The sequence below is a fragment of the Oncorhynchus mykiss genome, chromosome 24, assembly GCF_057628025.1.
Source record: "Oncorhynchus mykiss isolate SJ-2025 chromosome 24, ASM5762802v1, whole genome shotgun sequence".
NCBI classification, from domain to species: domain Eukaryota; kingdom Metazoa; phylum Chordata; class Actinopteri; order Salmoniformes; family Salmonidae; genus Oncorhynchus; species Oncorhynchus mykiss.
In genome coordinates, this window is record NC_143045.1 from 13,208,143 (window position 1) to 13,280,231 (window position 72,089).

General features: G+C 42.2%; 1 protein-coding gene across 2 annotated transcripts; it reads left to right on the forward strand.

Moving 5' to 3' along the window:
• The first annotated feature begins 7,463 nt into the window (after positions 1 to 7,463).
• Positions 7,464 to 43,446, forward strand: snx19b (sorting nexin 19b). 2 transcript variants are annotated; one of them, XM_021582284.3, is made up of 12 exons: positions 7,464 to 8,515; positions 8,972 to 10,687; positions 10,955 to 11,093; positions 11,214 to 11,314; positions 13,266 to 13,385; positions 14,069 to 14,175; positions 16,319 to 16,412; positions 16,532 to 16,703; positions 18,036 to 18,165; positions 37,832 to 38,016; positions 38,549 to 38,636; positions 40,617 to 43,446. In XM_021582284.3, exons 2-12 carry the CDS (start codon positions 9,002 to 9,004, stop codon positions 40,738 to 40,740), a joined length of 2,946 nt encoding a protein of 981 aa, XP_021437959.3. In that variant the 5' UTR covers positions 7,464 to 8,515; positions 8,972 to 9,001; the 3' UTR covers positions 40,741 to 43,446. The 2 variants fall into 2 exon arrangements, with proteins under 2 accessions (XP_021437959.3, XP_090074511.1); XM_090218385.1 differs by lacking the exons at positions 13,266 to 13,385; positions 14,069 to 14,175; positions 16,319 to 16,412; ... (3 more) ...; positions 38,549 to 38,636; positions 40,617 to 43,446 and adding an exon at positions 12,568 to 12,711.
• Positions 43,447 to 72,089: the final 28,643 nt, after the last annotated feature.

The following is a 72,089-nucleotide window of genomic DNA, read 5'->3' on the forward strand; positions in this document are numbered from 1 at the left end:
TAGCTTTAAGCCTTTCCCACGCTACATTGTGCCACATTGATGTTCTTTGTGGCATCTTTTTTAAGGTCATCTGAGCAGCCGATGAACCTCTAGAGTAGTTTATTTCAACAGCGGAAGTAGAGCCACATGAGTCATATCAAATGTATTCTTCGCAAACACAGTTTACAGCAGGTATAAAAGGTGCAGCAAAATGATTATGTGCTAGTTCCCTCAACAGTGCAGTACGTACATTTATCAATAATCAATAATAACAATGAAAAGAGTCAAGTCAAAAATAAGATGTAGTAGAAGTAATATAAGAGGTAGTATGCGTAGTAATAATGGACTGGATTTACACTGTATTTACAAATATAAATTGGGTAGTGGAATCAATAGTATATATTAGAACAGCAGCGTTGACTGTGTGTGTGTGTGTGTGTGTGTGTGTGTGTGTGTGTGTGTGTGTGTAGTCAGTGAAAACTATTTCTAAGATGCATATATACTCTTAGAAGAAAATGAGCTCTCTAGAACCTAAAGGGTTGTCCCCATAACCCTATGAAGAACCTTTTTAGTTTCAGGTTAACCATTTGGGGTTCAATGTAGAATCCCTTTCCACAGAGGATTCTACATGGAACCCAAAAGGGTTTCAGCAAAAGCTTTTTCTAGAAGTACAGTCTCTAAGGTGCAGGTCTGTGCAGGGAAACAGCTAGGTTTTGCTTTTCAGCAGTCTGATGGCCTGGTGGCTGAAGCTGTCACGGAGCCTTTTGGTCAAAAACCTGATATTCCAATACCGCTTGCCAGATGGTAACAGAGTGAAAAATATGTGGCTTGGGTGACTGGATTCCTTGACGATCTTTCATGCCTTCCTCGGACACTGCATGGTGTAGATGTTCTAGAGGGCAGGGAGTTCACCCCCAGTAATCTATTGGGTCGTCCGCACAACCCTCATTAGGGCCTTCTGGTTGAGGGCGGATTAGTTTCCGTACCAGGTGATGATGCAGCCTGTGAAGATGCTCTTGATTGTGCAGCTTTAGAACTTGTTTAGGGTCCGAGGGCCACATTTCTTCAGGTGCCTGCTGCATCTTCTTCACCACGTGGTGTGATTGGACCATGTCATGTTCTCTGTGAAGTGCACGCCGAGGAACTTTAAGCTTTTGACTTTCTCCACTGCAGCCCAGTCGATGTCAATAGGGGGCTGCTCTTCCCCATGTTTCCTGTAGTCCACTATCAGCTCCTTGGTTTTGCAGACGTTGAGGGAGAGGCTGTTTTCCTGGCACCACTGTGCCATGGCTGTAACCTCCTCCCTGTAGGCTGTCTCGTCCCCGTCGACGATCAGGCCCAACCCTGTCTTGTTGTCGGCAAACATATTGATGGTTTTGGAGTCATGTGTGGCCACGCAGTCATGGGTGTACAGAAAGTACAGTAGGGGGCTGAGCTGTAGTCGATGAACAGCCTTATCACATAGGTGTTCCTCTAGCCCAGGTGGGGTAGAGCAATGTGTGGTGTGCAGCGGCAATACTATAACACTAGTTGTAGTACACTAGACTATTACAACACTGCAAAAGGTATAGACAATGATCCGATTAATCAGATTTGGTAGTACAGTAGCTCCATGTTTCTTGTGCCTATGAGGTATACAGTACCAATTAAAAGTTTGGACACACCTACTCATTCAAAGGTTTTTATTTATTTTTTACTATTTTCTACATTGTAGAATAATAGTGAAGACATCACAACTATGAAATAGCACATATGGAATCCTGTAGTAACCAAAAAAGTGTTAAACAAATCTAAATATATTGTATATTCTTCAAAGTAGCCACCCTTTGCCTTGAAGGGAGACACTCAAGTTTTTTAATACTATATCTCTTGACACATTGATGAAAATAATCATGGCCTCTAAACCTTCAAGCTGCATTCCAACTAAACTAAACTACTGAATTATTCCAACTAAACTAAAAAGAGCTGCTTCATGTGCTTGGCCCTCCTATGTTGAACATAATTAATGCCTCGCTATCCACCGGATGTGTATCAAACTCACTAAAAGTGTGAATAATAAAGCCTCTCTTGACAAAGCCAAACCTTGACCCAGAAAATATAAAAACCAATTTGCCTATATCGAATCTCCCATTCCTCTCAATTGTTTTGGGAAAAAAGCTGTTGCGTAGCAACTCATTGCCTTCCTGAAGACAAACAATGTATACAAAATGATTCAGTCTGGTTTTAGACTTCATCATAGCACGGAGATTGCACTCGTGGAGGTGGTAAGTGACCTTTTAATGACTAATGGCGTCAGACCAAGGCTCTGCATCTGTCCTTGTGCTCCTAGACCTTAGTGCTGCTTTTGATTCCATCGATCACCACATTCTTTTGGAGAGATTGGAAACCCAAATTGGTCTACACAGACAAGTTCTGGCCTAGTTTAGATCTTATCTGTCGGAAAGATATCAGTTTGTCTCTGTGGATGGTTTGTCCTACACGTACGCTACCGTCACAAGACCCAGGCAACTTTATTGTTCCTAGAATTAGAACAGCTGGAGGCAGGGCTTTCTCCTCACTGAGATTTTCTGCCTCTAACTCTATTATTGGGGCTGAGTCACTGGCTTACTGGTGCTCTTCCATGCCGTCCCTTGGAGGGGTGCGACTCTTGAGTGGGTTGAGTCACTGACGTGATCTTCCTGTCCGGGTTGGCGCCCCCCTCGGGTGCTGTGGGGGCGATCTTCGTGTTCTATACTCGGCCTTGTCTCAGAGTAGTAAGTTGGTGGTTTGAACATATCCCACTAGTGGTGTGGGGGCTGTGCTTTGGCAAAGTGGGTGGGGTTATATCCTGCCTGGTTGGCCCTGTCCGGGGGTATCGTCAGACGGGGTCATAGTGTCTCCCGACCCCTCCTGTCTCAGCCTCCAGTATTTATGCTGCAGTAGTTTATGTGTCGGCGGGCTAGGATCAGTCTGCTATATCTGGAGTATTTCTTCTGTCTTATCCGGTGCCCTGTGTGAATTTAAGTATGCTCCCTCTAACTCTTTCTTTCTTTCTCTCTTTTCTCTCTTCTCTCGGAGGACCTGAGCCCTAGGACCATGCCTCAGGACTACCTGGCCTAATGACTCTTTGATGTCCCCAGTCCACCTGCTGTCCTCAGTCCACCCCAGTCCACCTGCTGCTGCTCCAGTTTCAACTGTTCTGCCTGCGGCTATGGAACCCTGACCTGTTCACCGGACGTGCTACCTTGTCCCAGACCTGCTGTTTTAGACTCTCTCTCTCTCTCTCTCTCTCTCTCTCTCTCTCTCTCTCTCTACCGCACCTGCTGTCTCTAACACTGAATGACCGGCTATGAAAATCCAACTGACATTTACTCCTGAGATGCTGACCTGTTGAACCCTCTACAATCACTGTGATTATTATTATTTGACCCTGCTGGTCATCTATGAACGTTTGAACTTCTTGGCCATGTACTGTTATAATCTCCACCCGGCACAGCCAGAAGAGGACTGGCCACCCCTCAGAGTCTGGTTCCTCTCTCGGTTTCTCCCTAGGTTTCTGCCTTTCTAGGGAGTTTTTCCTAGCCACTGTGTTTCTACATCAGCATTGCTTGCTGTTTGGGGTTTAAGGCTGAGTCACGAACGTTGTTGTAAGAATCGGACCAAAATGCAGCGTGGTTTGGGTTCATCATCTTTATTACGTGAACCGGCAATGCACGAACGTGAAGCTATGCAGTGCTCAAGGCAACTATACACAAACAAGATCCCACAACAAACAGGTGGGAAAAGGCTGCCTAAGTATGATCCCCAATCAGAGACAACGATAGACAGCTGCCTCTGATTGGGAACCATACCAGGCCAACTTAGAAATAAAGAAACTAGAATGCCCACCCTAGTCACACCCCGACCTAACCAAAATAGAGAATAAAGGTCAGGGCATGACACCGGGTTTCTGCATAGACATCGGCTGATGTAAAAAGGACTTTATAAATACATTTGATTGATTGACATATCCTGGAGGTGTGTTTTGGGTCATTGTCCAAATGACAAATGATAGTCTCACTAAGCGCAAACCAGATGGGATGGCGTATCGCTGCAGAATGCTGTGGTAGCCATGCTGATTAAGAGTACCTTGAATTCTAAATAAATCCCTGACAGTGTCACCAGCAAAGTGACCCCACACCATCACACCTCCTCCTCCATGCTTCACGGTGGCAACCACACATGCGGAGATCATCCGTTCACCTACTGTGCATCTTACAAAGACACAGAGGTTGAAAACCTAATCTCAGACCAAAGGACAGATTTCCACCGGTCTAATGTCCATTGCTCATGTTTCTTGGCCTAAGCAAGTCTCTTCTTATTATTGGTGTCCTTTAGTAGTGGTTCCTTTGCAGCAATTCGACCATGAAGGCCTGATTCACACAGTCTCCTCTGAACAATTGATGTTGAGATGTGTCTGTTACTCAGTGAAGCATTTATTTGGCCTGCAATCTGAGGTGCAGTTAACTCTAATGAATTTATCCTCTGCAGCAGAGGTAAATCTGGGTCTTCCTGTGGTGGACCTCATGATAGCCAGTTTCATCATAGTGCTTGATGAAACTTGCAAAGTTCTTGAAATTTTCCATATTGACTGACCTTCATCTCTTAAAGTAATGATGGACTGTTGTTTTGCTTTTCTATTTTAAACTGTTCTTGCCATAATATGATCTTGGTCTTTTACCAAATAGGACTATCTTCTTTATACCACCCCTACCTTGTCACAACACAACTGATTGGCTCAAACAGATGGCTTAATTTAAACATTTTTAAAGGACCTCATTGTTGTGGGTAGCTGAAAGTTACACAACAATATTGCTCATATTCTTCACATACTGTAATAAGTCACCATGTGGTTATTTGAACAATGAGCAAAAACCTGCCTTGACTGATTCATGATTAAAACCTTGACATTTGCCTGGATGGCTTTTTACTGACTGTGGGTATAGTCGACAGCTTAGCATTTGAGTTCATAGACATTTCCCACACTTCATTGTGCCACATTGATTTCCTGTGTGGCATATTTTCTCAGGTATTCTGAGCAGCCTCTGAACAACTGAACATTGCTAAAGGACATTAGTATAGCAATAGAATAGATAATGTCATGAAAACAATGTCATCTCAATGCTACAGGGCCCAGGCTACCTTAACAGTGTAGCCTACCATGCACACTCAATTGCCTCTCTATACCTAACCCAAACACGTGGAATATCAGTTTAATTATGACTGTTTCTTTGACTGTTTTTAAATAAAGTTTTATTATCGAATCATCTTGGATATCTGACAAGACAATAACATTTTTCATATAGTGACCTGACCAAGCAGTGACATCAATCATGTTTATTCAGATGCAGCTATGACCAGTTGTGGCAGTCGCAGATAAAATGCATTTAATTTATCATCTTTATGACTAAAGAAATTGGTTGCGTTCCCCTGTTCAGACGTTGCATGTATCAACCAATGGCTGCGTGCTACGTCATCGACTGTCAGATTGCTTTAACATACGATGTGGTTAGCTGATCCTGGAGTCTAGGTCGAAAATATAATAATCAGGCGCCGTACCAGTAAAAGACTAGCCAATCACAATATATGACACCCTGGTTTGCGCACCTTTGAAGTTCAGATGGGAACAGCTAGGCCTAATCGTTGGAATAGTGACTGAAGTCTGGACACTGACTGTAGGCCTCACATGTAGCCTCTTACAATATGAACTCCTACAGAATTAAGTATTATTTGCAATAAAAATGTTCAGCAAATGTTAATTTTGTCTCGGGAACAGGAGTAGAGAAATATGATTTATTTCTTTCAGCATCCTGAGAGAATGTGAATGCACGCTCAGGGACGGTGTTGTGTAGCCTAAACATGAAAAAAAGCTGACAGTAGAAAGGTTTCCTTCCAGATTTTCATGCGAATATACTAAAATCTCCATACAATAATATGCGCATTTTCCCAATAGAGATGTGTTAAATAAACTGACTTTATGCGGATAAAAGGCTGGGTTGATGGTGACGTAGTGCACATAAAATGAACTTGTCCCTAAAATTCTCATGTACCAAATGAAAAATACAAGTTAAATGGGTTTCCATCCGCATTTTCAACTCTACTGATGGTTTTGTCACAAAACTGTTGCGTTGTCTTGGCACCAGTGCTCTAGCCAACAGCTCTCACATACAGTGCGAGTAGACTACCTACATTATAAGATTAAAAGGCAGTCAAGCATCGATCATCATGTCACCAGAATAAGACCCTCGATATTAATTGCAAAGGAGCATCAAGCTCATCACCTTGCACATTACTTGCACATTCACCACCCTGTGAAGCTCATCATCATTTATTTAATCTGTAGCCCAATAAACTGGATGCTTTCCCTTGTCATAGTGGCAGGACCACATAACATATCATCGTGTGACTGACTCCACGTTTACTTCGATATGAGGGTTATTATGTCAATAGTGGCGCATAACGGTGTTTCCACCGCCATTTCTTGCATAATTAATTTTACCGACACAAAAATATCACACCATGTTGTAATAACAACTAGTCTGTCAGCATTTATAAAATTGTACCGGCATTTTATGTTTCCATCAGCCCGACCTTTTTCATGCGTCAGGTAGTGTGAGAATTGGTAAAGTGTGACACATTCTGAAAATGTGCTTTCCAGAATACAGAATCATCCCATTGTCTTAACCCCCAACATGATACCATTATAAATAAATTAAGAACTATACTACACTCTAAACACGAGGTGTTCAACAAGGGTTCTTGTAAGATCCTCAAAGTCCTTCAAAGAACCGTAGGGATCTTGGCACTGAAAATTGCCCTAAAAAGGTTCTTCCAAGAACCCCATAGGAGGTGGGGTTCATCGATTAACCTCCTTAGTTGGTGGGGGTTCTTGCAGGAACCTAACTGCCCAACTGAAAGATTTGGATTTGAATTTGAAGGGGGTGCAGGTCCAGGCATTTAAATTAAAAATGTAAAGATCTCTTCAATTTAAGGTAAGGGTTATATTATCTAAATTGATATTGTTTTGTGATAATACCATCTATCTTTTCATATTTGTGTAAATCTTTATACAATAGAAAATGGACACAATTTTATGGATATCAATCAACAAAGAGGTAAGAATATGTATGCTATTCTATAAGAATATGTTGAAGGCTAGCTGTATTGGGTGCCGATGACTGAATTGCTCACTTTTGTGTTTGTGTCTGCAGGTATACAGATGAGGAAGCATACAAAGGTATATCAATTGGTATTGGTATGTTATGCAGATCACACGCCGTCCTCCTCCCTTACCTATTCAATGAAAATCACATAGGCCTCTTCATTATGGACAAGGTATGTGTATGAAAACCATTATCAAAACAGTTTTTTTTCATCCACATTTACCACAAACACCAAGGTATGAATACTGTCGTGTGCATGTTTTGTTAAACATCTGTATAAATTACTACTTTTTGGATTTACAGACTTCAGCCCCTCCCTACACCTCTGATGATATAACAGGAAACCAGTTAGATCACCATGCACTGCATAATCATTCTGGCTATGGATACGGAGAACATCAAAACATTTACTTCAACACGGAAGAGGATATACCAATTGGACTTGGGGCTCTGCTGGGAGTTTACCTCATTATTTTGATTTTTTATTCTGCTTTGCCACTAAAATCATGAAGAACACTGACAACTAAATTATTGTTCTATTGTTATGCGGGGGTTTAGTTAAAAAATGAACCCCAAGGTCAACAGGTTCTTCAAGGATCCCTTAAAGGGGGTCGACCTTAACCCAATTGAGATGGTGTGGGATGAGTTGGACCTCAGAGTGAAGGAAAAGCAGCCAACAAGTGCTTAGCATTTGTGGGAACTCCTTAAAGACTATTGGAAAAGCATTCCTCATGAAGCTGGCTGAGAGAATAACAAGAGTGTGCAACGCTGTCATCAAGGCAAAGGGTGGCTACTTTGAAGAATCTCAAATATGAAATATATTTGGATTTGTTTAACACCTTTTCAGTTACTACATGATTCCATATGTGTTATTTCATATTGTTGATGTTTTCACTATTATTCTACAATGTAGAAAATAGTACAAATGAAGAAAAACCCTTGAATGAGAAGGCTTGTTCAAACTTTTGACTGGTACTGTATATTTAAACTCGGAATAATTCTTATTTGGATGGAAAACCAGCCTTTGCATTTTAGCCTACGCAGTTACAAATTACGTCGACATTCCTTAATTCGCTCCATAGCGTTATGGAAAAAGGGTTTATTGGATTAATGTGGCAACTCTCTTGCTGTGGAGAGAAAAATTTGCATCAGTTTTGAGACGTCATTGACTAGAATTTTGTAGACCTGGCAACCCTGGTCAAGAGATTCGGGAAGTAAACAAACTGATGGAGCTGTCAAAAAAAGAAAACAAGACGTTGCCAGCTTCTTGCAAGTGATACAGTTGCCATGACTGCTTGTATCATTTTACTTGTCGTACTTTCCGGAACATCAAGCTAGGGGTACATTTGACGAAGGTAAATTTAGCAAGGGTAATTTAGCTTGGCTAGCTAGCTAACGTTACTGTAGCAAGCTAACGAAAGGAAAGACGACCCGGCTAGCAAACTAACAGTAGCTTCCCACCCCCACCATGAATAACCAGACATCTCATCATATCAATAATATATCATCAGTTAATTGTAAAGTCAATGTGTCATTACAAAATCGTTAGATGAAGCTAGCTATGTGGATTGTCACTTTTACATGGCAACAAGCTAACGTTAGTTAGTTTAGTACAGTAGCTAACGTTAGCTAGGTCCACTCCACTGGCTGCTACTAGCCAGAGCTACTCAGCTAACCAGGCAAGAATTCCTGTAGGTTTCAGAGAAGAAATTTAGTTCATCACAGATAATAAATTCACTAGCTATGTCTGTGTTGCCAGGTAGATAATGTAAAAGGAATCTAACGTTACTTATGTTATAAATTTTTTGTAGACACTGAATATAAAAGTCATATGAAGAACCATGTCTCACACTCAGTCCGAGACTGTTGGCCCAATTCAGTGGACCATGGCGGAGCTACTGGGTCAGAGGAGCCTACTGGGCTTTGGAGCTCTTCTGACATGGCTGATTCTCTTCCATTTACTGGTGAATGTATGGCTGCTGTGTGTCTTCACCAGCCTCCTGGTGGTCATGGGAGGCTGGCTGGGATCTCAGGCTGTCCTGGACTCCAACAGAGTTGTTCACCTAGAGCGGTTCATCACATTGGAAAGGGTCCCTCCTTTGCCTGAGAGTGAGCGGCAGCTAGACCACGAGATACAGACCACCGTGCGCAAGATAATCAGAGACTTTGTGTCCTCCTGGTACTGCATAGTGTCCTCGGAGCGGCACTTTGAGGTCGAGGTGCAAAGTGCCATGTACTCCATGGCGATGGAGCTGAAGAATCGGTCAAGAAGAGTGGACAGGAAGGTCCTGACCCAGAGGGTTTTGGACCTGTGTGGCGGCCACCTTCAGAGCTACCTGAGAGCCAAAGAAGTCATGGCCGAGCTGAAGAGGCAACCGGATGGAGAGAACAGCCTCTGGAAAGCATACTCCCGGGTCTGCACACCTCACCCTGCTGTGAAGAGCTCGGCCATGGAGGTGAACTACGCCAGGGCTATTGTTGACCTGCTGCTGCATGTCCTTGTCCCACTGCCTCACCTGGAAACCCGAACGGGAAGGTTTGTGGTCGGAGAGCTCATCACGTGCAATGTCCTTCTCCCCTTCATTACGAAACTATCGGATCCAGACTGGCTGAACCTGTTAATCGTTTCCATTTTCACCAAGTCAAGTATGCAAGCCCCCAAAGCCTCAGAACCACCAAAAACACCATCACTGCCACATCTCACTGTCTTAGAGCAGGATCAGCCCCAGCAAGACGTTCAGGTCCCTTGCTCTTTACCCTTAAGGATCCTATCAGAAACACCTAACGACACAGAGGCTGCCACACCCGAGTTGGCTGCTTACGATATCATCGACTCGGCAGAATTGTACTGCCCTCAGAATAATATAGAGGAAGAAGAGCCTCAACAGGCTAGACAGTACATTGGTATCTGCCCAATGGACTACCTGAGACCAGTCAAATCCAACCCGTTCTACCAAGAGACCGACTCAGACCTGGACTCTCCTCTGACAGATTTCAAGAGGAGCTCAATGGAGTCCCTGGTTCTGATTGGTGCAGAGGAAGCGCTGTCGGACCGGTTTCGAGAGTGTGCCACGCCCACTGACATCAGCAGCGTCATGGATCTGGAAGATGACCTCCGGGTTTACCCTGGTCTAGCCGAGGTCACTTCCTCCCCCAAAGTCCTGGTCTCTGAACAACAGGATCACCCCGAAGCCTTCGCTAACGTGTTGTGCACCACGACCGAGGACGTTCCCTCGAGTTTCAGCAGCCTCCAGGACCTGGAGATGAGGGACAGCGGCACTAGCCCAGAGAGAGAGCTACTGAGCGTAGACCTGGCGGTGGGCTGCCACTCCAACGGGCTAACGGCGTCGGTGAGTGGCCCTCTGCAGACCTCCTCTTCCATGGCTCCCCTGCCCTCCTTCAGCTTCGAGCCCCTCAGCAGCCCCGAAGGCCCAATCATCATCCAGAACCTTCGAATTCCCGGGACCATCACGGCCAAGGAGCACCGTGGCACCGGCTCGCACCCGTACACTCTCTACACGGTCAAGGTGAGTTATTATTGCAAGGTGAATTTGTTTAATGTTTGGAGAACAGTATGGAGAACATTACATGTTGGTGGTTTGAATATGCTAGGTTACATATGTGTCATATACGCTGCTAAAACAACTTATTCTGATCATTGATGAGGTGTGTTGGTTTTAAGGCCAGAACACTGAGTAGAGGAAAGAAAAGGTAAGTAGTGGAAAGGGAAGTTTCGGGGTTATTTTTGTCTATATTAATCTAGTTTGTTTTGTGCTATAACATATGTCTTTCAGTATGAAACAGCAATGGACTCTAATATCCCAGGGTCTATCCAGCCAGTTGCCTATCACACGGTCAACCGGCGATATAGTGAGTTTCTCAACCTACAGACCCGCTTGGAGGAGAAATCAGACTTGCGGAAACTCATCAAAAGTGAGTATTGTTATCTGAACAATGACAGGCGTTTTCAGGCGTTTTAGTTCCATGTGTCATGTGGAACTAGACTGGGTGTCTTTCTTACAGCTTCTAACTGATCTCACTAATATGGTTTAGATGTGAAAGGACCAAAGAAAATATTTCCAGACTTGCCGTTTGGTAACATGGACAGTGACAAAGTTGAGGCCAGGAAAGGGCTGCTCGAGACTTTCCTCAAGGTTGGTAACATCTTAACTCAAGCCTTGGGAATTAAAACAACATTTTTTTGTTCATTTTGTACTTTGTAAACTGCATGTATTATACACTTTAATGTAATATTTCTCATTGCCATATACAGTTGAAGTCGGAAGTTTACATACACCTTAGCCAAATACATGTAAACTCAGTTTTTCACAATTCCTGACATTTAATCCTAGTAAAGATTCCCTGTCTTAGGTCAGTTAGGATCATCACTTTATTTTAGAATGTGAAATGTCAGAATAATAGTAGAGAGAAGGATTTATTTCAGCTTTTACTTCTTTCATCACATTCCCAGTGGGTCAGAAGTTTACATACACTCAATTAGCATTTGGTAGAATTGCCTTTAAATTGTTTAACTTGGGTCAAGTGTTTCGGGTAGCCTTCCACAAGCTTCCCACAATAAGTTGGATGAATTTTGGCCCATTCCTCCTGACAGAGCTGGTGTAACTGAGTCAGGTTTGTAGGCCTCCTTGCTCGCACACACTTTTTCAGTTCAGCCCACAAGTTTTCTATGGGATTGAGGTCAGGGCTTTGTGATGGCCACTCCAATACCTTGACTTTGTTGTTCTTAAGCCATTTTTCACAACTTTTAAAGTAAGCTTGGGGTCATTGTCCATTTGGAAGACCCATTTGTGACCAAGCTTTAACTTCCTGACTGATGTCTTGAGATGTTTCTTCGATATATCCACATAATTTTTCATCCTCATATTGCCATCTTTTTTGTGAAGTGCACCAGTCCCTCCTGCAGCAAAGCACCCCCACAACATGATGCTGCCACCCCCGTGCTTCACGGTTGGGATGGTGTTCTTCGGCTTGCAAGCCTCCCCCTTTTTCCTCCAAACATAACGATGGTCATTATGGCCAAACAGTTATATTTTTATTTCATCAGACCAGAGGACATTTATCCAAGAAGTACAATCTTTGTCCCCATGTTCAGTTGCAAACCGTAGTTTGGCTTTTTTATGGCGGTTTTGGAGCAGTGGCTTCTTCCTTGCTGAGCGGCCTTTCAGGTTATGTTGATATAGGACTCGTTGTACTGTGGCTATAGATACCTTTGTACCCGTTTCCTCCAGCATCTTCACAAGGTCCTTTGCTGTTGTTCTGGGATTGATTTGCACTTTTTGCACCAAAGTACGTTCATCTCTAGGAGACAGAAAGCGTCTCCTTCCTGAGCGGTATGACGGCTGCGTGGTCCCATGGTGTTTATACTTGCATACTATTGTTTGTACAGATGAACGTGGTACCTTCAGGCGTTTGGAAATTGCTCCCAATGATGAACCAGACTTGTGGAGGTACACATTCTGTTTCTGAGGTCTTGGCGGATTTCTTTAGATTTCCCCAAAGAGGCACTGAGTTTTAAGGTAGGCCTTGAAATACATCCACAGGTACACCTCCAATTGACTCAAATTATGTCAATTAGCCTATTAGAAGCTTCAAAAGCCATGACATCATTTTCTGTTTAAAGGCACAGTCAACTTAGTGTATGTAAACTTCTGACCCACTGGAATTGTGATACAGTGACTTATAAGTTATATAATCTGTCTGTAAACAATTGTTGGAAAATTACTTGTGTCATGCACAAAGTAGATGTCCTAACCGACTTGTCAAAACTATAGTTTGTTAACAAGAAATTTGTGGAGTGATTAAAAAACAAGTTTTAATGACTCCAACCTAAGTGTATGTAAACTTCAGACTTCAACTGTAGATCTGAGTGAAATTTATTTGGATGAATTAACATAGTGTTCATGACATTACAAAATCAAATACTATTTTATTCATCACGTGCTTCGTAAACAACAGGTGTAGACTAACAGAAAGCAAGCATTTCACTGTTAGTCTACCTACACCTGTTGTTTACGAAGAATGTGACAAATAAAATGTTATTTTATTGTTACTTGAAAACTAACACTCATCTCCCCTATTTTTCAGCAACTTTGTGCTATACCCGAAACTGCCAACAGTGAAGAAATGCAGGAGTTCCTTGCTCTTAATACAGATGCAAGAATTGCCTTTGTCAAGAAGCCGTTCATCGTATCACACATAGACAAGGTATGTGTTATTGATAATCACTTTAATTAACTAGGCCTGTATGCATTAGAAACAAGGAGATGCTGTAGAGAAAACCTCAATGCGGAGAGTGAGGAACTTAACAGGCATCAATATCGCACTCCCAAACATTTTACCTTCCCTGTAAATGATAATGGTGAGAAGTTAGAATGTTTTTTCAATATTCACGTTCCATTCCCGATTATGCGTAATCATGGTAGCATCCACAACAGTGTAGAAGTGCTCAGAAACATCATATCATTTTATTTACAGTAAAAGTCACTCCATAATGACACAATACATGATTTACCATTCATTTCTATTGGGCACAAAATATTCTGAAACACAACCAAAACAAACTACAGATGCATCCAACAAGTTTGTGGAGTCACAAGTTTAATATAGTCATTGCGAGGTAGGAATATGGGACAAAAATACTAAACCTTTTACTCAATTTAATACACTATAATAGGGGGACTAAATACAACAAGTGTGTTCATTTCTAAACGGTTAAACACATATGTATGAAAATACCCTCAGACATTATGCACTGTCGCTTCATATAATACATTGGATCTCAAATCCAAAATGCTGGAATATAGAGCCAAATGAAACGTTTTTGTTTCACTGTCCAAATACAGTAAATTCGTAGGGGAATGTAACTGTGTGAACAAATGGCTCTGTAGATTGTGGATACCTTGAAGACGGCGTTTCCTCGCTCAGAGCTACAGAGCCCTACAGAAGACATGGACGGAGACTCTGAGGGAAAGCCTTCCTCCGATAAGAAAAACAAGTAAGTCAAATGAACTCCTTCTGTAGAACAATACAATAAATGGTGTCTCAATAATAGAATCAGAGTTGGAAGTAATGGATTACATGTATTAGGTAATAACATAAAAATGTTTATGTAACTGTAATCAGGCCAGATTACATTTTTTAAAATGTGTAATTGGATTACAGTTACATTCTTAAAAACAGCTGATTGCACTACTTCTTCTAATATCAAGATGTGGGCTGTAAGTGTTTGCCTCAAACACACAGAAATGGCAGATCAAAGCCGTTTTGAGCCCCACTGCTTAGAAGTCACCTTTCAGTGGGAATGGAATCTTTTCCTTTCTGCTCTAATCTATTTTGAAATCTGCCTAGTTTCGTTTCACAGAAATATTTTTCACCACAAAAAAAGTCACAAAAAAGTTTGTGTATAAAGTTCATTTTTGATGAGTCAACACCCTTTTCACTTCCCAAGAACTGGCATGACAGATATGACAAACCGCTACTTACTGCTAAATCTCACGTTTCAGTGGAAATGAGTACACTGAAATCTACCTGTCTGTCTGTCTTGGAAGTCATACCAGACTGTTACATGAAGGGTGGGCCAGACATGACCATTTCGTGGGAGGATGTAGGCCTATAATTAATAATTAAATTAATAATTAATAATTTCAAAATCAAAGAATGAGTGTTGGAAAAGCTTTTCCTGGAACTTGACAGTAACACTGACGTTTTAGTGATGCCATTTCATCAAGAAGATGCATAAAAAAGTTGAGCCAGCACTTTCCCAAGGATTCTGGGGTTGAGTGGGCAGAGTAAAGGTGTCTGCATATATAAGGTCAGTTTGCTCCTAGCAGAGCTAGGTCTGCTCAGAATACTCCGTTAAAATTCCTTTGCTTTTGTCCCTCTTAAGATGCTGTATCAACAATATAGCCAGTACACTTCCTCAAAATAGTCTAAATTAATCTAAGATAACTCAATACATTTGTAAATCATGTTGATGTTTTTGCCTTGGAGGTCTTAGTCAAACAAGTGTACATCTAGCTAAGATGTTTGGTGCAGTATTTCTCAGGCGAAAAGATTTGCATGAAAACGAGTCATCTGCCGTTGAATGACAACACTTCCTTGAAGAATCCCTAGTGTTGACCAATCACTGACAAAGGGGCGAAGACTTCGGCTACCGAACTTCGACAAGCTTCAAGACAACCTTTTGTGTGCTCAAACAGCCCCAAAAACTTCTGCTGAACACCAAAACGTCCCAAAATGTTGTCATAATATATGCTTGAAATGTTTAGACTGGGAAGCTTACAGTAAGCTTTAGAGGGAACTGATTGTTCTGCAAGATAAACTTACGAGGCGTTAATCCAAAAGTAATCAGTTTACATTATTCAATTTGATTAATCCAATGGATTATTTTACAAATTACAGTTATTGTCATGTAATCTGTATTTACATTTTTCAAGTCCAACCCTGAATATATACACTGAGTGTACAAACCATTATGACCACCTGCTCTTTCAATGACATAGACTGACCAGGTGAAAGCTATGATCCCTTATTGATGTCACCTGTTAAATCCACTTCAATGAGTGTAGATGAAGAGGAGGAGACAGGTTTATGAAGGATTTTTAACCTCTGAGACAATTGTGACAAGGATGGTGCATGTGTGCCATTCAGAGGGTAAAGTGTCATTCAGAGGGTGAAGTGCCTTTGAACAGGGTATGGTAGTAGGTGCCAGGCACACCGGTTTGAGTGTGTCAAGAACTGCAACGCTGCTGGGTTTGTCACGCTCAACAGTTTCCCGTGTGTATCAAGAATGATCTACCACCCAAAGGACATCCAGCCAACTTGACACAACTGTGGGAAGCATTGGAGTCAACATGGGCCAACATTCCTGTGGAAAGCTTTCAACACCTTGTAGAGATCATACCCTGAGGAATTGAGGCTGTTCTGAGGGCAAAAGGGGGTGCAACTCAATATGAGGAAGTTGTTCTTAATGTTTTGTACACTCGGTGTGGGTGGGTGGATGGATGGATAGGTGGATATGTGTGTGTGTGTGTGTGTGTGTGTGTGTGTGTGTATGTATACATTATTTCATTATGAAATGTGCATGACATTTTGTGAAATGAATTTCTATAAAGTTTGATATGCGTGTCTGTTTACAGGTCCCGGCTAAGGTTCTCCAGCAAAATCACCCCAGTCCTTAATGTGTCTGACATGAGGCCTAAAGTGCTATACTGCTTAGATGAGGGGAGCACAGTAAGTACTTCACTGTACTGTGGTCTCTCGTCTACAGTGACGATTGTTGCATGACATTTTGTTATAAGAGTTTTTAATCCTTAAACACATGAATGTTTGTCATGCTTCTCTTTTTGCAGGGGTTTAACGGCCTGTCGGTTGCTGGTCTAGAGGCCTTTATTAAGGAGCAGGAACTAGCGGTGATGTGTGACGCAGAGGCTGAGAGGGAAGGCTGTCCAGGCCTCAAAGGAGAAGTTGGAGGCTGTGGGTGCACGCGGAATAATTTACCAGGTGCATCCATTCAAGACTCTGGTAAGGACTGTGCAGAGAATGTGGATATTTTAGAAGTTGTGGGTGCGTAAACTTACACAATGACACCTCTCACAATATTGTTCAATGCCCCATTAGTTCAATACAGGAACTAGGTTCATGCAAAAATCTTGGCTTGTGATAATGGATCTTTACGTTATGACCGCTTTCTGTTCATCCCGGCAGTGTCTGTTTGTACGTGCGTGAATGCATGCTTCTTACTGTGTGGACAGACAGACGGACAGAGTGGCGTGACTGTGGAGTCAGGGGAAGCACAATTCCGCCCACATCTTCCACTCCAGACTGAGCTTGACTGGCTCATTCATTGTGAAATTATGTTTTTTACTGTACATAAAAACAGGATTTGCTACTTTTCTTACTTGGTTTAAGTTCAGTTTCTGGCCCGGTCTATGAATATTCAGTGTTTTAGAATGTGGACCGAAGGTTTGGGTCCTCTAACTGATCTTGCCTCTTACTTCTATCTCCACACATGGAAGGCCAGCAGTCTATTGTATGTCTCCGATCCAGTGAATGGCCTTAGAAAAAATGGTGATCTCATTGACTTCATATGGAAACTATCTCCCACGACTCGACATTGGAATGAGCATGTTCCTTTTTAATTGAATCCAAATTGCTAGGGCTTCCATGTTTTAACGTCTGCTCATTGTCTTGTCTGAAGGAGATGCGTTTCAGATGTGGGCCAGACTTTCATGGTGAGCCGTCTGGCTCACTCTCACTGACCAGACAGGTCTGAAACATCCAGATCACACCTGAACATTTCAAGGTTGAAAAGTTAACCCGAATGATGTGACCAGCAAACCCATGCAGTACTATAATGTCACCACTAGAGGGAAGTATTGGCAAACATTTGTTGGGGGTATTTTTTTGTCTATGCTGAGAAATCTGTCCAGGAGCAAGAGGTTACTGTTTGTTCATGCCAATGTTTGACATTGTGTGTATCATAGGTTTTTTCCTTTTTACAGATTTCCTCTGACAAATTTTTGCCAATAATGTTGACATACAGTAGATATCCAACTCTTACGTGAGGCTTTAGTGTTTTGTGATTTTCATATTTCATAGCCAGAATGTTATTTTGTATTTTTGGTTGAAAACTGAGATGCAGTTGCTTTCTCTAAATGATTTTACTTTGGACCATTGCTAATGCATGGTAAATAGTGATACATACACAAGGCTTCAAACCTATGGTGTTTATTGTGCTTGTTTCAAGAATGTGGGCTACTTTGTAAAGTGTGCATATGTGTGTGTGCATGCGTGTCATTTACGTGTGTGTGTGTGTGTGTGTATTTGATGTGTGTTTTGTGGCACTGTCCACAGTGGGGGAGACGGCCCTGGCTGACGTGGCCCTAGACATCATGTGTCTGCTAATGAAGGACCAGTGGAGCTGGCTGTGCACCGACAACATCCGGAAGACTATCCGGCTGCTGTTTGGAACCCTCATTGACAGGTACTGTACTGATGCATGGACCATAGAAATATAATTATTACTCTACTCCATTCTATTACTCTACTCCATTCTATCAGCCATAGAGCACATGTCCTCCAAAACTAGTTGACATCTGTCACCACTTACCAGTCAGCCACTGACCTCCCATATCTAGTACTGTATATCAGAACATATGGAAATCAGGAACCTATCATTTCGAAATGGACCTTTTCAGAAGATTGACTGTGTGACTTACTGTGCACCCAAACTCTTATTAGAATGAAGCATTTAGCAAAAGGCTTATGTGGATACAGTATTGTTCCAGTATTATTTTGTCAAACAAGTAAGGTGTCTTGCATATCTCAAGGAGTTTATAAAAAAGGCCAACGTGGTTGTTGTTGTGGTTTCTGCTGAATAACTGGAAACTGTTCCTCTAATGTGCAAGAGTACAGTCTCTGAGCTCGTAAAGAATTTGCACCTCAGCGATGTTGTGTACTGGGACCAGAGCATGTGTGCGAAGTTGTGCGGTCAGAAATCCCGCTCATCGCTCACTGAACGATGCTTGTGCTCCACTCCGGCGCCCCACGTCCTTTACAGCGGCCCCGCTAAAAAACACTGCTCCAGATTCGCTCCATTCATTAAAATCACAGTTTAACCAATTTTGTGATTACCTGGACCTATCATTTAGATTTGAAGTATTGAAACCAAACCATATGATTAGAATGAAACGTATTTTAATAAACACTAAAAGGTGACAGTAAAAAACACTCATCATTTCAAAGGCTACATGTCACATTAAACAGCATAAAACACTGTAAATAGGTCAGGAGCCAGACAGGGAGCCTAAGAAGCATCGTTCAGAAGGAACGAAAATGAAATATTTAGGCTATATTATTATTATTATTATTAGCTGATTATTTCAAGGTTATAGCCTCCAAATAAATAAATGGTGAAGCATTTGTGAGTGAGACACGCTAGGCTGGCATGAACATTAAGCGCTCAGCATTTAAACATTTCTTTGTATTCAATTATTATAGTCTATAAATTGTGCATAAAGGCTATGACTTACTTACAAGTAAATAAAATGAAGAATGTCTTAGGCCTATTCACTTTTAGAAACACGAACTTGGCCGGAGTCTGCGGCTGATGCGATGGTGCCTGGAGAGCTTGCCTTCTTACCTTCTCTGCGCTTGCAGAGCCACTAGGGATGCTAAACACCCTTTGGGCCACTTGCCAGGCTGGGCAGGGATGCAGAGTAAAAAATAAAAAAAAGAATAAAATATATAGGTAGGCCGAAAGGTTTTTAGGCAAAATAACCCAATCAAAACAGAAAGCTCCTTGAAAGAGGTTATATGTCAGGCCTATTGTGCCAAAATCAATGATATTCTATAGATAAAAGAACCAAAATCAACCAAACTTTTACGAGATCAGATTTGTGATGATTATAAATACTTTGCTATAATGACACTTTGCTAGCTACCCACCTCATTCCTTTCCGTTAGCAAGTGCACGTAGTAAGTACACCATCATGCTTTCGAGATACATGTCTTTTCAGATTCCATAATGGTTCTTTAGTTGTGGACACTACATCACCGCACTCCCTCTCTTGCTCTTGGTCCTCCTGATCTTTGGAAGTCACCTTGATTTACCACCTGAGTGTTTCATAGGTTTCTTTATCAAAATATTTAGTGAACTCCATGACAGTAGCTAAAGCAAGGAGCTGTAGCAGCACACAAGTAGACTACAGATGCATGCTGGGCTGGGCATGTTCTGAGCTTGTGAAGTGAGCGAAATTGGAGTGGGAGAGAAGTCCGCTGCTCCAACTTTTGGGGAACTCGCTCCACGCTCCAGTCAAATTGGTCACACTCCTCTCCTCGCACATATGGGACAGGTATGTTGGCTCTTCGGAGGGTAATCGTTATTTTGGCGGTCAAGTAGCCTGTCACTTTGCATGCCTCTGTGTGTCACGGTCATTTATTTGAAAGGGTAGTCTCAAGCAAGGGGAGATTTTTCTCTAATTCTCCAATGACCTTTCGCCTCTCCCCACTTTCCGAGTCCGACATGCTCTCAGTCAGAGCTTGACACACAGACACACACACATTTCCGGTACCCACAAGGATAGCAATATGCACACACACGCACGCAGTTATAAACGTGTCTGTCATGGTCCCTTCAAATGGCTTCACAATAATACCATCTGTCAGGAGCTCGTATTTTAAAGGAATGTTTTTCCTTTTGCTCCGAGACAGATGTTTTCTTCACATTTCACAGAGTCCCGTTATTTATTTCACGTTGCAAGTTTACAGTGATTTGGAAGATATACAGTGGGGCAAAAAAGTATTTAGTCAGCCACCAATTGTGCAAGTTCTCCCACTTAAAAAGATAAGAGAGGCCTGTAATTCTCATCATAGGTACACTTCAACTATGACAGACAAAATTAGGGAAAAAAATCCAGAAAATCACATTGTAGGATTTTTAATGAATTAATTTGCAAATTATGGTGGAAAATAAGTATTTGGTCAATAACAAAAGTTTATCTCAATACTTTGTTGGCAATGACAGAGGTCAAACGTTTTCTGTAAGTCTTCACAAGGTTTTCACACACTGTTGCTGGTATTTTGGCCCATTCCTCCATGCAGATCTCCTCTAGAGCAGTGATGTTTTGGGGCTGTTGCTGGGCAACACGGACTTTCAACTCCCTCCAAAGATTTTCTATGATTTTTCTTGATCTGGGGCTCCACGCAAGATCAAAATGATCACAAGAACGTTGAGCAAAAATCCCAGAACCACACGGGGGGACCTAGTGAATGACCTGCAGAGAGCTGGGACCAAAGTAACAAAGCCTACCATCAGTAACACACTACACCGCCAGGGACTCAAATCCTGCAGTGCCAGACGTGTCCCCCTGCTTAAGCCAGTTCATGTCCAGGCCCGTCTGAAGTTTGCTAGAGTGCATTTGGATGATCCAGAAGAAGATTGGGAGAATGTCATATGGTCAGATGAAACCAAAATATAACTTTTTTGTAAAAACTCAACTCGTCGTGTTTGGAGGACAAAGAATGCTGAGTTACATCCAAAGAACACCATACCTACTGTGAAGCATGGGGGTGGAAACATCATGCTTTGGGGCTGTTTTTCTGCAAAGGGACCAGGACGACTGATCCGTGTAAAGGAAAGAATGAATGGGGCCATGTATCGTGAGATTTTGAGTGAAAACCTCCTTCCATCAGCAAGGGCATTGAAGATGAAACGTGGCTGGGTCTTTCAGCATGACAATGATCCCGAACACACCGCCCGGGCAACGAAGGAGAAGCATTTCAAGGTCCTGGAGTGGCCTAGCCAGTCTCCAGATCAACCCCATAGAAAATCTTTGGAGGGAGTTGAAAGTCCATGTTGCCCAGCAACAGCCCCAAAACATCACTGCTCTAGAGGAGATCTGCATGGAGGAATGGGCCAAAATACCAGCAACAGTGTGTGAAAACCTTGTGAAGACTAACTGAAAACATTTGACCTCTGTCATTGCCAACAAAGGGTATATAACAAAGTATTGAGATAAACTTTTGTTATTGACCAAATACTTATTTTCCACCACAATTTGCAAATAAATTCATAAAAAATCCTACAATGTGATTTTTCTGGATTTCCTATGATGAAAATTACAGGCCTCTCTCATTTTTTTAAGTGGGAGAACTTGCACAATTGGTGGCTGACTAAATACTTTTTTGCCCCACTGTATTAATCACTTTGAAAATCTATTATTTCCAAGTTTCCTCAACCTGCTGTTCTATAACTTTCCACAGTGCCTCTGTACCTACAGTAGGCCTATGTTATGCAATTAGTTGCTTCTGTTTCCATTTCTTTGTGGGAAAACTGATTTTGAAGCAGTAGGTTCTTCTCTGCTATGATCAGTAGGCCTACCAAGTTATCCTAAAGCTTGATAGACCCTAATGATAGTATCTTGATAATGCATTTCATCTTAATTGACAACATTTATTTCTGGAGTCCTTGTGTATTAGAAGCAGTTTGGAGAACTCTACCTGTATTCACAAAGTGTCTCAGAGTAGCAGAGCTGATCTAGGATCAGGTCTCCCCCCCCCCCCCCCCCCCCCCCATCCATATAATCATATTCATTCTGTGGCGGCAGGGTAGCCTAGTGTTTAGAGCGTTGGACTAGTAACCGGAAGGTTGCAAGTTCAAACCCCCGAGCTGACAAGGTACAAATCTGTCATTCTGCCCCTGAACAGGCAGTTATTCCTAGGCCTTCATTGAAAATAAGAATTTGTTCTTAACTGACTTGCCTAGTTAAATAAAGGTAAAATATTAATTCTGATCAAAAAGGCTAAACTGATCCTATATCAGCACTAACACTTCTACTCTGAGATTAAGCATACTGGATGGTGTATAAACGCTTGACCTAGTTTCATTCAAAATAAATATCGGTGATGCTGTGATAATGCTTAGGCTAACTTGTTTTCCTAATGAGATTTTCTCCTCTGACTCTTGCCGCTCTGACGACTTTTACGAGGGTTTCCGTTTCAACAGGAGCATCGGAAAGTATCGTATCACAGGGGCCCCTGGGCCTTGATGTGTGAGCTGAGCCTCAGCCAGACTGGGATGTGATTGGCCATGTGCAAGACCAATCCTGTTCATGAAGTCGAAGCTTCCTAGTCTTCATTCTAATTCTATGAGGAAAAACTGTGTTTCTCTTTAAGATTAATAGAAGGATTTTGATTAATGTAATGAATGTTGCTTTTTTGAGAAGGTAGTTTTGAGGTTGACATTTTGAGTTTAGGCTCATTAAACTTATTTTCTTGAATGGAAAGAGAGGTACTTCTGGTGTCGTCAAGGTACCTCTGGTTGGCTTCCCTTCTCTGAGAATGCCTTCAGCAACAACGTCACAGAGGTTCGGTCATAGACGGGTATAGCTGACCCTGTGGCAGTAAACTCAACATGCATACAATGTTCTCGGGTTTGTGTGATCTAAATCACCTAACCCTCCCTAAAGACAGAGGGCCCTGTATTAGTGGCCCCTGTGTTGTTGGTCCGAGCTATTTAAAGCATCAGTCTGTCAGCAGAGACCGTTCTCACTGGTGACTAGTCCTCTCATCTTTTTACATGTTGCTCAGCTATGCTAGCTATACCCTAACAGACAGGCCTAAGAGCCTCTGGAGATAGCAGTAGAGGAAAACACGTTTTAATTCTTTCACTCTTTAAATTCTCTAACAAGGGAAAGGTTAGCTAGGCTAAACAGTTACTAGGCATATAGCTTTGGCTACTGTTGACTGTACTGTCTATCTGTTCAGGTTTTCGAGACACTACCGAATTTGATTAAAGGTTCGCAGTACTTCTCAGTGCAGTGCATCGATGACTTCAGAGTTTTTGAGTTGTTTACTTACAGTTACAAAATTGAAACGCCAAGAAACCAGCGCTTAACCTATTTAATATGACATAAGCTTTTAGTAAAATGCAAAGGAGATGCAGGCTATGGAAACCCGGTCCATGACTGTCACCGGCACCGCTTGCATGTCTGCTCTGCTTTAATCAAGAACCGCGAGTGGCTGGAGCCCGGCCTCCAACACACAACGTCTGTGTGATGAATTTGGCTGGAGACATGCTCTCGTAAATGGGGTCCAAGGCATTGGTTAGGGAGATGCATAATTTTATAGACTGGAAACTGGGACAATCTAAGATGAAAATATTCACCCTTAGACAGAAGTCTGGAAAATCCACTCGAGGCCAGATTTGTGTCTTTTTGTCTGTACATGAAGCAAGCACAATCTTCAGAGGAACGGCATCGAAGGAATGACTGACAATCTTATAGCATTGAACAATATGCCTCATATACTGTCCGGTACATTTGGTAGGAGTGTGGTGCTAGCAACACCAAGGTCATGGGTTAAGTTCCTGCAGGGATCACATACACACATACTCAATTTATGCACTGTTTTGTAACTCTCTTTGGATTAAATCATCTTCTCAGTGACATTATATATATAGTGTAGCCTCACAGGGTACAGCAGCAAAATGATCTTTAGGCTTTGTGAATGACAACAATTTCATATACACAGATATGAACTTCACACAAACAGTCCTTTCAATCTGTCTGGTTTCTGAACAGTGGGTAACGTCGTAAGTGTTAAATATGCCACATTTCCCCATAAGGTGGTCCCACAGGGTGATTATATTCTTGTTTTGTTATGTGCAGTATCCTTCAGCCATCAGTGTACTTAAGGGACCATCTTAAGCCAAGGGAATCTGAGATCTGTTTTGCACGACATGGCTCTCAAATGTGTCCAGATGCATTTCCAAAGTGAGAAGAGGTGTTGAGAAAGAGGTGTCTGTGTCCTTCTCCACTGTTTTGTATCACATCGCCTGTACCGTTTTCCCATTCTCTTTCATTTTCACCCTTTAGCCCCTGTCTTATTATCAGTTCAATAGAATGATAGTTTCCTATTTTTGGTCATTTTGGATCCCACTTCTGACACCTGTAGTTTGAGACAGGGGTATGCCTATATAGTACTGGACTGTTGTTCTAGCATCCAATGTCAGTCTTACTGGCATGACATAACGGTGATAAATGAAGTGATGATTGAAACCTCCCAGTAGTCAAGTTGAATGAAGTAGCTTAACTTCGGTGCAACCTTTTGCCTCAGCTGAGCACAGTTGATAACATATTCCAGTGTGGGACATTTTGCTCCCCAAGTCCAGAAAATACTTCATATTTGGGTAATGAATCGACAGCAAGCCAAGTATGACCCTTGACAGAATAGACAAAGTACAGGTGTTCCCTGCTGGAGTGGCACCTGAAATACCCTACGACTCCATCACCACACGACCTTCTTTCTCAGGATGTTGAATGGTGCACTTGCTCGTGGTGGAGGTGAGGTGGCAAACAACTCTACTGTACGTTTTACATATTTAACCCAGTTGAGGACCAGTCTGACCACAGCTTGTACAGCCCGGCTCTCCAGCTCTGCTGTCATGTGTGGAGCAGATCCGTGCGGTGACATGTTTTGCCATGTCAAATGGGTAATTTGCACTGTAGTGTACAAGAGGCTTCCCGCCAATTCCACAGCCGACATCCATTTTCGGAGGGGGAAAGATGGAATGATGGGTCCTGCCAGTATACTGGTGGACAGGCCCAAAATGTTACAGATGTGTATTACTGTTACCCAATAGTTTGCTTGAATTATTTTTTATTTAGCACCTAAAAAAACACCAGCTGTTTCAAGGCAATGTTTTTCTGTTGGTGTCCTGTTATGGATTCCGCCTTGTCCCCGTATTAACTTTTTATTTCTCTCAACTTCATTAGCTGTCTTTTTGGGGAGGTGTCAAAGCTGATTTTTTTATTTTTTTATCCAGAGTTAAGTGTGAGGCCTTGTTGTTTTTTAATGGTGAATGCTTTTCATTGACAGCCAGGGCGAGTTCAGCTGTTCAGCCTAAATAATTGGCCCCAAAATAAGCATCCTTCAAAGGTGGTGGTTTCTAACAGTGGTGCTGGTTAGTTTCATTGCACAGAGGGTCTTCCTGTGCTTCATACTCTGAGTTATGAGTCGTTCACCCAGCAGTGAAGGAGGGGTGGAGGAAGACCCCATTGCAGGCGCCCAACTTTTGTTTGAGTCCACTACACTGGTGGTCAGGCCATTGGTTTCCAGCAGATTTGGCAGAGCAGGAATGGAAAAGAGCCCTGTTTATGTAACCTTATCACTCGTTGTTCCGTTGAGGAGGTGTGACATCCCCAACAGTCTGTTCTGACACGGCACCCTCTTCAACAGTGTGATCATGCTGTCCGAGACAAAGACAATGAGCAATATCAGTGTTGAACTTGTACCCAATGGAAAGTCCATTGATGGAGGGAAGGTTCCTCGTGACCATGTTGCAATCAGGTTTGGACCAGGCTGCATTGGTTCCATCGTTACCCACCACCACTTAACAGCTTGGCTGGCGGAAGGTGTCCGGACACCCTGTATGGGTTCTAGTGATCTGCCAGGCAAGGATCAAGTCTTGGTGAGTTTTATTCCCCCCTGCCGAAGCAAACGTTATGAAATACATTGTTCTATGCTGTACTCCCCCTAGTTCAGTCAGCTAGCTGTGTCTGTAGGATACTTGCAATTTAAAACATGCTTATATCAGACATATTGACTTCCTGTTGGGTTTTGGTTTAAAAGTACGAAAGTTAGCGGTTTGGGACAGTGGCTAGGTCCAGGGGACCTATATTGTTTGTTTCCTGAAAAGTGCACAACCAGCAACACGATCTGAGGCTGGGTAAAATTAGCCCTGATAAGCGATAAACACACTTGTCAGTGACGTGAAGTCAGCGGTAGACTAATGCCTCTGTTCACACTATCCTTTTTATTCCACCTGAGCTGCATGGGGACGGCGTGCTCTGTGACCACAAACCAAAGGCATAGTTCTGCAGTGACTCGGGCTCATAAAGTTGTTGGGTAATTTTAGTTCAAACGGATCAATGTTCCTTTGACCAAAAATGGTAGTCTTCAGCCAAAGCAATACAGCCCAGCGTCAACAACATGAATAGTTGCAGGCACAACTTGACAATCTTTTATGCCTATACTAGCCTGACTGGCCATCCGTTTTTATGACTGATTCCTGGCCAAGCATTCAATTTATATTCTCTTAAACTAAGGAATTGAAACTAATTAATTCAACAGTTAAAGTTATTTTGATTGGGCTCTGATTGTAATTGCCTTCACTGGTATTTCTTTGTATTGAATAATTTATTATGTGTAGCATCTGAGTTCCAAAGTCAAATTAGACTGTAGGCTAGTTAGTACGAGCAAGGTACAACCATGTGTTAGTTAAAGCTCAGTTAAAGAGAGCCATGTGTATTGAAATGTTGGATTACTCTAGTAGGTTATACCAGTGTTTCCCAAAGTTGGTCTGTGGTATTGTAGATGCAGCATACTGCATTTACACTGGACTCTTAACTGCAGTTATACTGACACGTACTGCAGTGATACTGCACTCTGACTCCAATCCACTTTGACAGCAATCTTTTTTCGTAAGGATGGGATCTTGGCGAGTACAGCTCCTCTCCATCACCCTCTCTCGGTCCGTGCTTATCTTGGGCTGGCGGTCGCTCATGGTTCCTGGTATTCTTCTCGTCGTGTGCCGCTCCGACCACAAGGAAATTCTGCTGGGTGATTTTCTTTTCAGGATGACATGTCACCTGCTGCCGTAAATTGCTCTGTCCTGGCAAGCCCCAACCCACAAGTAATTACTAACAGAGAGGAATACTGTCTGGCAGGTTCCTCCTCTCATTTCTCATGGGAGAGACGTGTATTTCACCCAGACTGACTGGTCTGCTACTACGTCTTCTATAACTGTCTCATAGGCTGCATATATTCAATCACTCTCCTTTACTAATATGTATGGCAGTGAAGGGTTTGCGAATGACAACGATGAATTGAAACAAGCTATTGGCAAAGTAACTCATGCGACAGGTATGCGACAGGCATGCAAATACTCTTTCTGACTTCTATGAGCTATGTTGGGTGTCAAGCCAGTACCCAAATCCTATTGGAATGTTAGGTGTATAACATTTTCCTTATACTTTCTTTGCTTTCCACGGCATTTCAGTATCCAATCTTTCTCAGCTTTATCCCATTTCCTGTAATTGAGTATCTTTTAGATAGTCTGTAATGAGATAATTATTCTGGTGGTTTTCATGGTAGCTAAAATGCCGTAGTCCTCCAGACCACAATCGTTGGTATAGAGTCTGCCCTATGCGCAAGTGAATCAAAGGGGGATATGATCTTCAGTCTGAGAGACTATTAGCAGGAAAAGGGCACTTTGAGATGGATGTTGGAGAGACACAGCCTCAAATTGTCCCTGGCGCGATGCACTAGACTGTGAAATCAGCCTTTCTGAAAACCTGCCCCAGCCACACACGGTCGGTAACGTTAGATGTCAGTGTATTGACCAGCCGATGAAATGCGGTGCCACGACACTCCCAATAAAAACAGCCCCTGACACACACAAGACACACGCAGATGCACACACACAGAGATATGTCTTACTCTATTTGTGAGGACCAACAATTGATCCCCATTCAAAATCCTATTTACCTAACACAAATTCTGAACCTAACCACAAACCCCTAATCCTAATCGTAACCATAACCGAACCCCGAAATTGTATTTGTACAAGGGAGGACAGCAAAATTTCCTCACTTCTCTGAATTTGAGTTGGTTTACTTTTCTTGTGAGGTCTTCTGGTCCTCACAAGTATAGTCAAACGTGCACACACACATACACCGACATAGCACGGATGGGGTAGATGGTGGATGTAGACGGTGATCTGATGATGCCAGACCATACCTGGTTAGGCTAGGCCAGCCTGCGCCTCAGTGGAAACAGACACATCAAATGCCTGTGGAGGCCAGAGGAGAACTAGGTAATACTTTACTATACTGTGCTGCTCCTGCTACTGCTGGCCTTTCTGGCTCACGATCCGCCTGGAGTCTGAAGGCTGCCTGGAGGCCTCAGTCTGCCAGACACCTTTTGGATGCTAATTGGCTCAACAGAGGTTTCAACGGAAGATGTTAGCACAAGACCTGGGTTTAAAAAATAGTACTTGAAATCTTTCCAATACTTAAGCTGTGCTTGATTGAGCTCGCCTGGTGGAATGGGACCACTGAAATAGTTCTAAGAGTGCAAACCCCACCCATCTGACACATTCCAGGCAGGCTCAAGCAAACACAAGTATTCAAAATATTTCAAATACTTTTTGAACCCAGGTCTGGTAAGCACTAGTTCTCTGATGCAGCGCTCTCCTCACTTACCCAGGCATGCCAGAATGATTAGGACACCAGACACCATACAAGGTTTTCAGAATAAAGACCACAGTGGAGATGGATCTATTTGAAGAGAAATGCACCCCAGATGATCACACTCCTCCATTCTTACCAGGAAGTCGGCTGTATAGAGTGGGGCTTTTACTAACTCTTTTACTAACACCGACTGCTTATTTTGTCCCATCCAAATGACTTCCCACTCTTGGAGGTGGTTACGGTAAGCACAGCTCAAGTCTGCCACGTGGTTATGTTTACCAAGCACTTTGTGCTGTAATATCAACACTGGAAGTGTATTGAATGCATTCCATGAACAATCACAGAGGAGACTGCCATTATAATGAATTTAAGAAACTTAAAGAACTCTCTGGCAACAAGATAACTATGGCATTTTAATAGCTCGAGCTATCACCTTATAGTTAACCCTTGATAGTCTATGGTTCTGTAATGAAAATATTTCGCAAAAGGCTTCTGAATCTTTGTTAACATGTTGTTCTACCATCCTTTTTCTTATTCATTTAGTATTTTTACCTCTCTTGGCCATTTGTGTGCAAAGAACAGAGGGAGATTGTTAAGGGATTTTGGATTGCATCGTGTGAGTTTTAATGAAATGCTCTCCATGTCTCTACTACAGATTCAGATTGAACGCAATTTGTTAAGCTTGCCTAATAGGCCAATGTAGAAGCACAACATAGTGTGTTCTGTTGAGGTCATTAGGGGTTATTTGAGGTGTTCACCAAGCTATCAGTCTCCCTCTGATGATCACACTGTGCTGGTAGGCCTATGTGCAACCACACGTGTTCACAGGACTTCACACACAATATCCACCCCTGGTTTTTAACAGTCTCATGAGTCTCCCTCCAAGGCATTGTCAGATCCAGAGGAGAATTATAACATTGCCCCCTAAAGCCCCTTTTAGTGGGAGCTGCAGTGAGCCAAGTAGTGCATGTCTATAGTATGCCTGCAGTGCTAAAGCTCTTCATAATGATGCCCCAGCACTGCCACTGAATAGCCCCCACTCTGCTGTGTCATTATTTGTCAGCCCCCCAACCTCTATTCCTTATGAGGTTCTGCTGGGCCTGTAATTAACATGAGTCATACAGCGGCAGACTTCCCGTAAGTCCTTTCCAATTTATGGACAGTCAAGATGTTGGGTCATAAGAAAAAAATATGTGCTCTTCCCTGTGAGCTCTCAAGTGAAGAGGCCACAGCTTTTTTATGGTGGGGGGGGCAACATCCTGACTGTTTATAAGTTGAAAATTATGCCCCTGTCCCCCACACCCCTCATCACACAGAACTATCAGCCTTAAACCCCCCCTCTTCTGGACATATAGACAGTCGAGTTTCCTCTAGCAGACATCCAACAGGAATTGTCAGACAGAGACAGACCTCTCAAGAGCCCCTCGATGATGCGCCTTATTGCTCAGGCCATCTGCCCAATGTTCTCCTCTTTCGGAGATGTAAACTCTGGCTTGGCTTTGATTTAAGCCAGAGATCTCTCCTCTTGTACTTTACACAAACTTCTGATGTAGCACTTGGCCTTGAGGGCTGAGACTAATTGAGACCCAGAGTACACAATTTCTTGGCTTCACATCGATGTGCAGAGATGTTATCAGGGTCGAGATGCAGCCGCAGCGCCTCTGACTGAAGTAGAGGTGCTTTTACCGCTGTTGGAAGAAAGGCGTCACGCAGATGAGATGACATCCGTCTGTCGGAAGACATTTCTGTTCCCTTTTATCCCAACTCAAGCTCCTAAGTTGTTTCTTTTTGCTTATGGTTAAAGTTCCAAATAGACGTTTTGTGGATGTGTCATTAGTGCTCTGATACATGGAGAATGGCTTTGTGTTTCAGGTGATCAGCAGTTAGCGGTGGCCTAGCCATACCATTTTCTATTGTCTTTGGACTGAGGAGTAGCATGCATTTTGTTGTTGTACGATATGGTGGTCTCTTTGGTCAGAAATAATCCCCAGCTGTCCCCCTCTCCAGCCAGTGTTGTTGGTCTGTAGCTAAAGGCCATGTTTGTTCATTATAAGGCTAGCGAGTTTTTGCAGCACAGCCCATCTGGAGCCACTTTGGGGATGTAGCCGGCGGATAAAGACGGCGCTCTCGTATTACCAGCCGTACTGTAAATACTTGTTTATTTGTTTGTCTTTCACTCTTTATTACGTCCGTGTGGTTGTGTTGTTTCGTTTTTTTACAAACAAACGAGTCCTCCATTAAAGGGATACTTCGGGATTTTGGCACTTCCCCAGAGTCAGATGAACTCGTGTATACTATTTTTATGTCTGTGTCCAGTACAAACTAACGTTAGCACAGTGACTGGAAGTCTAAGGGTATCTACTAACATGCTAGCAGATACCCATGGACTTCCAGTCATTGAGCTAAAGCTAGTTAACAACTTCCTTCAAACTGCACGCAGACACATGAAAATGGCATCCACGAGTTCCTCTGACTCTGGGGAAGTAGATTGTTGCCAAAATCTTGAAGTATCCCTTTAAGACCCTTGGAATCTTTCCCTGGACCTTGTATTAGGTGTTTGAGGAGTAAAATGCTCTTGTTGTGTATGACATGGGCTTTACTATTGTTGATGCAAATGATAACTGTGAGCTAAAGCAGACACGTTGCACTGAGGAGGAACACTTTGTCTCAGTCCAGTGTGCCTCTGGGTTTGTGGAACAGTCTGTTAACATGTAATGAGTTGTTTAAAGGCTGGCTACAGACCTCCATTCCCAGTTTGATTATTCTGCTAGCTAAATAGATTGATGGAATTCAGCTCTTTGGCTGCCTTGGCATCTTGCTCTGTTTGGCAACAGCATTGTGGGAATTCAGCTAGCAGTTGGATGGATGGATGGACGATGGCCTTTTTTTGTTTAATTACCCAGTGCACACACAGTACACCTGCATTCACTAACACCTGCACCCTGGACATGCTTAAAATCCATCATTCTGATTTTTGTTCGATGTTTTGATTCTGGTAATTAACTCAATGCAATTTTGAGTCGTGAGTGAAGTGGAAATGCATCATATTTTTCTTAGGTCATCTAGCCGATTGTTAAGCGTTGTTGTAATTTAAACTGAAGTGTGATGCAGGATTTGAATGTGTTTTTTAATCCAGCGGCTATTTCTAAATTAGTACGCAATGTCTGCTAGTTCAGCTGTGCTGGAGTCCGACGTTAGAGAAAGTAGTAATTTTATTTTCCCCATTTTGTTTGAGCTCTATAAAAACACTTTCATGTCTTCCTCCACATTATTGTTTGAAAAAGTGTTTTTACTATTGGCTGCCGAGTCCCAAGTCCTTGTGCTATTTTCACCCAAGACTTTAGAATAACAACTACAGTTTATGTGATTGGCACCGGATGGTTTTACACAGATCACATGGAATGAGTGTTAGTCTGAACCCAGACAGGCCTCGCGTTTTAAACTGGTTTGACAGGCTCGCATCCCACTGCCATGGCAGAATATCCCTAACAATAAAGCACAGGTTCTTCATTCTCAAGTGCTATAGGGCCTTCTTCATGATGGACTTCTCAATCCTAAAGTCCTCATTTTGATAAGATAATCGTCTACGTCACGTGTCAAACTCATTCCACGGAGGGCTAAGTGTCTGCAGGTTTTCGCTCCTCCCTTGTACTCGATCAATGAATTAAGGTCACAAATTAGTATAGAAATCCTCTCACCTGGTTGTCCATGTCTTAATTGAAAGGAAAAACCAAAAACACACAGACACTAGGTCCTCCACGGAATGAGTTTGACACCCCTGGTCTACGTAAAAAAAAAAGCCAAGGAGATGCTTTTCCATTCATTTTTTTCATTAACCCTGTGTGTGTCAAGGTATTACATGAAGGTGAGAGAGTGGTCCACTACTTCTATCATCTCACTTCGAACAGCTAGCGAGTTCCAACAAGGGCTCCAGTGAGGAGAAATGACAATCAACTAGCAGAGCCAATATGCTCCAAATCTGCTGATGTTAAAGGGTTCCTCCCAGCATGTGCATCAGGGTCGGTCTCTGTCTGTCACAGACGATGAATTAACTGTCTTTCTCACTCCCTTTTCCATTGCCCACCCGACACAACACCACGTCGTGGGCTGTGTCAATTTTTCCCAGCAAATTTCACATGTCAATTAGGCACTTCAAAATAAATATAGTTGTCACGTTGATGTTTTTGCAGTGTCAGAAGAAATCAAGGCACCTATTAGAATTTGAAACGGGATTGTTTAAACATGGCTGGCTATGGGAGAGCTTTAGTAACCCCCTTTTTTCCCATTCTTCCTGAGGTGGAGAAATGTATTCTCTGCTAATGCTGCGTGTCCCTGTCAAAGCCGCCGCCAGTCAAAATGGACTGCACTTCATAAACGGCCCGACGGGTCAGCAGTAGGAATAAAATGTACTACTGTTGATTCCGAACAACTCGCTTTTTTAGTTCCATCTCCTTACATTAGCTGTGGTCCAACGTCAGCCCTTAAATGGTTTGTCTGGACCAGTGCAGCTTTTGTCTTCTTGTTATCCCAGAGAGGCCTGCATTCCATCCACCGACGCCGATGTTGAGTGGCTGGTTAGCTATTGCACTTTGTGTTGCATCATTTTCATCAATGATACTGTAATAAGTACTGTATTGTATTACATATTTAGAAAGTATGTGGTGGTGGGAATTGGGTGCCGTTCATCGATATAGCAAGATGCACAATCTTTTCCAGAGACAACATCGCCCACTGTGTAGACTTACTTATTCGGTTGGTTTCCCTGCATGGTTACTCATGGCAGGAGACCTTCACCAGGTGCACCGAGTCAGGGCGAGGTTATTTCAACGTGAACATGACTTACTCTGATGCCGACTGTGAAAGACATCACCGCTCGGAGTGTTTCCAGGGCCTCGGTGTTTCCTGATGAAATAGTGCAGTCGGGCTGCTATAAATCTCCCCAGTGACTGGGTAGGAGGAGCTGGAGTGACTGCTCCTTCCCCAAGACATAAACCACGACCGCGTGCATGTCAGACCAGACCAGACCAGCCCTCCCATGACATTATAGACTGGGGAGACTTGGGAGGTTCCCAATGCTTTCAGCAGGATCTGCCGCAATGTCCAAAGATTTTCCCAAATGAGGGGAAAAAATAATGTTTGGCTGAAAGAAAGTCTGTTTGGCCTTGGCAGCTCGTGCCCACGTCTTTGTGTTTTCGACTCGCCTCCGCTGTTTTGTTGTCGTAAGCGACCATGATTTAGGCTAATGCGCTTGCCTCCGGTCGGTACTGTATGTGGCGTTGAACAGAACACTCATCATTGTCCACCTTCCGAGGGGGCTAAAATAAAACTGCAGAGTTAACTTCAGAAGAGTAGGAGATCCGTGGCAAACAAATGCCAAGGTTCACTTCCCAGAATTCATAGCTGCTCTGTGAGACATGACAGTTTCTTCAGTCAAGGAAGTATTGAGCTCAATGTGCAACACATTTTTGTAAGGAATCCATATTACTTGTGTTACGTAACTTGTATTTTCTCAGAACTCCTAGTCATTGTTATTTGTTAGTTGAACTCAGAAGGTCTCTCATTGGAATGTATTTTTCCTATTAACTTATCTTCACTCTCCCTCCAAGGCATACAACATATGTGCAACTATAATAATTGCTCACATCAATTTTGCCAGAGGTTCTTAGCAGGCAATCCTTCATAGGCTTTATAGTAACATTATCTCACAGTCCCACATCATGGTTCCACACAGATGTCAGGATGTCATTGGTTTGGGAGGCCAGCCTCGCTGTTATGAAACACATTAACAATGAGAAGGTGCAAGGTAGTGAAAAGAACACGAACAAGGGCCGTCCATGTCCCTCAACAGTGTGTGGCAACACAGGACGAAAGATCCTGTCATGAAATAACTCAATTAAAGGAACATCAAATGTGCCATGAACGATAAATGACATTTTGCCTTGAAGGACATATTCTGTTGAACATATTTTAGTGGCATTTTACAGTATTATGTAACATCTGCAGAGTGTTATTACATGATTGTGATCAAGTCTCTCATCCAATTGAATACAGTCTGGATACAACCACTATTTGTGTTCTCTCTTTGCTTAAGTCCTACTCAAGAGACCACGAGCAAATCTTCTCTCGCTGTGTGTGTATGACTGGAAACGCACCGATCATTTTACAGGCATGGCACGTTCTTTGGTCTGCTTTCGTTTAGTTGATTAATACCATCTACTGTATTTCTATAAGGTTATCGTTGTACGGCCATTACCTTGTGCTCAAAAAACCTCTGCACGTTATGTGGATGGCGGGTTGTTGCGTTCTGTGCCTACATTATGTAAGTCAGTCTGGGTTTTAATCTCGTTGGGAGTTAAATATCCTCACTATGTGACAGTATCGCCATACACAAAGTCTTCCTTTAGAAGTGGACGGTTTACCTTGTCAGAAGTGGACGGTTTACCTTGTCAGAAGTGGACGGTTTACCTTGTCAGAAGTGGACGGTTTACCTTGTCAGAAGTGGACGGTTTACCTTGTCAGAAGTGGCCGGTTTACCTTGTCAGAAGTGGCCGGTTTACCTTATCAGAAGTGGCCGGTTTACCTTGTCAGAAGTGGACGGTTTACCTTGTCAGAAGTGGCCGGTTTACCTTGTCAGAAGTGGCCGGTTTACCTTGTCAGAAGTGGCCGGTTTACCTTGTCAGAAGTGGCCGGTTTACCTTGTCAGAAGTGGACGGTTTACCTTGTCAGAAGTGGACGGTTTACCTTGTCAGAAGTGGACGGTTTACCTTGTCAGAAGTGGACGGTTTACCTTGTCAGAAGTGGACGGTTTACCTTGTCAGAAGTGGACGGTTTACCTTGTCAGAAGTGGACGGTTAACCTTGTCAGAAGTGGACGGTTAACCTTGTCAGAAGTGGACGGTTTACCTTGTCAGAAGTGGACGGTTTACCTTGTCAGAAGTGGACGGTTTACCTTGTCAGAAGTGGACGGTTTACCTTGTCAGAAGTAAATTGATGTTTCAACGAAAGGAACTGTGATGACATCGGGATTGCACTGTGCCTTGACCTGTGCAGCCAGGTGGTATTTCACCACGTAAATGAGTTCCACGGGTACATCTTAGCTTGTCAATGCTTGTAGATGCGCAGTCTGGATGAATGTCAAGGCTGCCTCACGTCCGCTTGCTGCTTTGGCACATGCTGCACGAACCAAGCAAAAAGGCAATACCGTCTCGTGTCCAAATAGCCTAGTATTTTAAATCTTCCAAATACGCTGAGCATTTGGTTGAGCCTACCTGGAATGACAGACATGGATCTGTTATCTAGTAGTATCATATCTGTTGTATAGCGTGCAGGGCTGTGCTGCTTTTTGCTGCTACATCAGGAATTCCTAACTTTTTGCCGTCATTCTCTATTCATACTCAGTGATACTTTCTACGTTGTCCTGGTAATTTTACTGATGTGATATTCCCTGATTCATCAGGAATTTCTGCTTCTCTGCCATCAGCCTCTATTCATGAACATTTACCCTACTCCCACACTGACCTCCTATCTTTACAGCTCTACAGTGCTTTCAGAAAATATTCAGGCCCTTTGACTTTTTCCACATTTTGTTACGTTACAGCCTTGTTTTCCCCCTCCTTCAATCTACACACAATACCCCATAATGACAAAGAGAAAACAGGTTTTTCGATATTTCTGTACATAAAAATACTTATTTACGTAAGTATTCTGACCCTTTGCTATGGGACTCAATGTAGCTCAGGTGCATCCGGTTTCCATTGATCATCCTTGAGATGTTTCTGCAACTTGACTGGAGTCCACCTGTGGTAAATTCAATTAATTGGACATGATTTGGAAAGGCACACCTGTCTATATAAGCTCCCACAGTTGACATCGCATTTCAGAGCAAAAACCAAGCCATGAGATCGAAGGAATCGTCCGTAGAGCTCCCTGACAGGATTGTGTTGGGGCACAGATCTGGGGAAGGGTACCAAAAACTGTCTGCAGCATTGAAGGTCCCCAAGGACACCTTGGCCTCCATCATTCTTAAGTGGAAGAAGTTTGGAACCACCAAGACTCTTCCTAGAGCTGGCCGCCTGGCCAAACTGAGCAATTGGGGGAGAAGGGTCTTGGTGAAGGAGGTGAACAAGAACCCGATGGTCACTGACAGAGCTCTAGAGTTCCTCTGTGGAGATGGGATCCCTACGGTGAAGTGTGGTGGCAGCATCATGCTGTGGGGATGTTTTACAGCGGCAGGGACTGGGAGACTAGTCAGGGTCGAGGGAAAGATGAACAGATCCGTCCTTGATGAAAACCTGCTCCAGAGCACTCAGGACCTCCGACTGCGTTCCTGAACACAGACTTAAACCCGGAAATAGCTGTGCAGCGACGCTCCCCATCCAACCTGACAGAACTTGAAGGAATCTGCGGAGAAGTATGGGGAAAAACTCCCAATATATATTCTCCATACTTCTCCGAAGATTCCTTCAAGCTCTTGTCAGGTTGGATGGGGAGCGTCGCTGCACAGCTATTTCAGGGTTTAAGTCTGTGCTCAGGAACCCAGTCGGAGGTCCTGAGTGCTCTGGAGCAGGTTTTAATCAAGGACCGATCTGTTCATCTTTCATATATATATATATAACTGAGTAAAGGGTCTGAAATTTGATATTTCAGTTGTATTTTTTAATACATTTGCGAAAATGTTTTTAAAAAAAGTTTTTGCTTTGTTATTATGGGGTACTGTATGTAGATTGATGGAGAAACAATTGTTTTAATCAATTTTAGAATAAGACTGTAAAATAACAGGATGTGGAATAAGTCAACGGGTCTGAATACTTTCCGAATAGACAGTAAATCAGTAAAGATACAATCTATAATATGTTGTCCTGATCACATCCCTGATGTGTGTGTTGTCTGTCCCTTGCAGGTGGCTTGACGTGAGCGTGGCTAACCTGACCTGTACCCAGTACTGGGTGATCTACCTGCGGGTGCTCCAGGAGGCTGTGTGGCCGGGGGGCAGCCTACCAGCTCAGCCCCGCCCAGAGCGCAGCCACCAACAGAAGGAGGACACCAAGCAGCAGTCTCTGCACTGCCTCATGAGACTACTGCCAGGTAAGGGATCACTAATAATGAAGAGGCAGGCTCGTGTTCATTAGGCACCAAATGGAAGGAAATGGACTGAAACCGGGGGATTATGGACTTGTTCAATAAGAAATGCTCATTTTTCTTTTTCCGTTCCAATTATTATTTGTATACATTTTTTTCATGAACTTTACTAATAAACATGACCCAGGAGTTTATCCTGACCTTGTGACCTGACCATGAAAAAGGAACCAGGTTATAACTTTGGTCTGGAATCCAGTACAGCACATGATCAGGAAAAACTCCTGGCCTATACACACTCATTCCTATCTAGCACTGCAAACATACAATTCATCAGTATTACAGTCGTAGATATTGCTTATGTGCAATACAATGGCATTTAAAGTAAATTCAATCATTTCAACGAACTATTGATCTTTCTAAGAAGCCATTTCAGGGACTACTGGTCTTACTATATCCAACTAGCTATGGTTTTTAGGTTATCCCTGTTGAGTCCTGTGTGGCCTCACGGTCCTATATTTGTACTCTTCTGTGTTTACAGATCTTCTCTCAGATATGCTGGGCTCAGACAAATACCAACTAAGCTGGCAGACTGCACTGGAATCTCTGCAGGACCCTTACATAAACAGGTGACCACACACACACACACACACACAAAGTAACGTACACTACCTGTCTGTCTGTCTGGCCATGATTTAAAGAGCCTGACATCATGGTCTTGCAATAGATTATGAAGGAACATGACATGAGGTGTTGATAAAGGGTTCTAAAGCCAAGTGATGAGCTGGTTTTGGATCAGTGGGCATCAGCCAAGTTTTCTAGTGTGTTTGATATTATATACCTCTTTCCAGACACGTTTCCAGTGGGTAAAGCTGATGATTTCTACATTGCCAGCCCTTTGTTCTTGAGATACGTTAGTTTTGATTATAGCAGCATGTGTCACAATTAATCTTCTTATTGAAATGTTCAAATAAGGTGTGTGTGCGTAAGGTACAGTATAATATATTTACGACAAAACTAAGTCCCTGTAGTGTTTGAAACATGCTGTTAGAATCAAGAAAGTTGTCTCAATTGTAAGGATTTCATTGCTGATCTAATTTGGTTCGTTGACCCTTGTAGGAGGTTTTGGTCCTCTTCAAATCAAATCAAATGTATTTATATAGCCCTTTTACATCCGCTGATATCTCAAAGTGCTGTACAGAAACCCAGCCTAAAACCCCAAACAGCATGCAATGCAGGTGAAAAAAGCACGGTGGCTAGGAAAAACTCCATAGAAAGGCCAAAACCTAGGAAGAAACCTAGAGAGGAACCAGTCTATGAGGGTTGGCCAGTCCTCTTCTGGCTGTGCCGGGTGGAGATTATAACAGAACATGGCCAAGATGTTCAAATGTTCATAAATGACCAGCATGGTCAAATAATAATAATCACAGTAGTTGTCGAGGGTGCAGCAAGTCAGCACCTCAGGAGTAAATGTCAGTTGGCTTTTCATAGCCAATCATTAAGAGTATCTCTACCACTCCTGCTGTCTCTAGAGAGTTGGAAATAGCAGGTCTGGGACAGGTAGCACATCCGGTGAACAGGTCAGGATTCCATAGCCACAGGCAGAACAGTTGAAACTGGAGCAGCAGCACGGCCAGGTGGACTGGGGACAGCAAGGAGTCATCATGCCAGGCAGTCCTGAGGCATGGTCCTAGGGCTCAGGTCCTCCTCCGAGAGAGAGAGAAAGAAATAATTAGAGAGAGCATACTTAAATTCACACAGGACACCGGATAAGACAGGAGAAGTACTCCAGATTTAACAAACTGACCCTAGCCCCCGGACACATAAACTACTGCAGCATAAATACTGGAGGCTGAGACAGGAGGGGTCAGGAGACACTGTGGCCCCATCAGTAAGCCAGTGACTCAGCCCCTGTAATAGGGTTAGAGGCAGAGAATCCCAGTGGAAAGAGGGGAACCGGCCAGGCAGAGACAGCAAGGGCGGTTCGTTGCTCCAGAGCCTTTCCCTGTAGTGTTTGAAACATTATTGAATTTGATTTTGATTTGATTTCCGTTCACCTTCACACTCCTGGGCCAGACTACACTCAATCATATGACCCACTGAAGAGATGAGTCTTCAGTAAAGACTTAAAGGTTGAGAACGAGTCTCTCACATGGGTAGGCAGACCATTCCATAAAAATGTAGCTCTATAGGAGAAAGCCCTGCCTCCAGCTGTTTGCTTAGAAATTCTAGGGACAATTAGGAGGCCTGCGTCTTGTGACCGTAGCGTACGTGTAGGTATGTACGGCAGGACCAAATCAGAAATATAGGTAGGAGCAAGCCCATGTAATGCTTTGTAGGTTAGCAGTAAAACCTTGAAAAAAACATATCTTTGAGGGAAATTGCAATGAGGGAAATTGCAACACAATTGCAGAAATATCAGGTTGTAATTTGACCCATTGTAAAATTCGCTAGCCACAAATTAAGTTTTCAACATTTTAAACAAACTTAAAATGTCCACCTGTAACTTGCCAGAATGAAATTATGTATAATTTTGGAGAGAGGAAATGTTGGACAGCAGATTTCTGGAAGACCCCTGACCTTTAACCTGTGACTCTTACCCTGTACAGACACCTGGTCTACTGTATCTGGGACCTTCTCCTCGAGTTCCTCGTCCCTGAAACATCTGAGGAGCACTTTCAGAAAACCCTGCTGCAAAGTCTGTCCAAAAACGCAGAGAAACTACCACCATAAAAGCCGTGGGAGAGATACTCGCGCACACACACACACACACACGTTTAATCAACTGTGTCAGTGAATAGCCCCCGATGAAAGTCCAGCCTGGCGCATCTGGATAAATTCCATTATTCATGTGTCGCCACCTTCACCGCTGAAACTTTGGATCCGAGGACATCCGGGTCTGTCTCCGATTTAGTCCATGACGCCTGTGGGTCTCAAACATCGGCCACACATCCGGAGCAGCTTTGATTACCCAGCACCTGTTTTCTGTTTGATCAGAATACCTCTCTGATCTCAAAAAGCCCAACACACCAAACTTCCCAAATCCACCCTTTTCCTGCTTCCTAAAACCTCCAGCTTTGTACCAAACTAATTTCAGATGGACTTCACACCATCGTTATCCCTCGTGGTCTTTCTGCATCCTGTTGGAGCTAGAAGTTTACTAGAATCGCTAGTGGTTTGGAGAAGTCCAATTAGATTTCTTCCCCCACTTTAGGCTTACTGTGTCGTGCTTTACCCTTTCGGGATGACTTGCCTTTGTGTTCTCTGTTATATGCCCCTATTCCTTTTGATCCCCTTGGCTCTACACCGAGCAGCACATGTGCTGTGTTGCATTAATACTGTACTCCCTTACTCCTGGGATCCTCCTGAGGCCTGGCTCGTACTGATATGGTCCACTGATACGTTTCTGTTAAAGTGGTCACTCGCACGTTTTGAACTTGTATGATGAAGGCCACTGCACTTTGAAGCTCTTGATGGCCGCTTTTCCCACGGGCCTGAAATGGTGGTTTTAAGTGATATACTATACAAGTACATCCAATTTTCAGTGGTCTCTGCTATTTTCTGAATGTGCAATCCTACAGGAGGGTGTGATTTGGTTAATGACCTATAATGTACGGCACATTTCGATGTATATCATTGATAATTTCTTTGAAAGTAGCAGAGAGCCCTCTCTGGAAATGTGATGTGTTTTAAGAGCATGTTGTTCCAGACAATATGTCTAAGCTAAATCAAAAAAGGTACTTTTGAGATATTTATAATAATGTTGTTAATGTTGAAACAATTAATGTGATTATTATTATTTTTAAATCTAGACATACTCCATATTTCAGAGCACACTATAAGGAGGATAATGACACCAAGATGTCTGTACCACATACTGTTCACAGATCATAGGGTCTTATAGGGTCAAAGGGCCTCAAAAAAGCATGTGAAACATCCTTCCTCTCAATTAAGTTTTTATGTGAGAATTGGCAGAACAATCTGAGATGACCCAAATATTTTTGGATCTTGCTGGTGTGCAATCGCCTAACTTATGTCTGTGAAACTGGCACAAAGACTTCTCAACATTGGCATTCCGTGACACAAGATGTTCACCGTGTTTGACATTCCTCACTCTTACTGATGCTTATTATTGCCTTTATATGTGTACAGTAGGTCTGACGCCAGGTGAAGCTCATGCAGGCAGCATAGTAGCGTACGTCTGATGTCAGAGGTCCAATGTGTCCTACACAATCCGTTGCACTCTCATCTTTGTCTTAAAATAACATAATATTGCAGTCATTCTTTATTTCTGTATTCTTGTTAACGTGATTGATTTATTTGATTGTGTTTAACTTGCTTGTTCGATTTGTAATGTGAAAATGTGTATTGCTCAAAAAGATTGACCAGGGATACCAGTGGTACCGAAGAGAATTAATACCTGTAGGAAATGCTTTTAAATTGCCTTAAACATGGCTGGAAGAGGTCTCGTCTGTCTTTACTATGTAGTCTGTGGACATGCCTTTTGTACATCGTGTCACAAAGTAGTAGCAAACCCCAGTGACAAGGTGTGTTCTGATGTGCTGAATGTTGTGTACTGTGATGTTTATTCCCTCCTGAACACGTTCCTAGCTGTTACCTCTGTTCCTGTTGAATCCTTTGTGATGAACATTAGGGGTAGCTTGCGTTTTGCAAGACAGTTGTCCTGTCCTCAAATGTATCACGTCACATGAAATGTTCATGTTCAACACAAAACTAATTTGACAAACTTGTGAGTGCCGTTTTCACATGGAACACATTGCAAATCTGTCAGTTTGTTACGTGGCTTTTTTTGCTAGTTGTTTGAGTACTGAACAAAAACAAGTTTGTCAAATTATCTTATGTACTCTGTATGGTGCCATTATAGACACAATCATTTGTTTACCCCATGATAAAAACAAGTTATCAGTGATTAATTAACTTACAGAAGTGGTATTGTTAGGCATTTATTTGATTTCTCGTCAGAAGGGTTCTGCACGCAATGGCTGCTAGCTGCTATTCCACTGAAGTCTCGCCATTTCTCCCTAACTTCCCTTTTGTCAACACCTCATGTCGTTCTCAATCGTCTTTCCTCAATTCCTCTTGTCCTATCACCTTGCCTCCTTCTCAAAACACATTGGAGGAGAAGGTCTGAGGGGAGGGAATTGAGAAAATACAATTTATCACTTAATTACATGTCTGATTTGACATTACAATCCCAATTCAGTTTACACCAGTGAAGGCTTTTTGAGTGTGGAATTGTACATATTAATGCTTTGAATGTGACTCTATGTAACTCTGTCAGTGTGTTATAACTGGACTCCATCACAAGGTTTTACATTAGCTGGTGTTGATCATTTCCAAAACCAATAAAATGACCTAAAGTGTATACCATTTGTTGTTCAATATCAAACGAGGCAAAAAAATAAATAAATTGATGTACTTGTGCTTTTTATATCTTATAAGCCTAATTAAACGTTATGTTTCTCTTTGTAGGAGATTGCCTCTGACACAAAATGGTTGTTCAATAGTTTGAATCGTTGTGAGATGATAAGCCTTTATAAGGTGCTCACGCATGTTTATGACAACTGTACAATACACTAGAACTACATAACAATGCATTCTATTTCTCAGCGTTAGTGTCATCAACATTTAACATCAGTGTCATCAGCATTAACATGAACATGAATGCAAACACATTTTCTCCAGACCGTAACAGTGAGGTCATTGAGGCTAAGGCCCAGTAGTTTCTTTTGATTTGAGCGTTTTTCATTGGCTAAATCGTTTATAACTCAGAGCCGTATAGCCAGCACGTCCCCATTTAAGAAGGGCCAGAATGTGTTCATGAATGGAACATAGGTAATCCATCTTCTTTAAACAATGGCCCAGAGCTGCAACATCAAACACAGTCATCGCCTCTCTACCTGAGAGCTTTGTTTGGCCTTTGTCTCTCTGTGTTGATCAAACGAGAGGCTACACCATAAATTAACACAGGTGTGAAGAGAGAAAACACTGTCTGCGAGGCGTCCATGCCCTGATCCTGATGACGCCATCTTTAGCCAAAGCCATATGGTGAGTCAAGGAGGGGAGCACCGGTTGACCGGGGAACAATGGTATTCTGTGCAGGGCCTGCTTTGCCAAAACACGTAAACGTAAAATAGCAGTGTTATCAAGGAATATTTGAATTAGAATATGCAAATCTGGTCTGTGTTCATTGGGACATGCATCTGAAACAGTTTTTAAAACGTTTTTCAACGGAAATAGAAATTTGGTGGCTTTACAGGTAATTGATTTAGCAGACGCTCTTCAGTCCAGGTCGTCCCTCCCAGTTTCAGCCAACTTTACATGACCCTGGTCTTAGCAAATGCATACAACCACCAACCAATGAGAGCCAAATATTTTGGTATAGATTTGCTGTCTCCAAAGGAGTGGTACATTCTGATGTTTATGGCCTACTCTGGAGTCTAAAAGCCCAATCTAATATTATACTACATTGGGGGAGCATTGCACGAACACTGTGACTAGACCAATATGTTTACTGAATAATCCAAAGAAACTCACCCTAGGGTGTGAGTCTCGCAGCCTCATCACTCATGTTCTCAAGTGATCTCTTATAAAACGATAGCTGTAACAAACACGTGCATGCACACAGTCACACAAACGCAAACCAACACAGTCACACACACACACACACACAGCTTTCTGGCCCACTGTGAGAAGGAGAGTTTAAGTTTGCATATTCATTTGAACCCAAAAATCCAACTATTCAAAATTCTATTCTTATGGATCAGTGTGAAAAAAGAAAAAGAAATCTGCCGAAGCGCCTTGCCAGGTTCCCCGCTGTGCCCTGAAGACAAATGGTTCACTTCCAATGGCAATAAGGAAAATGGATGAAATCTGTAGACCTCTCATAATTCAAATCAGAACAGACCCTTGGAACCGATAGTTCTTTGCTTGCTTGTATAATACCAAACATTTTTTTTACAGAATGGCATTAAATGACCATGAAGTATCATCCAATGGCGATAAAATAAGGATTTGCTCTTCAAATCTATAGTCAAACCTGATAAATAACAGGGTCATTGTCACATGGTCTTTTAGGTACCTCCTTTGAAGTGCCCAATATGACAAGTCAGACGATTATTTCATGCATGAATGATCTTTTCTCAAAGTACACATACTAAACCCAATTGGCAAATCAAGTTGACTACCGCCAACTCCCCACAGCCTCACCCAAGGACCATCATCATCGTCATCTCTGCGCCTGTTATCCAGCATGGAGATTAGCTAAATGTTTCCCCAACAGGGACTTACGTTCTAGGTTTGTTTATCATGAAAGTCTCCCATCCAACCAAGGGCAAATGTTTAGATATATTTTCTCTGTCAATGTTTCCATGAGGTGCCTGGGATCCACATCAACTGATCTATATCGTGTTTCCACAGTTTTCCCCTCTCCCTCTACTCTCGTGAACGTTTCAGTGACAGCTTTGATTAGATTGAATGTTACGTAACAGCTGGGTGAAGTGGAGATGATAAAAGGGGAATCATTTTGTCTGACTAGGCTATACACAGTAGTTCTGGTCTGGAACTGTGGTTAAGAGGGTGGTTTTCTGAACCATTAAGGCTTGGCTTGCCCCCTTAAACATACACAGAAGCTATCTAGTGGTATATCACACTCTATACATATTATACACATCAGGGGAAGTGGTATGCATAGAAATAGGATTACCAGAAGGGACAATGACCCTTAGACCACAGCAATTCGACCGGAACACTAATGGGTACACACAATATGACTGACATGGTATAATAATGATATTTCAATATGGGTACTTACATCACAAAACTCAACGCTCCCATGCGAGGATCTGACGCAAATGGGTGGACAAGCCCCTACACAATAGTCATGGACAGACAAAGCTGGTTAGTGTAGCCTAGCTAACCTTGACCATGGCTTCACTGAAGCAGAACCCGTGTTTAATTTTTGCAGGAAGGCAAATAACTGTGCATTATACAACGTAAAGGTTGAACTGCGTTATGCAAGCCAAAGGGTTCTGATTGTCCAACCGACATAAAGGACCCAAAAAGAAGTTGTCCCTTGTTCAAACATAATCAACGTGTGCGTGTGTGTGTGTCTGTGTGTGTGTGTCAGTCCAAACAAACAATGTGAACTATGTTAAGGTTTACATGTAGTTATAAAGATGTCATATTAACATTTTCACTCTGTAAATGTTTGTTACATTATGATGAATGAGTAGGCTTAACATCTCGGTATTCTCTCTATCTTATGCGAGGTAGCAGCTATTTGAATCGGATTGTGCCTTAAGAGGCCCTGTCCTATTGAATTGGCCAGCTATTCCTGGAGAGATATGCTTGGGTATGTCCCCAATGGCACCCTATTCCCTACATAGTTCACTCTACGGGCCCTGGTCAAAAGTAGAGCATTGTATAGGGAATAGGGTGCCATTTGGGACGCACCCTCTGAGTGTCCTTTTTTGTCAAACTGTGGGGGGTCTCTGTGATGTGGCGGTGAGCCAGGGAACAGTTTGACTATCTACAGTACATAGAGTACATGCCTCTGCAGGCCACATGTCACAGTGACTGCACTTTTCCACGCCTCCCTCTCTTTAGAAGGAATTTGGAAAATTGTGCCTTGTTGAATCAGAAACCGAGTGCAACAAAGGAGATTGATTTTGTATTGTCTTGTGAGCACTGGTTGCAGAGAATCAGCGTTGCATCCCAAATGACACCCTATTCCCTATTTAGTGCACTACTTTGACCATGACCCATTAGGACACAGACTCAGTGTTGGGGTGAAAGGAGACACTCATGGATCCACCATAACCTCACATTTATAGACTGTCAGGCCTGGGTCGCTGCGGCAACTGAGAAGGTTCCAGCTTTTAGCTGTCAGAGACTTCTATGTCAGTAAAATGTAGGCCCCAGGAAGCAGGCTTTCAGGCCAATCTATCTTCTCTCACATATCCAGAGCGAGGCCTGTGGTTGCTGGGGTGAACTCCTCCCCATCCCCCACCACCATACAAAAGCTTCTTCTTCACTGGAGAGTAGAACAAGTGAATCGATGAAGCTCCTTTACTGTGGCGGGACATTGAGTAGGGAAGCAAGGATATTGAAAATTGTACGATTTTCGCTATGCAGATAGCTGGAACATTTGAGGGAGAAAATGCATGTCTGTTTTCCCAGCATGGAATAACTTCCTTGAGAGAGGGAAAAAAACAAAGGAGAGAGGAGAGAATAAATCAACAATTTAGAGAGGAGAGGATATAGAATAGTATGTCTCCATTTTTACATTTAAATATATATATAAAAATTGTAAGGTTCATTCTGTCATTTCCAAAGGTGACTTTTATGTTATTTCACCCCTGACAGCTATTTCCCCAAGTGAGCAAGCAGTAAGTTGAAAAATAAATCACTTTTGATCTTCCATATAGTTAGTTGCTCAGGTTTTGGGCACAACTAAGGCCATAGCATTGATGCAAGGCGTGCATGGACGGAGCTCTCCAGATGGATGGTGCCCACAGGTATTTGTTGTTGGCACACAGCATAGAGTTGTAATAGGGTAAATAGAAGAAAGACTTGTTTAAGATCAGCAGGAACCCCACCAGTCTTCATGTCCTCAATTACATTGACAACATATGTTCTCACTGAAAGTTACGAAATCCCTAGAGCTTGAATCACCAACATTATTTGACACGCTTTGGGTTTTTGGCAGTGTTGAAAGGCACACTGTGCCTGTTTTCTTTAGTTTTCTTTTCGATCTTATGTAGACACACGTGCCAGGCAGAAATTTCACGGGAAAGAAGAGCAAGGACGTTTGAGGTAGTCTTTTAAGCTCGCTTCGCTTACTAGTAATACCACATTGGTGGACTTATTTGTAACCTGTATGTTTATCTGTATAATGTGTCTCACATTGCGGCTGTTATTTGAACCTCTCTCCTGTTCATTGTAATAGTGTCTTTATACATCGAATCTATGAGCATGATATATGCTATAATATAAACGGGTATACATAGTTTAGCATATATATTACCTTTAAACCTACCTCTTATTCTTGGTGAAATAATCAAAAGTGATTTCCTTTTTAGATAAAATGGTTAATGCATGACACCACTGCTGCACACCATACCACGCCTATCCTACTAAATGTTGTTGTAATGTCGATGAAACACACCATACCACGCCTATCCTACTAAATGTTGTTGTAATGTCGATGAAACACACTATACCACGCCTATCCTACTAAATGTTGTTGTAATGTCGATGAAACACACTCTACCACGCCTATCCTACTAAATGTTGTTGTAATGTCGATGAAACACACTATACCACGCCTATCCTACTAAATGTTGTTGTAATGTCGATGAAACACACTATACCACGCCTATCCTACTAAATGTTGTTGTAATGTCGATGAAACACACCATACCACGCCTATCCTACTAAATGTTGTTGTAATGTCGATGAAACACACTATACCACGCCTATCCTACTAAATGTTGTTGTAATGTCGATGAAACACACTATACCACGCCTATCCTACTAAATGTTGTTGTAATGTCGATGAAACACACCATACCACGCCTATCCTACTAAATGTTGTTGTAATGTCGATGAAACACACTATACCACGCCTATCCTACTAAATGTTGTTGTAATGTCGATGAAACACACTATACCACGCCTATCCTACTAAATGTTGTTGTAATGTCGATGAAACACACTATACCATTAGTTTAAAGATCCCTGACTTCAGTCATCCATGAGACCATGACTGTCTTTATTGAGCCACACACTCTGACTTATGTGATCCCTGACTTCAGTCATCCATGAGACCATGACTGTGTCTTTATTGAGCCACACACTCTGACTTATGTGATCCCTGACAGGGGGTGTGTGTTCATTAAGTAGGTGACAGTAGGAGATGGTGAGGAGGGTCACTTTGCTGTACAACAGTGCCCGCTGGTGGTTATCTTCCTGTCAGATGGCCACGGTACAGGATGTCGATTGACAAACTCCCTGCTCTATATTGTAGTTGTAGTAGCTACACATATAGTATCCACTGTATCTTTTCCAGTATCAGTGTATCTTCAGATTAAGCTTGGTAAATAGTTTGCGTTGCAACTAGAAAATACAGAAGGGTGTGATTCTTTGTACTGTGCTGGTTTGTTAGTTATCTTGGTAAGTAATGAAACACTAGTTCTCCCCTGATATCACAAAAGTTTAAAAAATATTAAACATCCTTTATGTACACCTGCACAATATTTTACTCAAAAATAAATGACTTATGCCTATCTTTATGTTCATAGAATTCTTCTTGGTTGTAAGCGAGCACATTTTCCCCCAGGGGGAGCTCTGGTCAAATAGTTGGGTTTTAGTGCAATTCCACATGACTTATGTATCGACAACAGGGAGTCTGTATCATAAAACATAAAACATTGGGATCCACCTGTGACCCTATCTTCTCATCTCTTCTATCAGTCAGTCAGTTACCCCCTTCTAGAATGTTTAAATACTCATAATCCATTCAGAAAGCAGTTTTACCCTCCTTGGGCCTACAAATCAGCTAAGCATCGCTGTACTCTGTATGCTGTACTTTATTTGATGCCGAGAGATGGGAGGAATGCAGTCGTTTCATTCAGAGGATTCAGATGTAAATATCAGTTTGACTGTGTCGCAATGCGGCCGGAAATCATAGACTGAGAAAATGCTCTCACTCACAGCTGTGACCAAAATCTCTTCTCTTCCCATAATTGACTGCACCTGTCTTTTCAAATGGACAATATTTGTTTTGATTGCTCCAACAAAATGAGAGGGCTAATGCCTGCGATATTGAAAATGCCATTCGCAATTTCAATATTCCTTCATAACAGATCATTAGATGGTAATTTAGTTTCAGTCATTAGGTTTGGCTGAACAGTGGTGGTCTGGTATGGAATCCATCACTATTGCTGCCAAATCTAACAGGTGCATAGAATGCAATGAATGTTTGAGAAAAGCCCAAACAGATCACAGAACGTTGTATTTGCCAATGATCATACAGCTCATTAGTCATACTCATCAGTCAACCTACTGCTCTCCTGAAAAGCTAAGTACCTGACTCATTTCATCCATCTTTGTATTTGTGGTTGCACTTTACACATGAGAGCCTTTTAAAGCCAGTGTGCAGCTGTACTTAGATTTTAAGACTTTGCTTTCTTTCACATGAAATCAACAGTTTCCTCTTTGATAAAGTTGCTTCCCACTGGGCACAGACATACATTCAATGTCTATTCCACCTTGGTTCAAAGTAATTTCATTGAAATTACATGGAAACAAAGTTGATTCAACTGGTGTGTGCCCAGTGGTTTGTTTGCTCAAGTAAATAGGAAATTCAAAATGGCAGCCAATAAAATTTCAAATAATTATGCAATAGTCAAGACAGTCCAGAAACCCACAATCAATGCTATCTTCATGTGCAGCACAACACAGTGGAAGAATACAGTGTCAGGATTCCGCGACTGCTCGTGCAGGTAGGTATCTGTGGGTCTTCATTATAGCTGTTATTAGATTTTTTTGCCGGTCATCGGAGGTAGTTGCCTGTGTTGGAAGAATGTGTCCTCTAACTGACAAGTTTAGTGTTCACTATTGCTAGCTAGAGATATAACACAACAGAACTTTACATGTGATACAATTTCATAGATCAGATTGAATACAGCTGGAACTGACACAGTATTGCCTGATGTTTGCATATTTGTGTGACAACTTCCGTTCAGGGTATTATCCAATTGTACCTGCCTATACTATTGTGCCTTTGTACTAACACTTAAAATCAAGGAAAGTGAATTGTTGATTTATGATACCACGTTAATCTAACTCCTTGTGATGTCTCAGCTGTTGCTCTTTAGTCAATTAAAGAGAAATGCATCAGCCATGATAGGAATTTTGGGCAAATGATCATCTCAATTCAAGTTCATTTGTCTTAGAGAAGACTCATACATTTCATCTCTGGTCCATCTCTTTATTGCTCGTAAGGGACCTTTTAGGATAAAAAAAAAATTGAGACATTAATGATCACACACGGATTCAAAATTGACATCCATTTCACAAAATGTAGTTAGTTACCTTTGCTCCACTGTGCAGCTCCTCCCCAAGCCAAGCTATCAGTGCATGGGTAGTAGAAGGCAAAGAAGGGGTTAACTCATGAATGACTGGTGCCATTACCGTGACCCCAAATGACTCTGACCCCAGAGCCAAACCAAAGAAAGAAAACAGGATTTATTTGGATAGAATTTGTTCCTATAAAAATGGCTCTTTTATTGGGAGACCTGATGGCTATCAGACTTCTTAGATGGCAACTGACTTTATGGTGCTCCTGATTGGTCAATGATCAAAGCCTGAACCTTGTTTGACCCTATCAGGCTGCAGCTTGATCTCAGGAAAGATTTACATAGGGCCATTTAAAGGGAGATTGAGCAGAGCGTTAACTGGTAATTGCCAATTGACGACAAAGAGCAGATACTGCACAGCGCTGTCATGTTAAGAGTTTATTGCACAAGTGAAATCCTATTGGCATGTCCTCAGGCAGACGCTATATCCTATGATACTGTGCTTGGTCCAGAGTTGTTATGGAATAATAGCAAAGATGTGCTTTCTTTATAAGTCAATGGCATTTGGTACAATTGATACTTGGTTCTGAGTTGCACGATAAGGGGGAAAAACAATTTCATGTAGAAGTTAATACATTTTACTCTGTAGAAGGTAGAAATCTTCCCCCTCAGATGGAGTAAAAAAAATACATTAAATTAAATTGCATGCTGCCACTTTTTGGCAGAAGTGATGAATTGCTGAAATAAAATGGGAAATATTTGGTTCTGGCAGTTCAAAAGCTCTAGCGAGGCACAGTCATGTATTGCATCTGCCTTTCCTCTGGTGACAGATGGTCTGAACAAACCTGACCTGCTGCATTGAAATCCACTCACTTATCGTCCTACAAAGTAACCCTTATCCCTTCACCCGAAGCATCAGTCATCGTTTACCCCCAAAATGATACCTAGACTAGTCCCAGTTCTGTTTGTGCTGTCTTGCCATTGATCATGCCAGGAGTTGGCAAGACAGCAGAAACATATCTGCGACCAGGCTAAATGATCTCCACTTCCAAAGGGTACATCACTGTATGGGTATAGTCGTGCCACTGACAAGACCATCTGCGAGAGTGGAGTTGCTGCTTCTCAGGAGTCTGCTATGTGTTTGTTGAATTCCCGATTAATTCCACTCTCTTGTCTTTCAGCGGCAGCGGCTGTCTTTTTCAATCATCCTTCTCTTAACTGACAGGTCTGGACAGGCTCAGCTGGCCTAGGAGTTTCAATCACAGAAAATAATTGGAAGTGTTGGGTCCTTATTTAAAATGTTAAAGTTAGATTGAGTTGAGACCAATGGTTTATGTATGTACTAGATGACTGTATGGGGCGCTGTGTCGAAGCCTCCATCTTGGCACTCCCCCACCATTGTAAAAAACATTTAGGAATCTATAGAAATGCATTTATTAATGTCTACATTCATTTTTGAAACATGTATTCTATTACAGACACCTTAATGCATACTTTAAATTATATTATGTGAGCTAAACATACAAATTACGTTTTTTTTTTAAATATGTTTGGTAAAAATCCTTAAAGTATAATATTTAGAGATGATTAATGTCTACTACTGTTGCCACTATAGCAAAATAATACTTATATAAATGTAATTTTGTCCTTGAAACATTTAATTGAAATATTGTAGAATTCCATTCATTCCTATGGAGAGCTGCTTCAAAGCGTATCAATGGCCAATACATAAGATCAGCAATCTAGGGTTTATATACATCGTTGGTCGAGACAGTTGAGCAACAGACCCTTAGAAAATAATTACTAGAAGGGACAAAGCCCCTCAGACTGTGTCTCGACCAATGGGTAGTCTATTTCTATGGACAGACCACCCATTCTGGGCAGTACTCCATTCTCTCCCCCCACAGTTTGGACCTCAGGTTGAATGAAGACAGTTGTCTAATGTAATATCTGTTATACATCTCTGGATCCATAACGGGGAGGGATTCATATTTCAGTTTAAATCAAACTGATTCGCCACATAACGTTTTCCAATCTTCCCCTTGGATAGTTTCCCATCCCATAACTGAAAACAAAACCTGAACAGAAACCTCATCTGTCCTTCTTTCCCTCTTTTATTTGCTGGAGAAATACGTAGCTGACAGTTACCCAAAGCAGTACTTCAGACAATATGAGCAAAGCCGTTACGAACTCTATACCTTGCCAGTGTTATTACACTCACTGCACTCCTGACAATTCTTGTAGTTGTACTATCATCATGATCATAGATAAACGTAGGAATACAGACTTCAGGAATAACACAATGATGAACAGCTTGGAAGTTGTACCATACGTGTTTCAGCAGTCAAAAGCCAGTGATATTCTCTATGGGGGAATATACAGTAAGAGGCAGGGCAAAGGTTTCAGTGATAACTGAATAATGTCTTATCTTCTCTGGCACACCTACGTGGGGAAGTTTGGTCAACAAGCCATACTAGCCCTCTGATGTCATAAAGTGTAGTTGTCTCCCTGTTCTGATGGATGTCTGATGTCGGTTTCTCTTGTCCAGTTGTCTATCCAGATGGGAGTCTCTCCATCTACTGTGGGTGTTGATGTGTGTCCTCTTCCTCCCTTCTCTCTCTCCTTCTCTCTCCTTCTCTCGGAACACCAGGAGAGAGAATACCAGAGCAGGTTCTCTGAACACCAGGAGAGAGAATACCAGAGCAGGTTCTCTGAACACCAGGAGAGAGAATACCAGAGCAGGTTCTCTGAACACCAGGAGAGAGAATACCAGAGCAGGTTCTCTGAACACCAGGAAAGAGAATACCAGAGCAGGTTCTCTGAACACCAGGAGAGAGAATACCAGAACAGGTTCTCTGAACACCAGGAGAGAGAATACCAGAGCAGGTTCTCTGAACACCAGGAGAGAGAATACCAGAGCAGTTTCTCTGAACACCAGGAGAGAGAATACCAGAGCAGGTTCTCTGAACACCAGGAGAGAGAATACCATAGCAGGTTCTCTGAACATGCTTTGACCAGTTGGCTTCACTGATATTTTCAAACTCTCCTCGCCCTAGTCTATAATCCCAAAATCTTTCAAACCATTGTCCCTGTTCCCAAGAGCTCCAAGGTAACCTCCCTAAATGACTATCGTCCTGTAGCATTCACATCTGTAATTATGAAGTGCTTTGAGAGGCTGGTCATGACAGACATCAACACCATCATCCAAGACACCCTAGACCCACTCCAGTTCGCATACCGCCCCAACAGATCCACAGACGACGCAATCTCAATTGCACTTCACACTGACCTCTCCCACCTGGACAAGAGGGGAAATAACTATGTGAGAATTCTGTTCATAGACTACAGCTCAGCGTTCAACACAGTCCCCTCCAAGCTCATAACCAAGCTAGGGAACCTGGGACTGAAACCCTCCCTCTGCAACTGGATCCTGGACTTTCTGATGGGCCTGCCCCAGGTGGTGATGGTAGGCAACAACACTTCCGCCACGCTAACCCTCAACAAGGGGGCCCCTCATGGGTGTGTGCATAGTACCCTCCTGTACTCCCTGTTCACCCACAACTGCATGGCAGCTAACGACTCCCAACACCATCATCAAGTTTGCTGATGGCATGATGTGGCAGGCCGACGGCGATGAGTCAGCCTACAGGGAGGAGGTCAGAGACTTAGCACAGTGGTGCCAGGACAACAACCTCTCCCTCAACGTCAGCAAGACCAAGGAGCTTATTGTGGGCTATAGGAGAGCACACCCCATCCACATCGACAGGGCTGTTGTGGAGCAGGTCGAGAGCTTCAAGTTCCTTGGCATCCACATCACTAAGGACTTAACATGGTCCACACACCCCGCATCGTCGTGAAGAGGGCATGACACCCCCTTTCCCCCTTCAGAAGGCTGAAAAGATTTGGCACGAGCCCTCTGCTCCTCAAAGTTTTACAGCTACACCAACAAGAACATCTTGACTGGCTACATCACTGCTTGGTGTGGCAAACGCACTGCCCTTGAATGCAAAGCTCTACAGCAGGTGGTGAGTGCTCAGTACATCACTGGGTACGAGCTCCCTGTCATCCAGGACCTCGATATTAGGCTGTGTAAGTGGAAGGCCCGAAAAATTGCCAAAGGCTTCAGCCACCCAAGCCATAGAATGTTCACTCTGCTACAGTCCAAATGGTACCAGAGCATCGTCTCCTGGACCAACAAGCTCAGAGACAGATTCTACCCCCAAGCCATAAGACTGCTAAATAGGCATAAGAGTGCTAAATAGTTCATTAAATGGTTACCCAGACCATCTGCATTAACCCTGTCTTGCACTGACTCGATGCAAACTCACACAACTATATGTACACACTATGTACACATTCACTCACACACACACTTACACTCTGACTCAAAACTCACACACATTCACATACACTACATAAGCACACACACACACTACATACGCATACACACACACACACACACACACACACACACACATACAGACACACACACGCACACACTTTCACGCTCATCAAATGCTGCTGCTACTCTTTATTTGTTCTTTATTTTACTCTTAATATTATCTGTCCTGATGCCTAGTTTACCCTGCCGTCGTGTACATATCTACCTCAAATACTTCCTCTGCACATTGATCTGGTACTGGTACTCCCTGTATATAGCTCCACATTGATCTGGTACTGGTACTCCCTGTATATAGCGCCACATTGATCTGGTACTGGTACTCCCTGTATATAGCGCCACATTGATCTGGTACTGGTACTCCCTGTATATAGCGCCACATTGATCTGGTACTGGTACTCCCTGTATATAGCGCCACATTGATCTGGTACTGGTACTCCCTGTATATAGCTCCACATTGATCTGGTACTGGTACTCCCTGTATATAGCTCCACATTGATCTGGTACTGGTACTCCCTGTATATAGCTCCACATTGATCTGGTACTGGTACTCCCTGTATATAGCTCCACATTGATCTGGTACTGGTACTCCCTGTATATAGCTCCACATTGATCTGGTACTGGTACTCCCTGTATATAGCTCCACATTGATCTGGCACTGGTACTCCCTGTATATAGCTCCACATTGATCTGGTACTGGTACTCCCTGTATATAGCTCCACATTGATCTGGTACTGGTACTCCCTGTATATAGCTCCACATTGATCTGGTACTGGTACTCCCTGTATATAGTTTCATTCTTGTGTATTTTATTCCTTTTGTGCTACTATTTTATTTTGATTTTTTAAAACTCTGCATCGTTGGGAAGGGCTCTTAAGTAAGCATTTCACGGTAAAGTCTACACCTGTTGTATTCGGCGCATGTGACAAGTACAATTTGATCTCTCCCCCTCCTACTAATCCTGAGTGGCCTAAACAGATGCTGCTCCATCACAGCTCCTGCATATCACATTGTTGGCCAGTGAGGCAATGAGTCACAGAGAGACAGTTTTCGCTGGGAAAGTTAACCGATCCGTTCACAGGCACATTAGACACATCAACAGTGGCAGTTATGTGAACGCTTCTGCTAATTTTGAGGCGTATGTGAGGGGGAAAAAAGGAGCAAAAAATAAAACGACAGCTAAAGTCATCAACATCATCGATGGTCTGATTTGAGGTGCTTGTTTGAGTTGGAGGAGAGCTGAAAAGCTGTTGAATGACCACTAATCATGTACAGTTTACAGTAGATAAAGTACATGTGCTTGAGAGATTGTAATGGTGACAGCTCTAGTGTCATAAACAGTACAGCTGATCCATTTACTGTGTTAATAGTGTTGTCATGTTTTGCTGTTATGTTGTTGTCTTAGGTCTCTCTTCATGTAGTGTTGTCTCTCTTGTTGTGATGTGTGTTTTGTCCTGTATTTATATTGTATTTATATATATTTTTTAAATCCCAGGCCCCCGTCCCCACAGGAGGCCTTTTGCCTTTTGGTAGGCCGTCATTGTAAATAAGAATTTGTTCTTACCTGACTTGCCTAGTTAAATAGGTTAAATAAAACAAATAATGGGACCAGTAATGCAGGGAATGAGGTAAGTATTTAGAGAAAGAGTTAAACTCTTGTTACACTTGATGAATGACAGGGTAGCAGACTGATTAGACAGTTATTTGCAAGGTCACAGATGCTGTTTTTCTTGTCATTCCCGTAGAATATGACATTAAAATAATCATTCAAAATCCTCTATATTCATCAGACAATATGGCAAAAGCTTTTTTTGTAGTCTTAGTAATCGCAACGAAACGTCAATGTGAAACGGAATGAAATACTATTGGAATATTCACTCAATAGGTCAATTAGGGTGTCCTTGTATGACTGACTGGGGTTCGAACCATGGTCTCTTTTAGCCCTCAAAGCCAAAGCCTAGTTATTAGCTTGGAGGAGCTAATAAAGATTCCAGCATGTTTTCCTGCATCTGTCCATTGTGTGCTGATTTACTCCAATATTCATGACATGTAACGCTGTTGTGTCATCCAGCCCATATTTGCAGTGTTTTTCCTTAGCAGTTGAATTGTGACTATACAGGGCCAAGACAAACTGGATCTTTTGGCTTCCCAATCTGATGAGGTGATGCTCTGACTTTTCCACCAAGTCAGTTGACCTAATGCTACAAGGCTCCAGCAAGCTACTTCACCATACACATCACATACTGGAGCTGCCGTAGCTTTAGGAAGCATACGCTTCCCCCCAAACTCTTTCCGCCCCGGTTTCGGTAAAAAGATGAGGGATGGGGCTGGAGAAATGTAACCACATAAACAGAGTTATGGATGTAAGCACTGACCATCCATGATATCAAAATGATAGTTTTAACCATTACATTTACTTTGTTTACAAACATCGGAGTTAAACAAGTTTCTATTTTGGGTTCTGATGGGTACGACAGTTGAACTAAGCTCGTGAGGCATTTATAAGCCATTTATAAGTTATCAAGAATCAGTGGGTACATGTCATTCATTTAAGTTTAAAAAAATGATGTATCAATTGCAGATTGCCTCTTTAATCGTTGTATGTGTCATGCCATTGTGTGTTTACGAGAGTGTAATGCATGTTCTCAATATTTAGCAATGCTCTCTTACACAGGCTCTGGGACGTGGCGCTGAGCTAAAAGGTTTCCCCTTTTATTGTCTTTTCTTACAGCAACTATCAACATTTCATTTGAGTGGCAATGGCCATCTCCAGAGATCTAGAGAGATCTTTTAAACCAAAGAGGGTTTTAAAAACAGACCACAGAGATAAGCAGCCTAGACCACCCTCTTAACCAATACATTTAGGGTCCACGTGCAGTGTTTATAACATTCTTTCGTTGAGGATTTGTTGAGTACCTCAGAATTCAACCAATTCTGCATACACGTTTGTTCATAATGAAATGCTAAATCATTTTCAACAACATCTTAGCACATACAGTATACTTCTCCAATGGGATTCTAGATCTGACCATTAGGCTACATGACACATGACATGAGCTTTAACACTAGAATTACACTCCATAGCTCTGTTTCAATTTAAAAATGTAGTGTGCTCAACATTTCTCATTTACATTACACTTGTCATGGTATGATACAGTCCTTAGGTAAAGCTTGTCTAATTCAGTTAGCTCATAGCTCTTCAGCTTGTGATGAAAAGTATAGTTTCCTCTTTGGTTGAGCCAGGAGGTTAGATGACTGATAGGGTCCAACCCAGCTGAGCTGAGCTCTCTATTCCTCCTGGATTCAAACCAAATGGACGAAAAGCAAATGTTCTCAGTGGGAAAGGAGTTTTTCCCTCTCATAACTATCCTTAAGAGAGTAGGATTTGTTAATCAGCTGCACCTGCTGAGGGCCCTCAGCTGCATGGTGGGAAAATGCTGGTATATTTGGTCAGTGTCCCTAGAGGACTTAAGGGTTAAGGACTTAAGGTCAGTTCAGTTATTGTCATATTGATTTCCAATCAGAAGAGAGGTACACAAAGCAGGACATGTGAAGCATGGATCATTTCACTGTATGAGGGAATATCACAGTGGACACGTCTAAGCAATGTGTGTGTCCCATACATGTTTTCATTGTATGGTTTTCAATAGTACTAGTTCAGTATACTGTAGTTCAATAGTAGTTCAACAATTCTCTCTCTCTCTCTCTCTCTCTCTCTCTCTCTCTCTCTCTCTCTCTCTCTCTCGCTCTCTCTCTCTCTCTCTCTCTCTCTCTCTCTCTCCCCTTCCTGCTGGTTAGTACTTTATGTGGCTTCATAGCTGCTTATCAACACTCTTATATAGGAGGGTAAATGTAAATAATCTCCCAGCTCATAGAAATGTAGCTACAGTACATCACATAACATTGAATATTGGTAGTAGTAATCAGGTTATCTTAATACAATATATACCTTAAATGTTGACATCAGCCTGTTTGGCCATTCTCAACTGACTGCCTTCCAAACCAACCTCCAACAAGATCACTGATTCGACTATTAATATCTGCTGTACCTGTTGGGCTTCAGAAAGCAGCTTTTCAGATGCATGTACAGTTAGTTTCATCTGGAGGATGAGATTAATCAGTAGTCAGTCACGTTTCCTCCCTGACTGATCAGACTCTGGCTGTGGCTCTGCATGCTTTGCTGTGGGAGCATGCAGCAGGAAGTGTGCAAAGGTCTTGAGCTGACAGTCACTGATGCCTGGGGCGGATTGCTCAGGATCTCCTTTAGCCCTTGGCGTATTGGAAACGACACAAGATGTGATCACTACGTAGTTAGAAGCAACTGATTTTGTATGGGAGGGACAAACTGGAATGCAAAGCTGCTGAGGAATATTGCCCTCAACATTTAGAAAATATAAATTCTTTAACCCTAGCGGGCCAAACTGGTTGCAATGACATCATTAGGACAGTTTTTGTGAAGTCCAGGCCACGTTGTATATTAGTTGGGAAAGGAAGTTTTGTTAACGTCTTTTTAGCGACCAGAAACATACGTCTTTATATCCGGTCTGACCACCTACGTAGTCTAGTGAGTGTGTGTATATAGTCTACGGAGTGTGTGTATATGGTGTGTGTATATACATATATATATATATATAGTCTAGTGAGTGTGTGTAGGGTCAGTACAAGATAGAGTCAGTGCAGATAGTTTGGGGACCATAAATTTACTATGTAGCAGTCCGGCTATTTAAACTTATGGCTTGGAGGTAGAAGCTGTTGGTCCGAGAGCTGATGCTCCGGTGCCGTTTGACGATCGGCAACAAAGTGAACAGTCTATGACTTGGGTGGCTGGATTCTTTGGCAATTTTTCAGGCCTTCCTCTGACACTGCCTGATATTGAGGTCCTGGATGGCATGTAAACTTCCGACTTCAACTGTAAGAACCGAAACATGACTTGATGTCGTCATGAAAAAAGAAGTGATCTAGCTATAATGTCTTATTTACCGGTTTACAAACACAATGATGTATTTTTGATGTCACATTCAATTGGGAACATCTGAGGATAAATAATGGAATGATAATAATGACACCGCTTTGTGATGATTGGGCGAACAAGAGCCTTTGACCTCATGACCCTACGAGACATTCTCTTTCCTCCACTGTTTCAGGGTAATCGAATTTCCACTAAATCCTGTGTGCAGATATTTGTTCACCTGGGACACAGAAAGGGGAAATGTTGGCTTTTTTTGTGGAAAGCGGTGGGTGGGGGGACGTCTGACAGAGAGTAAAACCCAACCAGCCGTGAGCTGTTGCTTTTGGCCGGTCGGTAAAGACTGCAGTGAGGCGGCTGGGCTGGAGCATTGAGCATGTCCCCGCACCTGTGTCCACTCCTGACTGACAGCACGCTACTCCCGGTCACTCTGCTTAGTGACAGCAGTGACCTCACCTGCGATGACATCATGAGATTGTCTGAGTTGGACAGATGGTAGCGCGATTGGTTTGCACAGCTGCAGAACCACATGGGGACTGTTTACACCAGCCCATCACGTTTACACCACAGTCCACAGCTAAACTCAGATTCCTTAATACTGCAGGGACCTCGTCTCCAGTGGATCTGATGTCTCTGTTGTTGATGCAACCACTGCAAAGTGCTTGGCATCGTTCTATTGTATGTTTGATCAGTTCCTGTGTGAGTCATTTTCCTTGGCAAATTCTACATCACAATGCTGTGTCTGGCGCAATTGTTTGATTGAGTGACATTTCCTCTCAAATATGCATCACAGCATGATGAAGCTATGTACTGTGTTCTCTCGGATTTGATATGGCTTTTTAATTGTGGGTGTTGATATACAGAGAAAGGCTTGTATTTCTTTACAGTCTTCTACGCCTTCTCCCTCTGTGCCGATATTTTACGTGTGGACAAAGCGTGGATGCCATGTGCAAAATATGTTTATTTAGCTAGATTTTATTTGTTTAACTTTCTCTTAATCAGATTTTTCACTTAACTGATTAGGAAACAAAGCACATATTTTATGTGTTTCATTTAGTGAAGGTTCCACCTGGGAAAAATAGGGAGACAGTCCTCCTCAAACATTTTTCCAGTGGTGGAAAAGTATTGTCATACTTGAGTAAAAGTAAATATACCTTAATAGAAAATGACTCAAGTAAAAGTCACCCAGTAAAATACTACTTCAGTAAAAGTCTAACAGTATTTGGTTTTAAATATACAGTCGGGAGAACAAGTATTTGATACACTACCGATACACTATTTTGCAGGTTTTCCTACTTACAAAGCATGTAGAGGTCTGTAATTTTTTTAATCATAGGTATGCTTCAACTGTGAGAGACGGAATCTAAAACAAAAATCCAGAAAATCACATTGTATGATTTTTAAGTAATTAATTAGCATTTTATTGCATGACATAAGTATTTGATACAGAAAAGCAGAACTTAATATTTGGTACAGAAACCTTTGTTTGCAATTACAGAGATCATACGTTTCCTGTAGTTCTTGACCAGGTTTGCACACACTGCAGCAGGGATTTTGGCCCACTCCTCCATACAGACCTTCTCCAGATCCCTCAGGTTTCGGGGCTGTCGCTGGGCAATACGGACTTTCAGCTCCCTCCAAAGATTTTCTATTGGGTTCAGGTCTGGAGAGTGGCTAGGCAACTCCAGGACCTTGAGATGCTTCTTACGGAGCCACTCCTTAGTTGCCCTGGCTGTGTGTTTTGGGTCGTTGTCAGCGCTGGAAGACCCAGCCACGACCCATCTTCAATGCTCTTACTGAGGGAAGGAGGTTGTTGGCCAAGATCTCGCGATACATGGCCCCATCCATCCTCCCCTCAATACGGTGCAGTCGTCCTGTCCCCTTTGCAGAAAATCATCCCCAAAGAATGATGTTTCTACCTCCATGCTTCACGGTTAGGATGGTGTTCTTGGGGTTGTACTCATCCTTCTTCTTCCTCCAAACACGGCGAGTGGAGTTTAGACCAAAAATAAATATTTTTATCTCATCAGACCTTCTCCCATTCCTCCTCTGGATCATCCAGATGGTCATTGGCAAACTTCAGACAGGCCTGGACATGCGCTGGTTTGAGCAGGGGGACCTTACGTGCGCTGCAGGATTTTAATCCATGACGGCGTAGTGTGTTACTAATGGTTTTCTTTGAGACTGTGGTCCCAGCCCTCTTCAGGTCATTGGCCAGGTCCTGCCGTGTAGTTCTGGGCTGATCCCTCACCTTCCTCATGATCATTGATGCCCCACGAGGTGAGATCTTGCATGGAGCCCCAGACCAAGGGTGATTGACCGTCATATTGAACTTCTTCCATTTTCTAATAATTGCGCCAACAGTCGTTGCCTTCTCACCAAGCTGCTTGCCTATTGTCCTGTAGCCCATCCCAGCCTTGTGCAGGTCTACAATTTAATCCCCGATGTCCTTACACAGCTCTCTGGTCTTGGCCATTGTGGAAAGGTTGGAGTCTGTTTGATTGAGTGTGTGGACAGGCAACAAGTTATAAGTTACAAGTATACAGGCAACAAGTTCAAACAGTTGCAGTTAAAACAGGTAATGAGTGGAGAACAGGTGGGCTTCTTAAAGAAAAACTAACAGGTCTGTGAGAGCTGGAATTCTTACTGGTTGGTAGGTGATCAAATACTTATGTCATGCAATAAAATGCAAATGAATTACTTAAAAGTCATACAATGTGATTTTCTGGATTTTTGTAGATAGATTCCGTCTCTCACAGTTGAAGTGTACCTATGATAAAAATTACAGACCTCTACATGCTTTGTAAGTAGGAAAACCTGCAAAATCGGCAGTGTATCAAATACTTGTTCTCAAGTATCAAAAGTAAATGAAATTGCTCAAATGTAACGAAATATTAAAAGTATAAACCAGACGGCACCATTTTTTTTTATTGATGGATAGCCAGGGGCACACTCCAACACAGACATAATTTACAAACAAAGCATTTGTGTTTAGTGAGTCCGCCAGATCAGAGGCATTAGGGATGACCAGGGATGTTCTCTTGATAAGTGTGTGAATTGTCAAAATGTAACGAGTACTTTTGGATGTCAGGGAAAATGTATGGAATAAAACATTCATTATTTTCTTTAGGAATGTAGTGAAGTAAAAGTAAAAGTTGGTAAAAATATAAATAGTAAATTACAGACACCCTAAATATTACTTAAGTAGTACTTTAAATTATTTTTTACTTAAGGACTTTACACCACTGCATTTTTCAAACATTAAATACAATCAAAAACATTGTAAAAAATAGTCCTTGTTTTCCACATGTCCTCCCATTAACTTACCAGCCATGACTGGTTTCAATAAACAAATGCTCACATGCATTAATTTGTTATCCCAGACAGAACTGGAAGAGTGAGTTTGGTTCAGCCACAGGTTCCCTTGACATCAAGTGATTCATGTCCATGTTTATTCTTGATGTGTTGTACATGTTCCTCTCCATCCATCACATTCATAGAGGGGGTGTTCCCCCGATCAAAGATCCCCCCCCCCCCCTCATTGAACTATTAGTCATACTACGTATGTGTTGGCAGTTACAAGGGCTTAGCGTACAGCTAGTGACCATGTCCTCATTTGTCAATCACCCCATGACAATGTTTCTGCATTACCTTCATTTATCACGTCAGCCACAAACAGCTCTCCAAAGAAAAGCGCTTCAGCAAACATCCTGAAATTGCTCTTACTTACCATGCTTTTACGTGACCCAAAGAAATGACGTTGAACCAACGTTGAGTTGACGTCTGTGCCCAGTGGGGACACTCTTAGAATGGCAGGAATGACAACAAACAGTACACTTGGTATTTTCTCAACAGCTTACACTTCTTGCAACAATTCTTCAACAGTGCTCGTCTTACTCAACTGCAACCTATTGTTAAATTGACAACACGTTATAGACATTAATAGGCTGTTGGCGCATTAGACATCGGAATACAATTCTGAATACATTTTGTTCTCCAGTAAATTTGTCCCGGATGACATCATGATATGACTGTTGCATTACCACACTCAGATGCGTATTAACCCCACTATGAACATCTATGAAAAACATTGTAAGTTATTTCATAAAGTATCAAGTGACAGAGGTTTTGGTTTTAGTGACTTAGAAAAAAATTGCCACAAAAATGCCACAAGGGTGAGATCATTTAGAAAAGATTCCGGCAAGGTTGGCGGGTGGCTGTTTATTTTTCAAAATGAAAAGAGGGAGAGATACATGTATGTGAGGTCATTTCATCCACTCTGTAATATATTGTTATTATTGTTAAAAGTATAAACTACAACATCTTTTACTTCTATTTCGTCACCTCAGCAACAAGTGCGAAAATGGCCAAAACCGAAAACAATTTGCTCAAGAGTGCAAACTACATTAACTTTCCATTTATAAATGTCCAGTAGTAACATGTCAAGCTTCTACCCTGAAAGCTGTGAGTAAAAAAGCCTGTGTGTGCAAGGCAGCTGATCTATCCTACTAACTGAATTCTCCACAGTTTCCCTCTGAAGACATCCACTGTCAGCAGAAGTGTCCAACCTTAACCTCTAGAATGGTGAGTAGCCATGACATTGACAACACACTGTAGGGGAAATAGGTCCGCCCTAACCAGGCATCCCATAGCTCCAGCCTTTAAGCTCATAGAGAAGAGAAGCTTATTCAGATTCATTTTCTCTGCATTGTTCAAGCCAGTTGTTTCATGTTTTTTACTGGGCTGCACTTAGGGTGTGTGGTGCTTAGCTCTGATGAAGGTGAGACAGTGAGAACACTATTTTCTTGATAATTGGTAGGCTTTGAGGCTCCTGGGGAAATGATCACAAACCCATAAAATATGTTTCTTCAGGAGTAGCAGATGGTGCAGTGAGTATCAGGAGGAAAAGTCAAGGGAGCCTCCAGGGACGGTCAATGAATGTCTGCTAGTGGTAGACACTGTAATTTAGATGGAGATGGATGTCTTGCCTTAATGATTTTTTTGCACGCTTACGATTTGGTTTCTGGACAGTGACCCAGAAATACCACACCCCCAATCATGGAAATGGAGATACTTTTTCTCTCTCTTGTGAAAACACATGTTCATTGGGGTCATTGAGGGTCATGACACTCTGAAATTGTTTTCACAGTCCCTGGAATTTCATCCAATTTCTTCAGGAGGTTGAAGGTTGGAGAAACTGAATGAAAGTTTTATACTAAAGTGGAATCACCAATCGCCATAGGTCAGCGGTTTTATTTATTGAAAAACTAGCTATCTACTGTAAACTTTTTTTTTTTTTTACACAAATTACAACTTTTGAGGCTTAGGGAAGCCTTCCTAATCCCTTTATAAGACCTATTTAGATGCTTGAGAAATCATTCACAAGCAAATGCAATGGGTGGCAATGGGGCTATGCCAGATTTGGCAAACTACCATATGTAATGACATTAGATGTCATCCTTTATGTAGCATGACTTTGCTTTATGTAGATGATTTGTGAAGCACACGTGCTGATGACAACTTTAACAAATAAGTTGTAGTTCAAGTTGTAGTTCAAGTTATTGTGAGACCCTAAGTTCCAAATTCCTTCTCCATACACTAACAAAACCTTGAGTGGAACCAATGTGATATTTGCTGATATCTTCTGATTTTCCCCACTGTTTTAAAGTCCCCCAGTGGCTCTCTGACCTCTCATTCCATGGAGCCTATTATGTTGGAGAGAGGGTGGCAGGTCCGCTGCTTTTGACTGATCCTTATCAGTTGACAAAACAAGAGGGTGCTCTGGCCTGAGAGTCCTCGCCAAAAATGTGAAGAGAGAAAAAAATAATTTTCTCAATTTTTTTCTCTCAGTATTCACTTTGGGCATGAATTCTTAACATTCATGGTCATCTGTTTTCAGAAGAATGTATTTCTTTCAGTTCAAAGAGTATGTCTTTCAGTTCAAAGAAATGTAGCTATTGGGTTTGAGGGTTTGAGCATTTATTGTAAATCCGGGTTATTGTGGCTCTTTCTTTTGGATGTTCTAAGAATAACTAAGAATAACTTAATAACAAAAAGACTACCGATTATTGAACCTTACATGAGAATATATTTTCTCATTGACTTATCTGTGGATGTGTTCAGCAATAAATACATTTGTGAATAACATAGTTGTTATTCAAGAGAGTGCAAATGGCCAATAACATTTTGAAGCCTTGTTGTTCATGTGAGCAAGGTCGTGACTAGTTGGAAAAAGGCCTTTGGTCGAAATCCAAACATTCCATCTATAAATCTAACAATATGATCAAGGGTATAATGTCTCATTTGTACTTTATTAAATTAGAGTGGCTATTTAAAATGCATGTAATATTCAAAAAATACAGCTTTAAGCTATGAATAAATCATGAACTGATAAACGTGACTCTCACATGTGTTTTACAAATAAAGTGGAACAGATTTTCATTCTTACCTTGATAATATGCATGGATAAATCCACATACTATACTGACTTCATCAAAATAAACATAGATATCAGAATATTTTGATCATTTATGTCAGCTGTTTGAGGGGCAATCTGGGATTTGAATAATATATAATATTTAACCTTTATTTAACCAGGTAGGCCAGTTGAGAACAAGTTTTCATTTACAACTGCAACCTGGCCAAGATAAAGCAAAGCAGTGTGGCACAAACAACAACACAGAGTAACATGGAATAAACAAACGTACAGTCATTAACAGTAGAAAAGTCTATATACAGTGTGTGCAAATGAGATAAGATTAGGGAGGTAAAGGCAATAAATAGGCCATAGTGGTGAAATATTTACAATTTAGCAATTAAACATTGGAGTGATAGATGTGCAGAAGATGAATGTGCAAGTAGAGATACTGGGGTGCAAAGGAGCAAAATAATTGGGGATGTGCGGATGAGGTAGTTGGGTGGGCTATTTACAGATGGGCTATGTACAGGTGCAATGATCTGTAAGCTGCTCTGACAGCTTATGCTTAAAATTAGTGATGGAGATATGAGTCTCCAGCTTCAGTGATTTTTGTAATTCGTTCCAGTCATTGGCAGCAGAGAACTGGAAGGAAAGGCGGCCAAAAGAGGAATTGGCTTTGGGGATGACCGGTGGAATATACCTGCTGGAGAGTGTGCTACGGGTGGGTGTTGCTATGGTGACGAGTGAGCTGAGATAAGGTAGGGCTTTACCTAGCAAAGACTTGTAGATGACCTGGACCCAGTGGGTTTGGCTACGAATATGAAGCGAGGGCCGGCCAACGAGAGCATACAGGTCGCAGTGGTGGGTAGTATATGGGGCCTTGGTGACAAAACGGATGGCACTGTGATAGACTGCATCCAATTTGCTGAGTAGAGTGTTGGAGGCTATTTTGTAAATGACAATGCCGAAGTCAAGGATCGGTAGGATGGTCAGTTTTACGAGGGTATGTTTGGCAGCATGAGTGAAGGATGCTTTGTTGCAAAATAGGAAGCCAATTCTAGATTTCATTTTGGATTGGAGATGCTTAATGTGAGTGGTGAGGGATGGGGCTGGGTAAATGTAACCAATCTCAAATTCTTAGACCGAAATATGTAGCTGTACAGGATGCATGTGAAATTACATGGTATGCTCTAAGACAAATGGCTTGACCATTCTCGGCAGTTTGACTGATGCCATGGTCATGTCTCAACACATGCTGTATTTTGAAGGAGCCTGTCAGTGAATTCCATACGTCAATAGCAATGCTTTAGTCTTGACGTATTGGTTCTGGGTACCAAGACAGTACATATTTTTTTTGCACTCTCTTGAATAGTTTAAGACTGACAAAGTGAACATTTGTGTATTTTGAAAAGTCAAAACGAGAACACTTTTGCATATAAGCAGTAAAAGAAATGAAGGCATATGTTGAATAATCACTTACACAATGATTGGCACATTTCGTTTATCTGATTCACACTGAAACATTCAGTTTAATACCATTAAATTTGTATTGATTTGACAATTAAAAAAACACAATTCAACCACACAGGATCCACTGCATACTGTACATCAGCCACCCCAGTCATAGAATGTTCTCTGTACTACCGCATGGCAAGCGGTACCGGAACACCAAGTCTAGGACCAAAAGGCTTCTCAACAGCTTTTACCCCCAAGCCATAAGACTCCTGAACAAGTAATCAAACGGCTACCTGGACTATTTGCATTGTCCCCCCCCCCCCTCCCCTCTCTTTCACGCTGCTGCTACTCTCTGTTTATCACATATGCATAGTTACTTTAACCATACCTACAGTTGAAGTCGGAAGTTTACATACACCTTAGCCAAATACATCCTAGTAAAAATTCCCTGTTTTAGGTCAGTTAACACCACCACTTTATTTTAAGAATGTTAAATGTCAGAATAATAATAGAATGATTTATTTCAGCTTTTATTTCTTTCATCACATTCACAAAATTTGTGTTTGGTAGCATTGCCTTTAAATTGCTTAACTTGGGTCAAACTTTTCAGGTAGCCTTCCACAAGCTTCCCACAATAAGTTGGGGGAATTTTAGCCCATTCTTCCTGACAGAGCTGGTGTAAGGTTTGTAGGCCTCCTTGCTTGCACACACGTTTTCAGTTCTGCCCACACATGTTCTATGGGATTGAGGTCAGGGCTTTGTGATGGCCACTTCAATACCTTGACTTTGTTGTCCTTAAGTCATTTTGCACAACTTTGGAAGTATGCTTGGGGTCATTGTCCATTTGGAAGACCCATTTGAGACCTGACTGATGTCTTGAGATGTTGCTTCAATATATCCACAAACGTTTCCTACCTCATGATGCCATCTATTTCGTGAAGTGCACCAGTCCCTCCTGCAGCAAAGCACCCCCACAACATGATGCTGCCACCCCTGTGCTTCACAGTTGGGAAGGTGTTCTTCGGCTTGCAAGCCTCCCCCTTTTTCCTCCAAACATAACGATGGTCATTATGGCCCAAAAGTTATATTTTTGTTTCATCAGACCAGAGGACATTTCTCCAAAAAGTATGATCTTTGTCCCCATGTGCAGTTGCAAACCGTAGTCTGTCTTTTTTAAGGCGGTTTTGGAGCAGCGGCGTCTTCCTTGCTGAGCGGCTTTTCAGGTTATGTCCATATAGGACTCGTTTTACTGTGGATATAGATTTGTTTGTACCTGTTTCCTCCAGCATCTTCACAAGGTCCTTTGCTGTTGTTCTGGGATTGATTTGCACTTTTCGCACCAAAGTACATTCATCTCTAGGAGACAGAACGCATCTCCTTCCTGAGCGGAATGACGGCTGCGTGGTCCCATGGTGTTTATACTTGCGTGCCATTGTTTGTACAGATGAACATGGTACCTTCAAGGGTTTGGAAATTGCTCCCAAGGATGAACCAGACATGTGGTCTACATTTTTTTTCTGAGGTCTTGGCTGATTTCTTTAGATTTTCCCATGATGTCAAGCAAAGAGACACTGAGTTTGAAGGTAGGCCTTGAAATAAATCCACAAGTACACCTCCAATTGACTCAAATGATGTCAATTAGCCTATCAGAAGCTTCTAAAGCCATTACATAATTTTCTGGAATTTTCCAAGCTGTTTAAAGGCACAGTTAACTTAGTGTATGTAAACTTCTGATTCACTGGAATTGTGATACAGTGAATTATAAGTGAAATAATCTGTCTGTAAACAATTGGTGGAAAAATTACTTCTGTCATGCACAAAGTAGATGTCCTAACCGACTTGCCAAAACTATAGTTCGTTAACTAGAAATTTGTGGAGTGGTTGAAAAACTAGTTTTAATGACTCCAACCTAAGTGTATGTAAACTGCCGACTTCAACTGTGCATACTACTTCAATTATCCCGACCAACCGGTGGCTGTATATAGCCTCGCTACTGTATATAGCCTCGCTACTGTATTTAGCCTCGCTACTGTATATAGCCTCGCTACTGTATTTAGCCTCGCTACTGTATATAGCCTCGCTACTGTATATAGCCTCTCTACTGCTATCGCCTCGCTACTGTATATAGCCTCGCTACTGTATATAGCCTCGCTACTGTATATAGCCTCGCTACTGTATATAGCCTCTCTACTGTATATAGCCTCGCTACTGTTTATAGCCTCGCTACTGTATATAGCCTCGCTACTGTATATAGCCTCTCTACTGTATATAGCCTCTCTACTGTATATGGCCTCTCTACTGTATATAGCCTTGATATTGTATATAGCCTCTCTACTGTATATAGCCTCTCTACTGTATATAGTCTCTCTACTGTATATAGCCTCTCTACTGTATATAGCCTCTCTACTGTATATAGCCTCGCTACTCTATATAGCCTCGATACTGTATGTAGTCTCTCTACTGTATATAGCCTCTTTACTGTATATAGCCTCTCTACTGTATATAGCCTCTCTACTGTATATAGCCTCTCTACTGTATATAGCCTCTCTACTGTATATAGCCTCTACTGTAAATAGCCTCTCTACTGTATATAGCCTCTACTGTAAATAGCCTCGATACTGTATATAGCCTCTACTGTATATAGCCTCTCTACTGTTATTATTCACTGTCTTTTTTACTGTTGTTTTTATTTATTTACTTATGTATTATTCACCTAATACCTATTTTTTACTTAAAAATCACACTGTTCGTTAGGGCCTGTAAGTAAGCATTTCACTGTTGTATTCGGCGCACGTGACAAATAAACTTTGATTTGATAACCGAAAGTTGAACAACTTGTTATTTTTTAATGCACTCAATTATTTACTTAGTCTCAAGTGCATATAAACACATTATTTAATTATACTTGTCTTCAATGTGTTTGTGAAATGGTGAGAAAATGCCAATATTTTCTGAGATTTGATACTTTGAACAGCTGCAAAGCGGAGTGTTTTAATGGTTTGAAAAGGCAGCAGCATCTGCTAGGTTTATCACATGATGTGACATCATTTACCATAAAGGAATCAGGGGCCACTGGGACACATTCCTGGTATGGTTCTGTTGTCCATTAATATCAGACATGAAAATGTAATATATAATAAAGTGGACACTTCAGCTATGAAGGATGTCTGTTTCAGCTTTGGGAATTGTTGGTGTGTCTTCACACAAGCAGGATATGACTTTGACTTGGTGCATGAACACTTGAACAAAACAGTAAGCTATCAACATAGAACCAGAGGCAACATCTGATGAAAAAAGATTCCCACAACTCGTATTGTTGCCATTTCTGAGGCCTGATAATGGTGTCTAATCTACTGTGGCTCTCTATCAGGTATGACAGTAAGACCCAGATGCAGACAACGTCAAATTAGTAATGGTTTAATAATCCAACAGGGGCAGGCAATCGACAGGTCAAGGCAGGCAGTGGTCAGTAACCCAGAGGTGGAGCAACGGTACCAGACGGCAGGCAGGAGGGCTCGGAGTCAGGGGAAGGCAGAGTGGTCAGGCAGACAGGCTCAGGGTCAGGGGCAGGCAGAGTGGTCAGGCAGGCAGGCTCAGGGTCAGAGGTAGGCAGAGTGGTCAGGCAGGCAGGCTCAGGGTCAGGGGTAGGCAGAGTGGTCAGGCAGGCAGGCTCAGGGTCAGGGTAGGCAGAGTGGTCAGGCAGGCAGTCTCAGGGTCAGGGTAGGATAGAGTGGTCAGGCA

Excerpts from the sequence above, each read along its gene's own strand:
- snx19b (XM_021582284.3), top strand. The coding sequence starts at position 9,002 with ATGTCTCACACTCAGTCCGAGACTGTTGGCCCAATTCAGTGGACCATG. Across the intron at positions 11,094-11,213 it reads CTTGCGGAAACTCATCAAAA|ATGTGAAAGGACCAAAGAAA; the intron begins GTGAGTATTGTT and ends AATATGGTTTAG. Across the intron at positions 18,166-37,831 it reads TTTGGAACCCTCATTGACAG|GTGGCTTGACGTGAGCGTGG; the intron begins GTACTGTACTGA and ends TGTCCCTTGCAG.